This window comes from Pteronotus mesoamericanus, unplaced genomic scaffold, assembly GCF_021234165.1.
Source record: "Pteronotus mesoamericanus isolate MK-2021 breed Mesoamerican mustached bat unplaced genomic scaffold, CSHL_Meso_final contig_171, whole genome shotgun sequence".
In the NCBI taxonomy this organism is placed as follows: Eukaryota; Metazoa; Chordata; class Mammalia; order Chiroptera; family Mormoopidae; genus Pteronotus; species Pteronotus mesoamericanus.
The window spans coordinates 1,831,807-1,892,754 of record NW_026555070.1 but is presented as its reverse complement, the minus strand read 5'-3'; the positions used below and the strand labels follow the sequence as shown (position 1 = coordinate 1,892,754).

General features: G+C 41.8%; 3 protein-coding genes and 1 pseudogene across 5 annotated transcripts; 3 read left to right on the top strand and 1 right to left on the bottom strand.

The window, feature by feature from the left end:
- The first annotated feature begins 3,169 nt into the window (after window positions 1-3,169).
- LOC129064973 (olfactory receptor 1361-like) lies at window positions 3,170-4,115 on the top strand. The gene is given in 2 exon segments (XM_054566242.1): window positions 3,170-3,243; window positions 3,246-4,115. Coding segments are annotated over 2 exon segments (942 nt in total). The 5' UTR covers window positions 3,170-3,171.
- An 18,190-nt stretch (window positions 4,116-22,305) lies between these two features.
- On the top strand, window positions 22,306-39,763 carry ZNF354A (zinc finger protein 354A). 3 transcript variants are annotated; one of them, XM_054566306.1, is made up of 5 exons: window positions 22,306-22,463; window positions 23,465-23,552; window positions 27,177-27,303; window positions 28,540-28,635; window positions 37,640-39,763. In XM_054566306.1, exons 2-5 carry the CDS (start codon window positions 23,520-23,522, stop codon window positions 39,202-39,204), a joined length of 1,821 nt encoding a protein of 606 aa, XP_054422281.1. In that variant the 5' UTR covers window positions 22,306-22,463; window positions 23,465-23,519; the 3' UTR covers window positions 39,205-39,763. The 3 variants fall into 3 exon arrangements, with proteins under 3 accessions (XP_054422281.1, XP_054422282.1, XP_054422283.1); XM_054566307.1 differs by having other exon boundaries at window positions 22,454-22,495; XM_054566308.1 differs by lacking the exons at window positions 22,306-22,463; window positions 23,465-23,552 and having other exon boundaries at window positions 27,176-27,303; window positions 28,581-28,635.
- A 16,127-nt stretch (window positions 39,764-55,890) lies between these two features.
- On the bottom strand, window positions 55,891-57,872 carry LOC129064984 (Fanconi anemia core complex-associated protein 24-like). Its single transcript, XM_054566250.1, is given in 3 exon segments — window positions 55,891-56,626; window positions 56,628-56,812; window positions 57,852-57,872. Coding segments are annotated over 3 exon segments (942 nt in total).
- Window positions 57,873-58,005: 133 nt separating this feature from the next.
- On the top strand, window positions 58,006-59,469 carry LOC129064983 (eukaryotic initiation factor 4A-I-like; annotated as a pseudogene).
- Window positions 59,470-60,948: the final 1,479 nt, after the last annotated feature.

Below are 60,948 nucleotides of genomic sequence, written 5' to 3'. Positions count from 1 at the left end.
TACATTTTAGTTCCCAGTCAAACAAGCCAGGAGAGCCACAGTGTCGAACTCGAACGCCTCCTCCAGTGACAAAAGGTTGCTGAATCCTCAGCCCTCGCTGAGATGGTCCCATCATCCCGGGTCACACAAGAAGCCAGTGGGCATGAGGGCCCGTGAGAGCATCTGACAGCAGCAGAGAGCAGCCAGGTAAGAAGAGCTGGCAACGCAGGTGAGGGCAAGGTCGTCTCCAACACACACGCACAGATTTGCACTGGGAAAAGCAGACACAGTGGATCCCTTGGCATCTAACCAAGTCCTAAGAGGGGGCCTCTCTTGATTTGACAGGTGCAGCCTTCTCCCTGCCAGGTGGGGTGCCCATTGCAAGGTGGAAGCATTTCTGAGACGGACGCAGAAAAGCAAGCCGGGGGAAAGGAAGGCGATCCCTGAGGTTAGCGGTGCTGGAGGACCAGTGCCTTCAGCTCCTCGAAGCCTTTCCAGCGGCACAGTCAAGAGCCACCCTCCCTGCCCACAGAGGAGCCTATTCTGTCAGGCAGTCACGAGCCGGTTCTGCCTCTAGTCTCCGCCTTTCTTCCAGTCGCCTCCCCGTGTTCATCCACTGTGGGCGTGGTAACGGTCTTTCAGGGGGCGGCTGAGCCCCGCCGCGGGGAGGCAGCTTGGGCCGGGGTCCAGGCTCAGGCAGCCCCAGGGGTGACGTGCGGGAGCACAGCCCGGCACGGCGGCCCGCGCGGCAGACCTGCCGGAGTCACAGCAGGGCTCACCAGAGATTCAGGCGCGCAACTGCGCGTCTACGTAAGTCACGTAAAATGGCGTCATTGCCCCGCGCACGGGGAGGAGCCCTCCCTCACGCACGGGGTGCGGTCGGGGAAGCTAACTTAGCACTAAGAGGGGCGCGGTGCCGATCCAGTCCGAGTGCGATGAATGTAGTACAGGCCCTACTCCGTACGCAGCCTCGGCGCGTCGGGGCTTAGACCCTGAAATGACGGCGTTTTCCTTGTAACTGACCTTCCATTGCTGCTCTCGTAAGAACACCCTGGCCAGGTTCCACCACCTGAAGCCCCTGCGTATCAGAACGATCCCTCTTAGCGATCCAGTGGTCCAACACATTCTGAAACTTCGATTCCCCGTGTTTCTCTCCTCATAGCTTCGAGGCCGGGAGTCGGGTGAGGAGAGGGTGAGTGGTGGTAGACACCTCTCAGTCTCAGGCCCCTCTTCCCCTTCGCTCTTCGAGACCTAGCTCTTCCTGAGTTGGGGCGAGAGAGGGAGAGAGAGAGAGAGAGAGAGGACGTCCAGAAGGGGTTACTGTCCTTGGCCACTCAGGGAAGCTGCCCTTCCTTCCTCTGCTGGTGTCGGCTGCCTTTCTGGCTGTCGCGGACCGTGGCAGGGATACACAAGCTGGCTCCTCCGGGCTCACCTCCGCGCGTTTCTCGCAGAGGGTTCTGCAGGGACCCCCACATGCTCTCAGGGGTGGAGAGCCAGCTCGCTCTCAGCCGCTGTCACTCTCGAAAGCCTCCCCCAAGTGCAGCTGATTCTACCGTGCCCTATCGATCGCATCTCCTTTCCTGGCAGGCACGGCTTTGCCTTCAGTATTGCAAAGATGTCCCGAGTCAGGGGCCTTCCACGTGGTCCAGCCAGCCTGGCGGACTTACAGGAAAGACTTCATCGTGAACATATGCCCACGACAGTGTTACGGGGGGTCACAGCCTTCCTTCAGAATTACTGCCCTGTCCCCTCTCAGTCCCTCACCACCATGACATGTGTTTGGGAGCCGTGTTGGCTGTGCTCCTCCCAGCAAACACTGACAGGAAGTGACTAACCTTAATGCCGGCAGCTCTCTCAGAATGCATTTTGAGTTACTTAGAGCCCACTGACCCTTTTTTGGCTTTATCCACAGTTCTCATATTGTAGGGAAAAAACCACAGCCACCCTGCTATACCTCTTTCACGTTTATTTCAAGTAAATGGTAGCTAATCAAAATATGGACGTAAAACTGGGAGAAATTTTTGGAAAACAGCATTTTATCTGCTTTAGGTCTGAAAACCCTGTGGATCTTATCAATCTAATCCATCCATTTTCAGCCAGTGTGCCCCAGGAACTTCTATCTAGCTAGCTATCTACCTACCTACCTATCTATCTACCTATTTACTTTAGAGAGAGAGTAAAGGAGAGAGAGAAAGACCGAGAGATTGATTTGTTGTTCAACTTACTTATGCATTCACGGGCTGATTCAAGTATATGCCCTGACTGGGGGAGAAACTTGCAACCTTGACACCAGGGGACCCCCCAACCACCTGAGCAACCTGGCCGGAGCTTGCAACGACTTTTAAAACAGGGAATACTTGAGTATTTAGTCAGGGGCAGTGACTTCTTTCCCTAGATTGTCAAATAAAAAATGACATCAGCCAACACAACAGTTCACCTGTCTGGTGTGAATGAATCAAAATTATACTTTTGGGGGGGTCAGATCAGCAAATAATACTTTTCGGTGTGCTGCGGCATTTAGTAACCTCTCTGAGTCTCAGTTTCTTTATCTCTGATTCCTCTTACCGCTGTCCTCATTTATAAATGACAGAAACCATTCACAGGATGAAAAGAAATAGCGTACGTAAAAACACTTTGTACATACAGATAATCACTAAATGTTAGTGAAATCTCCATTAAGCTGGAGGTAATCAAAGATAACAAAACATAAGTTAAAATTATAGAATAAAATGGCTATTTCAGTGAAACTACCTTTGTAGAATCATCTAATTGTAATTCCTAAGCAATGATAATAATAGTGTCACAAAAACTTTTTAAAAGCATAACATATCATTATCATCTCATCTAACTTTACATTTGAGGGAGTATTTATTAAGAAATAGACTTTTCCCTGCTGGTGTGGCTCAGTGGATGAGCACTGGCCTGCAAACCTGAAGGTCCCTGGTTTGACTACCGGTCAGGGCACATGCTGGGTTGCGGGCCAGGTCCACGGCGGGAGGCATGTGGGAGGAAACCAATCAATGTTTCCCTCCCTCTCTTTCTCCCTCCCTTCTCCTCTCTCTAAAAAAAATAAATAAACGTAATCCTTTATAAAAAGAAATAAAGTTTGGATCTGCCATCTTTAAAAAAATTACAAGTCCAGTTAATTAAGTCACTCCTTTTACTTTTCATCACATTTTCTCTGCTACAGACATGGACATACACAACCAAACTAGAGTCACAGAATTTCTTCTTCTGGGGCTCTCTGGGCAGCCAGAGCAAGAGCACGCATTTCTTTTGCATTGTTCTTGGGTATGTACCTGCTCACCATCATCGGGAACTTCCTCATCATCGTGGCCATCATCTGCGACAGTCATCTCCATACACCCATGTACTTCTTCCTGGCCAACCTCTCCTGTGTCGACATCTGCTTTTCATCGGTCACGATGTCCAAGATGCTGGTGAATCACATATTGGGAAGCAAGTCTATCACTTATGTGGAATGCATGACGCAGACCTACTTCTACATCACGTTCGCCAACATGGATGGATTCCTCCTGAGTGTGATGGCCTACGACCGTTACACTGCCATCTGCCACCCACTCCACTACACCATGATTATGAGGCCCAAACTCTGTATCCTTCTGGTGGCAGTGTCTTGGGTCATTACGAACCTGCACGCTCTCCTTCACACTCTTCTCATGGTTCGGCTCACATTCTGTTCCAGCAGTGCTGTGCACCACTTCTTCTGTGACCTTTATGCAGTTCTGAAGCTGTCTTGTTCTGATACCTTTATCAATGACGTGATGGTCTTCACTGTGGGTGCATTGATATTTCTGACACCATTTTCATGTATAATCATGTCTTATGCTTACATCCTCTGTAAGGTACTGAAGCTGCCATCTGCCCATGGACTAAGGAAAGCCCTGTCCACATGTGGATCCCACCTCACTGTGGTCTCCCTCTTCTACGGGGCCATTCTGGGGGTCTATATGCACCCTTCATCCTCTTACTCAGCACAAGACACGGTGGCCACTATCATCTTCACTGTGGGGACGCCCCTTGTTAATCCCTTCATCTACAGCTTGAGAAATCGTGACATGAAAGAAGCCTTAAGGAAACTAATTATTAGGAGACTTGTTTTGTCAAGGTCCTAGTACTAGGAAATTTTATAGCTAAAAAGGCAATTGGAAATGATACACTTCTTCATTTTTCAAAAGAGAAACTGAGGCCCAGATAGGTGTGAAATTATCCCATGACTATTTCTGTAATTAGTGGTCATGATCTCATTTTAAAAGGAGGCTGACAGGTGCTCATAAGCCATAAACTCATTCATTTGATACCTATAGAAAGGTATAGAAAGGGCTGATCCCATGACCCCCATTACGCAGATGAAAACCAGACCGAGACCTAGGGGGAAATGGATCCAAGTGACACCTGAAAGCACTTTTTAAGGATGAGCATAGCAATGTTACACGGTACTGGCCGCCACTGTGGGTGGGACTTGCCAATGAATGAGAAATGGACTTGTTAGAGGCAACTGCTCTCTGTGCTTTCCCAAGGGAATAGTGGAGAAGCCTGTCTGGCATGGTCAGAGGTTGAGATTTCAGACACAGGGAAAGCTGAGAGCAGGCTATGTATGCCAGTCAGAGCCACACGTGTCAATGAAGTTTCAGCAATCCCACACCAATTATCTTACCGTGCATAATAAATCAAAAGAGAATGGACAGTACTAAATGATTTCAATATGTTAAAGACTATATCTGTATTATTTTATTTAACTCTCACACAGCCTTATGAGGTGCTATGTCAGATATTTCCATTGTACAAGATGAGAAAGTTGAGTCATCGAGAAGTTACCTTGTCCAAGTCGCTAAGACTACTGACTATAGAAACCAGGAAGGTGCTGAACATTTTCTTTTGATTTTCTTTTTTACTTCTTATTGTTAATTTTATCATTTTAAGTTGCATACAGTACATTTATCCTTTTGGAGGCATACAGTTCTGTGAGCTTTGAGACATCTATAGATTTGTATAATCACCATAACTATTGGGACAAGGAACAGTTCTATAAACTTCCAGTCAAGATGGTGAAGTAGGCAAACCCTGTGTTTCCTTTCTCCCATGACCACGTCAAAACTATGACTAAATTACAGAATAACCACCCTTGAGAAAAAGCTGAACACCAGCTGAAAAGCATTAGATCCTGTTACTAAGGATGTAAAGAAGAAGCCACACTGAGACTGGTATCATAGGAAAAGATGCAAAATGGCTGATTCCACACCCATGTGTGGTGGTTAAGAATAGGGAGGGATATCTTGGCTCTGGAGGAACCAGTTGAGGAGTGAAAGTCCCAGACCAGAGCCCCATGCTGGAAAGAAATGTCCCCACAACTCCTGGCTGTGAAGATCATCAGGGACTCCATCGGGTGAGATAGAGCACTGCTGTGACCCAGGTGTCCTCTTAAAGGGCTGGGGAACAGACTCACTCACTCACAACAACTTGCCTTAATCTCCAGCAAAGGGACAGCAGCTTGAAAAACACATAGGAAATATGGGGATGTTTGAATTGTCTGGCTTTAGTGCAAGGAATGAGGTACAGCTCTCTCTTGGACTAATGTGCTGGTACATGGCATTGTTTTACTGTTGAGTCTTCCCTCTTCTTATCCAGCTGGTGCACATCCAGTCTGAGTTTCCATTATCCTGGCCAGCATTACTTGCCCTACCATGGTTATTCCCTGAGACCACACCCAACCCAGTAGCACACTCTCAGTGGTTATTATACAGTAAATGGCCTCGTTATGCCCTGTACCATGGCTAAGTGGCCCCAAGCCCAGCTGTATTGGAATGGGGTCTCAGTTCATAGCACAGCCTGTACCAGGTGCCTCCAAGCCCAGTGCAGGCAGCTACCAAATGCAGATCATTTTATAGATCCTACCAGGTAGCCCTGGGCCAGGCACAGGTAGCAGCTGACCTGGGTCTGCACTCAACCCCTCCTAAAAGACCCAGGACCAACATACTAGGACACCACCCCATTAGCTCCATCAATTACACCAAAAGAGTGTATTTAAGATACCAGAACCCTGCTAAAGCTAGTCCCAACCCATGGCATCAGCCCCTACTCAATAGCCCGTCAGCTGTAGTCATGATTAGGACTCACAGCCAGACAGCCTGAGGGTCAATCTCATCCACTAAGCCAACAGCAATCAAGGCTCAACTATAACAGGAGGGCCCATACTACCCACAGAAGAGACATCCCTGGAACACCTGGCTCAGGTGACCAGGGTGACTGCACTACTGGGCACCACAGGACACATATTAGTACCTAAGGACCACCCTGTCAAGAGGGGGTACCTAGCAGGTATACCCAATGCACAGAAAAAAAAAAACAACACAGGAAGGCAGCCAAAATGAAAAGACAAAGAAACAGGTACCAAATGAAAGAACTGGAGAAACCTCCAGAAAAACCAAATGAAGGTAAGCAAACTACCAGATGCAGAGTTCAAAACACTGGTTACAAGAATGCTCAATAATCTTAGGGGGGAAAATAGTTGAATTCAGTGAGAGTTCACACAAAAAGATAGAAACCATAAAAAAATCAGTAATAAAGAACACAATAACTGATATAAAGAATATATTAAATGGAATCAACAGCAGATTGGAGGAGGCAGGGGGTTGGATGAACAATTTGGAGAAAAGGTAGATGAAAGCACCCAATTGAAAGACCAAAAAGAAAAAAGAATTTTAAAAATAAGGATAGTTTAAGGGACTTCTGGGACAACATAAAGCATACAAACATTTATATCATATGGGCACCAGAAGGAGAAGAGAGTGAGCAAGGTATTGAAAATATAATTGAAGAAATAATGACTGAAAATTTTACTAACCTGGTAAGGGAAACAGACATACAAGTCCAGAAAGCACAGAAGGTCCCAAACAGGATGAACCAAAAGAGGCCCACACCAAGACATATCATAATTAAAATGCCAAAGGTGAAATACAAAGAGAGAATCTTAAAAGCAGCAAGGGTGCTCCTATAAGACTGTCAGCTGATTGCTCAGCAGGAAGTTTTCAGGCCAGAAAAGACTGGCATGAAATATTTAAAGTGATGAAAAGCAAGGAGCTACAACCAAAGTTACTCTTTCCACAAAGCTATCATTTGGAATTGAAGGATATATAAAGAGCTTCCCAGACAAAAAAAAAGAAAGAAAGAAAAATAGAAAACTAAAGGAGATCATACCCACAAAACCTGTACCACAAGAAATGTGAAAGGGATTTCTTTAGAAGATGCAGAAGAAAAAAATATGAATAAGAAAATATGGCAAAAAAATACTCTACTGACAAAGGCAAACACATAATAAAAGCAGTGGTTCAACCAACTATAAAGGTAGTACAAAAGTGAAAAGGCAAAAGCAGAACAATCATGTGTAATTATTAAAGCAAACTAACTGATATACAAAGACACACACAAAAAAGAAGCAAAATATAATGACAAAAACACAAATGTAAAGAGGGTGAAAAAATGGTAGTGATTATAGAATGTGTTCAAACTTAATCATCAACTTAAAATGGACTGCTATAAACATTGTTTGGTATATATGAAGCACATGGTAATCACAAACCAAAAATCTCTAAGAGATATACAAAAAATAAAGAGAAAGGAATCCAATCACAACAATTCAGGAAGTCATCAATGTATAAGAGAAGAGAGCAAGAGAATAAGAAAGGAACACAAAAAAATTACAAAACAAGCAGAAAACAATTAATAAAATGCAATAATAACTAGAAACCTACAAATAATTACCCTAAATGGAGTAAATGCTCCAAACAAAGGACATATGGTGACTTAATGAATAAGAAAACAAGATCTCTCGATAGATAGATAGATGATAGATTATATAGATATAGATATATAGACATATCTATCTATCTATCTATCTATCTATATATATATATATCTCCATCCTAAAAACATCCCCTTGAGTTTGAAAGACACACAAAGATGTCAAATAAAGAGATAGCAGAAATAAGATATTTCACCCAAATGGAAATGAACAAAAAAGCTAGGGTAGCAGTACTCATATCAGGCAAAGTTGACTTTAAAACAAAGACTATTACAAGAAACAAAGAACAGTACTTCATAATGATAAAGGGATAGTCCCAACAAAAGGATATAACCCTTGTAAACTGTTATGCACCCAACATAGGAGTACTCAAATATATAAAGCTAATTGACAAACATACAGGGAAAGATCGATGCAATACAGCAATAATAGGGGATTACTCCATTGACATCAATGGATAGATCATCAAGGCAGAAAATCAACAAGGAAACAGTGGCCTTAAATGACACATTAGGTCAGATGAATTTATTGATAGTTTCAGAACATTCACCCCAGGCAACAGAATATATATCATTTTCAAGTACATAGGGAACATATTCTAGGACCACATGTTAGTCTCAATAAATTTAAGAAAATTAAAAACACATCGAGCATCTTCTTGATTACAATAGTATGAAACTAGAAATCAATTAGAAAACAAAAACACTGAAAAACACAAACACAGAAGCTAAATAACCTGCTACTAAACAATGAATGGGCTAACAACGATCAAGGAGGAAATCAAAAGATACATGGAGACAAATAAAAATGAAAACACTACAAACGCAAATCTATGGGACACAGCTAAAGCAGATTTAAAAGGAAAGTTCATGGAAGTATAGGCCTACCTTAAGAAACAAGAAAAATCTCAAATAAACAATCTAACATTACACTTAAAGGAACTAGGGAAAAAACAACAAACAAAGCCCAAAGTTAGCAGAAGGAATGAAATAATGAAGATCAGAGTGGAAATAAATTAAAGTCTAAAAGAGAATACAAAAGATAATGAAACCAAGAACTGGTTCATTGAAAAGGTAAAGAAAATTGATAAACAATTAAGCAGACTCATCAAGAAAAAAAGAGGACAAAAATAAAGAAAATTAAAAATTAAATAGCAGAAATAACTACTGACACCACAAAAATGCAAAGGATTATAAGAAAATACTATAAACAATTATATGCCAACAAATTGGACAACCTGGAAGAAATGTATAAATTCTTAGAAACATACAATCTTTCAAAACAGAATAAAAAAGAAACAGAAAATCTGAGCAGACAAATATGAAATAATGAAATTGCATCAGTAATAAAAACAATCCAACAAACAAAACTCCTGGACCAGGTAGCTTCATGGGTGAATTTTACCAAACATCCAATGAAGAATGAATACTTATCCTCAAATTTAAAAAAAACTTGAAGAGGAGAAAAGACTCCCAAACTCATTTTATGAGTCTGACATTACCATGATACCAAAACCACATGAAGACATTACAGAAAAGAAAATTGTAGGCCAATATTCCTGATGAATATAGATATATATTCCTCAACAAAATACTGGTAAACCAAATTCAGTAATACATTAAAAAAATCACACACCATGGTCTAGCGAGATTTATTCCTGGGATACAAGGTTGGTTCAATATCTGCAAATCAATTAAGATGAAATACCACATAAACAAAATGAAGGATAAAAATCATATTATCATCTCAATATATGCAGAAAAATCATTTGAAAAAAATCTAGCATCTATTTATGACAAGAAGTCTCAGCAAAGTAGGAATAGAAGGGACATGCCTCAACACAATAAAAACCATATATAACAAACCTACAGCTAACATCATACTCAATGGTGAAAAGCTTAAAGTGTTTTCCTTAAGATAAAGAATGAGACAAGGATGTTTACTCACGGCTTTTATTTAACTTGGTATTGGAAGTCCTAGCCATAGCAATTAAACAAGATAAGGAAATAAAAAGCACTCAGATTCAAAAGGAAGAAGTAAAACTGTCATTATTTGCTAATGATATGATACTATACGGGACCCTAAAGATTCCACCCAAACACTTGTAAAACTACCCTGACTGGTGTGGCTTAGTGGGATGGGCACCGTCTCACAAACCAAAAGGTCACCAGTTCGATTCCCAGTCAGGACATGATTCCCAGGGTTGCAGGCTAGGTCCCCGGTTGGGGGCTTGCAAGAGGCAAACAATCAATGTTTCTTTCACACATCAATGTTTTTCTCCCTCTCTTTCTCCCTCCCTCCCCCGCTCTCTAAAATAAATAAATAAATAAATAAATAAATAAAATCTTTAAAAATTTAGAACTGATAAATTCAGTAAAGTAGTGGGATATAAAATTAATGTTCAGAAACTGCTTTTTTTATATACCAATAACAAACTTATGAAAGAGAAATTAAGAAAACACTCTTTACAATTGCATCATAAATAAGAAAATACCTAGGGAATCAATTTAAAAACAAAGGAAATAAAGGATGTATACTCAGAAAACTAGAAGAAATTGAAGAAATAAATTGAAAAAGATACAAAGATGCAAGGAAAATAAGACCAGCAACATTGAAAGGAAAAGAAACCAACAGAGACAAGAGGGAAGGAGGGAGGGATGGGCAGGGGAAAAGAAATGGAAGGGGAAAGTCAAGAAACATATAGCAAGGACTCATGGACAAAGCCAAAGGGGAAGGATTGAGGGAGGGAGGGAGGGGCGGGGGCGAGAGAAAGTGGTGGGAGGAAGGCAGAGACAAAAGTATTTGAAAAAATAAATCAATTTAAAAAAAAAAGAAAACGATACAAATAAATGGAAGCATATACCATGCTCATGGGTAGGAGGAATTACCATAATTAAAATGTCCATACTACTGAAAGCAATCTACAGTTCAATGCAATCTCTATCAAAATATCAATGGCATTTTTCATAGACTAGAACAAATAATCCAAAAATTTATATGGAACCACAAAGGACCTGGATTAGGCAAAGCAATCTTGAGAAGGAAAAACAAAGTTGGAGGTATCAAGCTACCTGATATCAAAACAGCATGGTTTTGGTAATGGCATAAAAATAGACACATAGACCAATGAATGGAGTACAAAGCCAAGATGCAAACCAGTGTGTATATAGTCAATTAATCTATGACAAAGGAAGCAAGAATATACAATGGGGTAAAGACAGCCTCTTCAATAAATGGTGTTGGGAAAACTCAACAGATACATGCAAAAAATATGAAACTACACCATTGTCTTATACCATTTACAAGAATAAATTCAAAATGGATTAAAGACATAAGTGTAAGACCTGATACCACAATACTTCTACAAGAAAACACAGGCAGTAAACTCTTGACATCACTCGGTAATATCTTTTGGGTGTGTCTCCTTGGGCAAGGGAAACAAAACAAAAATAAACAAATAAGACCACATCAAACTAAAGGTTTTTACACAGCAAATGAAACCACCAACAAAATAAAAAGACAACCTACCAAATTGATGAAGATATTTTCTAATGATACATTCAGTAAGACATTAATATCCAAAATATATAAAGAACTCATACAACTTTGCACACGCGCCCATTCACTCTGGTTAGAAAATTGGCAGAGAGAGGGCATCCGGATGACGGAGGACTGAGTGGAAGTTACACTAATCTCATCCCAGAATTAATCTAGAATTACTAGATTGTGGAGAAATCAAGTGGAACTAGCAACTGAACAATAGCAAGAGAGAAGCCTTATAACCACAGACAGACAGAAGAAACAGCTTCAGTATAACATGACTGGTAGGGAGTGTGGTGGAGACACGAGAGGGCTAGCTGGGCACACACTGGTAGCAGCTGAAATGCCAGAGGGATATTTAAGTGGCTGGTTGGATACCCCTGAGAAGTGTAGGGTCTAAACCCAAGCTGGGCTCCCCATCCTAGAGCACCAGAGCCCAAAAAGTACACAGATAATATCCAGCTGTGAAAAATGGCAGGGTTGGAGACACAAAGAGCCATTTAAAGGGCCAATGCATAAATTGTCATTTGCAGCCACCTACCCTGGGCTCTCGCAAAGGGGAGGTGGGGCAGAGTGGACTAGAGATGCTTGAGGAGAGTCTGGGGATGGAGGCTTTAGGGAGAGAACTGAGAGAGTAGCCACTGGGATCCTGGTGCTGAGTCAATTCCCATACTGCAGGAGCCATCTTGCTCAGACAGAGCACTCCCCTCTGAGTGGCAACAGCCTGAGAGGAAACAATAGCCCTGCACCCAGGAGGGATTCTGCCCCACTGTATGGTGCTTAATCCTGACTGCTGAGTACAGGGTGACTAGATTAACAACTGAAGGAGTCAGCCACAGACAGTAGATCCCTGGTAGTCTCCAACAGGCTGCCTAAGGCCAGATGGGGTCACCATCTGACATCGCCAGAGGCAGATCGAAAAAAAAAAATAAAAGTGGTAAATACTAGGTGCTACTGAAATGAAATTCACCATGGTCTTCTCCATTATTTGCAATTTTTCTTTCCTGCATAGTTTTTTAACATTCATTTCTTGTCCTTCAAGTTTGTGCATATTAAGTCACTAGATTTTATATTATATTTTATTTCAATTCACATATTTTGCTCCTCCCCTCTCTTACTCCATTTTCCCTTCTTCTTCCTCTTATTTTCATTTTAAATTTTGTTTTCTCTCTTGTTTCAACTGTTTCCATTCCATACTCTTACTATTTCTCCCCCAACCAGCCTCTCAAAATCAATATTCTTGTCAATGGTCAACTCACATTTCTTTTCCCACTCCTAAAATGCTCATGTTCTCTCTCCACCTTGAGCAATTTTTGTTCATTGGCTGTGGACAGGGTAGTTATTGTTGCATTTTTTCAATTTTATCTCTAGATCTCTTTTTTTTTGTTTTGTTTTTCAAATCTCAGATTTTACTATTCCTCTCTCCTACTCTTTTTTTTGTCTCAAATTTTAATTTTTCCCTGTCTTAGCTGTTCTTTCCTTTTTTTCTCTTTCATCCTGCCTTTTCTTCCTTATATTTTAAAGATTTTATTTATTTATTTTCAGAGATGGGGAAAGGAGGGAGAAGGAGAGGGAGAGAAACATCAGTGTGTGGTTGCCTCTCACACACCCTCAACTGGGGACCTGGCCAACAACCCAGGCCTATGCCCTGACTGGGAATCAAACCAGCGACCCTTTGGTCCACAGGCCGGCACTCAATCCACTGAGCCACACCATCCAGGGCTCTTTTTTCTTTTTCTTTTTGTCTCAAATTTTAATTTTTCCCTGTCTTAGCCTGGTTTTTGTTCCTCACTCTTAGTATTCCCTCTCCCTTTACCATCTCAAAATGACTTCCCTTTCCTTCAAAAATCCCTTGAGCTTTTCTTTCTTTCTCTTTTCCTTCTTATTCCCATACCACCTATATTAATTTTAGCTCATTTGTTGTTGATAGTGCTGTGGTGGATCTTTCTCTTCAATTTGGTTCCTATTTTTTTTATTATTTATTTACTTTTTTCCCCTTTATCTTTCTCTCTCTCGCTTTATTTTTTTATATTTCTATTTAAACCTAATACCATACACTTCCCTTCTCTTACTCCATTCCACCTTCTTTATTCCCTTTTTTACTTATGATGTAAATTTTACTTTCTCTCTTTGCATTGCTCTGATTCCCTACTCTTAATGCTTCTCCCTCTCCCCTCTCAAAATCATTTTCCTTTCAGTAGGCCATGTTGTATTCACTCTCCTTTGTTATAATAGTATTAATTCTTTACACCCTTATTAATACTGGTTCATTTGTTGTTGATAGTGGGATTGCAGGTGGGAGCTATTTTTGTGTGTGTGGGTTTGTTTCCTGGGCTTTGTGGTTTTTTCTGGCAGCACCTGCACAACACCATACAAGATGTAGTGGGTGGAGTGACCCTCAGTCATCCATCTGGAAGGAAGGACCCACCAAAGAATGACCCAAAAACAATCAAAACCCAATTACATCCAGAGAGCCAACATAAAGGGCATATTCCAAGAGCCTCAAGTTCAGGAGATCAAGGAGACTGCACCACTGAATCCCACGGGTCTCCTATCATAGAACTTCACACCACAAAGACAGGGAGTCAACGCAGATCAATTTAATATGAAGAATCAAATAAGATAAGTCTCCTCTAAAATATGGAGACAAAGAAACTACCCCCAATCAAAACGAAAAGAATCTACAGAAAGAGTGCTAAATGAAATAGAGGCAAGTAAACTATCATATATTGAGTTCAAAACAATGGTTATAAAGAAGCTCAAGCTCAGTGAGAATTACCAAAATCTACAGGGAAGCTACAAGGAACTTACTGTGAACTACATCAGCATGAAAAAGGGCATAGAAACTGTCAATAACAGCCAGAAGGAAATGAAGAATACAATATCTGAATTGAAGAACACAGTAGGAGGAATCAAAAGCAGGCTAGATTAAGCAGAGGATCTAATCAGTGATCTGGAGGACAAAATAGAAAAAAAAATCCCCCAAAAAAAGCAAGAAAAGGAAAAAAGACTCCAAAAGAATTAAAAGGCATTAAGGGAACTGCAGGACAACATAAAATATAGTAATAACCATATAATAGGGATACCAGAAGGAGAAGAGGAGCAAGGGATAGGAATGCTGTTTGAAAAAGTAATGACGGAGAACTTCCCTAATTTGATGAGAGGAAAAGTCACAGAAGTCCAAGAAGCACAGAGGGTTCCAAACAAGATGAACCCAAAGAGGCCCATTTCAAGACACATTATAATTAAAATGGCAAAATTCAAAGTCAAGTAGAGAATCTTAAAGGCAGCAAGGGAGAAACAGGAAGTAACATACAAAGGAGCACCAATAAGGCTAACATCTGATATCTCAACAGAAACACAAGCCAGAAAGGAATGGCAAGAAATATTCCAAGTAATGAAAATCAAAGGCCTGAAACCAAGACTGCTCTACCCAGAAAAGGCTCTCATTTAAAATGGAAGGCAATATAAAGAGTTTCCCAGACAGAAGAATGCTAAAAGAATATACCTTCACAAAACCAGCATTGTAAGATATGAAAAAGGGACTGTTTTAACAAGATAAAGAAAAAGAATGAGAGTGGGAGGAACACAGGTACAAGGGGGGAAAATGGCAATGAATAAGTACCTATCAATGAAAACATTATGTGAGTTAATTAAATGTGCCAGTCAAAAGGCATAGGGTAGCTGAATGGAAAAGAAAATAGGACCCGCCCATATGCTGCCTACAAGAGACCTACCTCAGAACAAAACACCTACAGAGACTTAAAGTGAAGGGTTGGAGAAAAAAACATTCCAAGCAAATGGACAGGGGAAAAAATCCAGGATAGCAATACTAATATCAGACAAAACAGATTCCAAAACAAGGGCCATAGAAAGAGACACAGAAGGACCCTTCATAATATTCAAGGGAAGAATCCATCAAGAAAACATAAACATTGTAAACATATATGCACCCAACATAGGGACACCCAAATATATAAGGAAAATCTTGGAGTATTTCAAGAAAGATATAAACAGCAACACACTTACAGTTGGAGATTTTAACACCCCACTATCAACAATGGATAGATCTTCCAAACAAAATATAAACAAGGATATTGTGGAACTGAATGACGATTAAATGGACTTAACTAACATATATAGAACCTAACATATATATACATGCCAAAGAAGCAAAATGTACATTCTTTTCAAATGTACCTGGAACACTTTGAAAGCACCACAGAAAGAGTGCTACCTAGACCACATGATAGGACACAAAAAAAGCCTCAACAAAACCAGAAAATTGAAATCATATCTAACATTTTCTTTGACCACAAGGGCTTGAAACTAGAAATGAGTATCAAGGAAAAAACTAAAAAACATTTAAACTCATGGAGACTATATAACATGCTATTAAACAATGAATGGGTCAACAATGAGATCAAGGAAGAAATCAAAAAGTTTCTGGAAACAAATGAAAATGAACATACAACAGCTCAAACCTTATGGGACACAGTGAAGGCAGTCCTGAGAGGGAAGTTCATAGCAATAAAGGCCTACCTAAAAAAGATAGAAACATTTGAAATAAACAACCTATCCCTACATCTATGAGAACTAGAGAAATAACAACAAAACCCTGAGCGAGTAAAAGGAGGGAAATAATCAAAATCAGAGCAGAACTGAATGACATAGAGACTAAAAGAAAAATTTAAAGCAACAATAAATCCAGGAGCTGGTTCTTTGAGAAGACAAACAAAATTGACAAGCCTTTAACCAGACTCATCAAGAAAAAGAGAGAGAGAACCCAAGAGAATACAATCATAAATCAAAGAGGAGAAATTACAATTAATACCACAGAAATACAAAGGATTGTAAGAAATACTGCAAACAACTATATACCAAAAGATTTGAAAACCTGGGTGAAATGGACAAATTTCTTGAAACATATAATCTTCCAAAACTTAATCAAGAAGAAGCAGAAAGCCTGAAAAGACCAATAACAGCTGGTGAAATTGAAGCAGTAATAAAACAAACAAAAAAAACCTCCTAGCACACAAAAGTCCTGGACTGGACAATTTCATAGTAGAATTTTACAAAACATTTAAGAGCTAACCCCTATCCTTCCAAAATATTCCAAAAAATCCAAGAAGATGGAAGACTCCTAAATTCTTTTTATGAAGCCAATATTATCCTAATTCCAAAACCAGATAAAGACACAACAAAGAAAGAAAACTGCAGGCCAATATCACTGACAAACATAGACACTAAAATCCTCAACAAAATATTGACAAACTGCATCCAGTGATACATTAAAAAGATCATACATCATGATCAAGTGGGACTCATCCCAGCAATGAAAGGATGGTACAATATTTGAAAACGAATAAACATAATACATCACATAAACAAATGGAAAGACAAAAATCACATAATCATATCAATAGATGCTGAAAAACCATTTGACAAAGTACAGCACCCATCTGTGATAAAAAAAACACTCAGCAAAGTGGGAATAAAGGGAGCATTCCTCAACATAATAAAGGCCATATATGAGAAACCTATAGCCAACATCATCATACTCAAGGGGCAAAAACTAAAAGCTTTCCCACTAATATCAGGAATAAGGCAAGGTTGTCCACTTTCACCATTTCTATTCAACATAGTATTGGAAGTTCTAGCCACAGCAATCAGACAAGAAAAAGAAATAAAAGGCATCGAAATTGGAAAGGGGGAAGTAAAACTGTCATTGTTTGCAGATGACACGATACTGTACAAAGAAATGCTGTAGACTCCATAAAAAAACTAGTAGGCCTAATAAGTGAATTTGGCAAAACAGCAGGATACAAAGTCAATATTCAGAAATCAAAGGCTTTTTTGTATACCAACAATGAAATAGCAGAAAGAGAAATTAGGAAAAAATCCCATTTGCTATAGCAACAATAAAAATGAAGTACCTAGTAATAAAACTAACTAAGGAGGTAGAAGACCTGTACTCAGAAAAATACACAACATTGAAGAAAGAAAGGAAAACACAAATAAATGGAAGCATATACCGTTTTCATGGAGTGGATGAATTAACATCATCAAAATGTTCATACTACCCAAAGCAATTTATAGATTCAACACAATCCCTATTAAAATACAAATGACATATTTCACAGATAAAGAACAAATATTTCAAAAATTTGTATAGAACCATAAACAACCCTGAATAACCTCAGCAATTTTGAGAAAGAAGAACAAAATAGGAGGGATCACAATGCCTGACATCAAACTATATTAGAGGGCCACTGTAATTAAAACAATCTGATACTAGCATAAGAACAGACACGTAGATCCATGGAACAGAATAGGGAGTCCAGAAATAAACCCATGTCTCTACGGTCAATTAATATTCAACAAAGGGGGCAGGAGCATAAAATGGAGTAAAAATAGCCTCTTCAACAAATGCTGCCAGGAGAGATGAACAGCTACATGAAAAAAAAAATGAAACTTGACCACCAACTCACACCATACACAAAATAAACTCAAAATGGATAAAATACTTAAATACAAGTCATGATGCCATAAAAGTCTTAGAGGAGAACATAGGCAGGAAAATTTCAGATATTCCACACAGCAATATTTTCACTGATATGCTCCCTAGAACAAAGGATATAAAGGAAAGAATAAACAAATGGGACTACATCAAACTAAAATGCTTCTGAATGGCTAAAGAAAACATTGGCAAAATGAAAAAGAAACCAACCTTTTCATATGGGAAAATATATTTGCCAATGATACCTTGGACAAAAGTTTGATCTCCACAATATATAAACTTACAGGACTCCACACAGGAAGAAAAACAACCCAATTTAAAAATGCATGAAGGACCTGAACAGACACTTTACCAAGGAGAACATACACAGGGCCCAGAGACAAATGACAGGATGCTCAGCATCACTAGCCATGAGAGAGATGCAAATTAAAACCACAATGAGATACTACTTCACACCATACAGAATGGCCATCATATACAAATCAACAAACAACAAGTGCTGGTGAGGTTGTGGAGAAAAGGAAACCCTAGTGCACTGTTGGTGGGAATGCACACTGGTCAAGCCACTGTGGAAAATAGTACAGAATTTCTTCAAAAAACTAAAAATAGAATTGCGTTTTGACCCAGCAATTCCACTGTTGGGATTATACCCTAAGAACCCTGAAATCCTGAAATTCAAAAGAACCTATGCACCCCAATGTTCATAGAAGCATTACTTACAATAGCCAAGTGCTAGACACAGCCTAAGTGCCCATCGGTAAGCGAATGGATCAAAAAACTGTGGTATATTTACACAATGGAATACGATGCAGCAGAAAGAAGGAACTCCCACCCTTCACAACAGCGAGGATGGAACTATAGACCATCATGCTACGTGAAATAAGCCAGGAGGTACAAGACAAATAGTGTATGATCTCACCTATAAGTGGAACCTAATCAACAAAACAAATAAGCAAGAAAAATAGGATCAGAGACATGGAAATAAATAACAAAAAACCCCACTGGAAAGTGACCAGAGGGGTTGAGGGAGGTGAATAAGGGGGAAAGAATGGGAAGGGTCAAGTCAAGGAACAGGTATAAAGAACCCATGAACAAAGACAACAGCAGGGGAAGGCGGTGGTATTAAATGTGAGAGGTGGGGGTGGGTAGGGCAGGGGAGAGTAATGGGGGTAAAATGGGGACAACTGTAACTGAACAATTTTAGAAAAAGAAAAAAATAAAATTGGCAGAGGACCTAAATGGACACTTCTCCAAAGAGAATAGATGGCCAACAGACATGAATATGCTCAAGATCACTAATCATCAGAGAGATGGAAATTAAAACCACAATGGGATATCACTTTATACCTGTCAGAATGGCTATCATCAATAGATTAAAAAACAGGAAGTGTTGGCAAGGATGTAGAGAAAAGGGAACCTTCATGCACTGATGATGGGATTGCAGACTGGTGCAGCCACTATGGAAAACAGTATGGAGATTTCCTCAAAATATTAGAAATAGAACTACCGCATGACCCAGCAATCCCAACTTTGGGTATTATCCAAAGAAATCCAAAACACTAATTTGAAAAGATATATGCATCTCTATGTTCATTGCAGCATTATGCGCTGAGGTGGCGGGGGCCTTAAGGTCCCTGTTTGGGCGCCACCTGAGGCAGAGGTCGAACTCTGGTCCAGCAGAGGCTGCTCTGGGTTGTCACAGATGGGGAAATAAAAATAAGCTGTCCCAGACACTTTTCTCTGTCTGCCAGGAGAAGGGAGGTGGCAATTCCCTCTAGTGAGGAATGCCCCAAGCCCCTGTGCTCAATGGCTTTTATTGAAAGGGTTATCAGTGAGGCTAGATAGTAGGAATGTACAGGTGATCTCATTACATCAGTATGTTAATGTTTACAGAGAATAGATGATGTTTTGAAAAAAACAAATGGCAGGAACACACTGATTTACATGGGTCCAAGGTGGGACGAGAAAACATAAAGGCCAAATGGTTTAGGGTCAGGGTCCGTGAATAATGTAAATTTCCTTCCCAGCATGAGCTGGTTATCATAGCTTTTGAAGAAAAAACAAAGCATGCTTCAAAGAGTGTAATTTACTTCTAGGCCTGATTTCCCCCAGGAACCACCCAATACAGTTCAGGGCTGCCTCCAGTATTGTTTCATGCCTGAGCCAGGCGAGGAGAGTAGAACTGTGAAAAGATAAGGAGACCTCCTCCAGATAGAATGAAGACTCCAGCCTTATCAAAGCCAAGGGGTGAGGGTCTTTCACCCTTCCTCTGTGTTCCCCAAGTCCTTCCCATCATGGCCACTTGTGACTGTGCCTGTCTTAGGTTGCCCCTGCCTTCGAGGTGTCTTACCTGTCATTGACTAACCAGCCATTGTCTGGGGCTAAGCATGGTGATGTGAGGGATGCAGGGCCGTGCCCCTGCCAGGGGGACAGGTTTTGTCTTCTCAGTGGCCTATTTTCCCAAGGCCTCCTTGCTCAGCTCCAGCCTTGGGGCCTTCTCGCCTACCGGCAATGCTACAGTCTCTGAAACCAAACAGGATGGTTCCCAACAATTCACAATAGCCAAGATATGAAAGGAACCTAAGTTTCCATTGATGGACTAATGGATAATTAAGATGTAGTACATATACACAATGGATATTACTCAACCATAAAAAAAAAAAAAAAGAAATCTTACCATTTGAAAAAACATGGATGGACCTAGAGGGTATTATGCTAAGCAAAATAAATCAGACCAAGAAAGAAAAATATATGGTTTCATTCATACAGGGTGGGGCAAAAGTAGGTTTACAATTGTTTGTAACAGAAAATAATATAATAATTAATAAATAGTAATACAAGAGTAAACTGCGTTTAGGATACAACTGTAAACCTACATTTTCTTCACCCTATATGTGTAACCTAAAAAAACGACACAAAACAGAAAGAAACTCATAGAAACAAAAACCAAATTGATGGTTGCCAGATGAAAGAGGCTCAGGGGCTGGGCAAAAAATGTGAAGGGATTAAGAAGCACAAATTGGCAGTTACAAAATAGTCATAGGAATGTAAGCTACAGCACAGTCTATCATATCCTAATAACTATACATGGTGTCAGGAGGGTACTAAAACAGTCTGCTCTCCACCTGAAACTAATACATTGAGTGCCAACTATAATTGATAAAAAATTTCAATAAGAGAACAGCTGTATTACCTCCAAAGTTCCCCATGCTGTCCCCTTGCAGTCAAGCTCTCCCTCCTCCCCGAGCCCCTGTCGGCCCTTGATATATTCTCCACCCCTAGAGTTTTGCCTTTTCCTGAATGTCATGTAGATGGATTCATAATGTATATAAGTTTTTCAACCTTGCTTTTCCCTTTAGCCTAGTGCCCTTGGTATTCATCTATGATATTTTGTATATCAACAATTTGTCCCTTTTTATTGCTGAATAGAATTCCACTGAATGGATAAAGCTACTATAAACATGCATGTAGGCTCTATGTTACCATTTCTCTAGGTATATAGCTCTATATTTAAATTTATTTTTAAAAATCACCAAACCATTTTCCAGAGTGGCTGTAAAATTTTAGAGTCCCACCTACTATCTGTGAGAAGTCTAGTTTCTCTGCATCTTCACCGGTATTTGGTATTGTCGCTGTGTAATGGTATTTCATTGGGGTTTAAGTCTGAAGTTTTCTAATGACTAAAATATGGAGCATATTCTCATTTGATATCTATTTATCTTCACTGTTAAAATATTTCTCCCATTTTTGTTGGATCCAAAATTATTTTTAACTGAGTTTTCTTTTTTACTTTATTAAAATAGTGAGTTTATTTCACATGTATGTTTGGATATGGAATATCACCTCAAGTTGGCAATGGGATATCCCATTTCCATTTGTCTCCTGTCATAACACTCCATACATACAAAAAACCAAGCAAAGGGGGGAGTTCCCTCTTTAAAAACTAAACAGGCATTTTGGACAACACATTCTTGACAATGGAACTTGGACAACATTTATTAGACAAAGTAGAGAAAGTTCTTACTATGCATTATAAAAAGGACGTCCAGATAGATAACACACTGTTCAAAAGGTCATATAACTGTTCATGGCGTACTATCCGCTTCCTTCCTCCCCAAAAGTTCTCGAGAGCAGTGATCAGTGAATGATCTTTGTTTTGTTCACCGGCATACTTCCAACTGGCTTGGCTCACATATACTTTCGCTCAATGACTTGGAGGGGAACCTCCCCTTCCTTACCGAGGACCCGGGAACCCACGGCTCTGAGAAACACTCAGGGTGGCTCCAAGTCCGGAAGTGGGGTCTAGGGACTCGCGGACTCGCTAGGGCCCGGCCTCTCCGACAAGCGCGGAGAACTACACTTCCCAGAATCCTCGGGTCCTCGCGTGGGTTACACATCCCAGAGCGATTAGCGGCCGCCCTACCCCGCCTCCGGCCCCGCCCCTCCCGGACCTGTCGCCCCCCGAGAGTGGCTTCCCCGGCCGGAGACCTACAGGAGTCTCAAGCAGAGGCCGCCGTCCGGCCGGGGAAGTTCCGGAGCCCCCTTCCTACGGACCGCGCCCGGTGGAGGCAGGGCTCCCGCAGCCCCCGAGGCCTGGGCGAGGTGAGCGGCTGAGGGTCCGCGGGATGCGGGAGGTAGGACCGGGGCCTCGGGAGGATGCGCGGCACAGGCCCGAGAGGCGCGCGCTGGGCCTTTGTGGGCGCGAGCGGCCAAACGCCGGGCATCCCGGCTCTGTCCGCCTCCCCCAAGAGCTGCCCCGCAGTCCTGCCCTTGAACGCGGCACTTCGTCCTCGTTGCCCCAGGTCCCAGCCCCCTTCCTGCTTCCCCAGCGGCCGTTCCCAGCGCGCTCCCCGCCCGGCCCCTGCCGGCCTTTGAGTCTACTATCGGCCGTCATTCAACGAGAGGAAAGGTGTTTCCTCCGCTCCGGCCGCCGCTGCCCTCCCGGGGGGCGAGCGGAACGATGTTTTCCCCGAGAAGTGAAAGGCCGACTTCCCTCATTGGCAGAGTCAGGACCTTGACCCGAGTCTTTGTTTTCTGTACCAACTTCTCAGCCAGCAGCCCCCTCCCCGCCCTGGGGAAGCGGATGTTTACCCTTGCCGAGGCAGTTTTCTCTAATTGTCTGGAAATTGATTCCTTGACAGGAAGGAGGGGCATTGGGTGGGAAAGGCTTGTGGCGGAGAAAGTTGTCGCTGGCGCGCAGTGAGGCCAGAGGGGATGCTCTGGGGCCGCGGTGGGAACCCTGGGCGCCCTCGCCGGCTGTGTGAGCGCGCGCGCCGCTCGCACTCCGCCCTCAGTTTCCTGGTCTGTAAAGTGGGGGTGATTACCGTGCCCGCGGTGCTGGGGGACTGAACGACGCGGGCGGGGCCTGGCTCGCGGCGAGGCCCCGATTCGCTGCTGCTGCTGCTGATCGGTGCCAGGTTGGCGCCCGCACCAGGTGGCCCAGCCCTTCTCTCCGGCCCTGCTTGTCCCTGGCTCCTCCCGTCTCCCCTCTCTGAGGGCACGTGGGGCATTCTCAGGTGGCCTTAGGATTTGGAGAGCTGCTGATTCTGGGGGCCCAAAGTGGAAGGGGCCTCTCTCTCCTGGTTCCCATTTTCTTCACTCAGATCTGCCTTCTGGAGACTCTACCCATCCTCAGGGGGAAGAGCAGGAAAGGAAGACATGGCTCCTGAGCAGAGGGAAGCCAGCTCTCAGGTGAGTTCACTGTATCTCAGATCTTAGGGACAGATTGCTGTCGTTTTTGTTTATTTGTTTTTGTTTGTTTTCCATTTTCGCTCCAACTGACGTTCCCTACCCAGTGCAGCCTTCCTCGGGGTTTGGAGCCCAAGTCCTTTTCCCTTGAAAGAGTTGGTCCACCCTGGTGGACGGTGGATTCTGCAGTGAATGCTTGTCTCTACCCCAAATCCCTATCTAGTGTTTCCCTTTTCTTTTCCTAATAGACACACTTGTATTCATTAATCTCAATTCAGTGCATGATTACTAATTTGACAGGTAAGATGCCACACGTCATATATCACTGGGGACAGAACAAACATCATACTTGGCAGCGTTCCTGCCTGGCCCTGCCTCCTTGGCTCACCCACACTTCCCTCCCTACCCTTGGCAAGAATGTTTTTCTTTCTTTCCACCCCTAAGGGTCCTCATGATACCTTTCCTAGGCTTCTCCAATCCATAGTTTTAGTTTTTTCCTCCCTCTTAGCTTTGTGGATTGTGTGCCTTGCTTCTACCACCCATGAAAACTGACCTTGACCTACTGTTTTCATCTTCATGTGTGGGAATGAGGGCAGGACCGCATACAGTGAGCCAGTGCTTGAACACAGGCTCGCCATGTTGGAGGGGACACAGTTGGAGAGGTCTGTTGACTCCTCAGAAAGCAGCAGGAAGGCTTTCCTGGGATATTGGTAGTAGAAAGGCAGTGTATGCAGTGGCTAGGAAGTGGGGCTTTAGAGTCAGATGGCTGGGTTTGAACCCATGTCCTCTGCTACCATTTCTGGGTGTTGGGCAAATACCTCCATCTCTCCATGTCTCTTTTCTCACCTGTAAAATGATCACATAAATTAGCGCATGGAAGATGTTTAGATCAAGGCTGGGCAAAAATGTGGTTATCATGGTAGCTGAACGATGTTTTTCTGGTAATAGTACCATTATTGTCAATAGAAGGAAACTGCTATACAATAATGCTCCCAGAACCCAAAAAGTACTTGTCCTTTCTTTACTCATCTTCATCCTGCAATAACAGGTAAGGTTGCAGGGGAACATCCTGAGGGCTTTACCTTTGTTCTCATTCTCCTAAGAGCACAAGTCAGGTAACCTGAGCTCAAGCCCAGGTATGTGGGGCTCTCAGTTCCTGCTTGCTGTCGCCCAGCCATTGCCCTGGCGATCTTTCAGAGCACAGGGCAGACCCAGCCATGTGCTCCTAGGGCTCTTCTGCACTGTGACGTTATCAAAGTTTGGTGGTGTTTGTTCTTGGGAGACTAGGGCTAGAGCCTCCCATTGCACATGTGGGCTGCTTTTTTCTAAGGCTTCGCCATTCCATTCCAACAGAGCCACGTTGCTGTCTTGCCCAGAATCTTCTCCCCTCTGTGTGTGACTGAATCCAGTACTGCACTCTCCCTAACCTTGCCCGCTGCCTGCACGTCAGTACTGCCTGGACCTACCCGTGTGGAAAACTCACTGACAGGACGTTTATGACCAGAGAGAGAGTATACTGAGTACTGGGTTGAAAAAAATCAAAACAAACCCAAACTTGAATTATTGTTCTGCCTCTGTCACTAATAAATTAGGTGACCTGAGTCTTGACTGCCCTGGACCTCGCATTCCTCATCGCTAAGGTGAGGGTTGAAGGAGGAGACGGCCTGCAGTCCTGTCCAGCTGCACTTTTTCTTTCATTGCTCAAGTTATGTCATGTGTTTTTCTTCTCTGCCAATTGGCTTGTTAAGTTCTTCTGGGGACAAGATCATTTTTTGTATTCCCTCGTATGCCAGTGAGCTATTATCTTATGCATCTATTGCATACATGTATACATGTTAAAAATTCAGGGAATAAAAAAGTACATGTATAAAGAAGAAATTAAAGTCACTCTTACCCTAGCACCTGGAGATAATCACTGTGGCCCCTCAGAATCATTTTTTATGCACCTTTAGGTATATATGTACATATGTGTGTATGTATTTTACCATTTTAACTATTTATTGTGGCAGAAGATACATAAAATTTACCACTTCAACCCTTTTTGGATGTGTGACTCAGTGACATTTGGTACATTCATGTTCTGTGACCATCACCACCATCCATTCTCAGTAAATGGGTTGCCTCGTTTATCCCTAGCCTACGGGGGGCGTTGCCAGGCAGTTTTGCAGAGTGGGCCGGAAGGTCCCTTGCACATTCACCTGGACTGGAATCCCATCTCTCCCACTGAGCAGCCATGATATTGTGACGTATAATATAAAATACGTATTTGGTCTTCGCCCCAGCTGGCATATAGCTTCCAAAATGCTTCTAATTCCCTAAGTGATCAGTAATAATTGGGGTTTTTATCTGAAATAACTTCAAAGCAATAAAGGTGAAATGGCTATGTTTCGTTATTCCTAACCAGCCCTTTCAGTCCCACCAGAGTTTCTATGAATGAGGTGACTTGAGGACTGGGGCTGGTTGCCAGAGAAACGACCCTGGTTAGAGGGTTGGAACTTTCAGCCTTCACCCCGCCCCGCCTGCGTCAGGCTGCGGGTTGAATCAGTCCTGCCTGTGTAATGATTTAATCGGTTGTGCCAGTGATTTAATCCATCGTGCCTTCCTCATGAAGCCTTCATAAAAACCCAACGAGGACAGGGTTTTTAGAGTTGCTTGGTTGGTGAACGTGTTACCAAACTTTACTGGGGGTCCTGCTGCCTGCCTCCAGCCTCTGGGCAAAAATTGCAGAGGCAGAGGTTTGGTGAAAAAGGAAAGGAGTCTTCATTCTTGAGCAGTGACTAAATCCTATCAGGTCACCGCTTTAATCACCCAAGCCTATCAATTAATGCTAAACTAACACCTGAGTTCTCCTAGTTTTCCCTGTTAGTTTTTAGGTATCTTGTTTCTATGGGTTTAGTTTACAAACTAAAAACAATATAACATACAAAATCTACACAGTTTTGGAAGAATGACAAGCCTCTGGCTCAGAGCCCCTCCCCTCTAGAACACCCAAGAATAAACCTGCTACCCTCTGCCAGGCCAGCCCGATCCTAGGCTGTGCCTGGAGTTCCTTCCCATACGAAACGCTATCTGTTGGGAAACGGAGGCTGCTGCCACACCATCCTCAAGGAAGAAGAGCCTGAGCCTGAGCGAAAGCCAGCTCAGCAGTCGGAGAGCTCTCCCTGAGCCCCAGAGCCAGCCCTTTGTATCTCCGTCGGCTCTGGAGGCATTCAGCTTCCCAGCCAGTCCCACCCTAGACTGCCTGCAACTGCCTCTGCAAACTCCTGCGGCCCCTCCCTACTTCTTCCTGGAGAGCTGAGTTATCGTAATCAGATCTGTGTCCAGTGAGCGCGGAGATTCTAGGACAGTGGCACATCCTGAGAGGGTGCAGAAGCTCCATTCCCCTGTCCCCAAAGCCTGCCCTGTGCATCTCTTCATTGGCTGTTGCAGTTTATAATAAACCGGTAATCTAGTAAATAACTTGTTTTTCTGGGTTCTGTGAGCCGTTCTAGCACAGTAACGGAACCTGAGGAGTAGATTGTGGAAATCTCCGAATAAGCATTTCATGGTAACCCACCTACCTCCCCGCTGCCCCCTTCGTCACTCTGTGGCGGGGTCCTGGCGAGCTGGGATGGCTTCTCATGGCAGGTGTCAGTGACATTCGAGGATGTGGCCGTGCTCTTTACCCGGGACGAGTGGAGAAAGCTGCGTCCATCTCAGAGAAGCTTGTACCAGGATGTGATGCTGGAGAACTACAGTCACCTGGTCTCGCTGGGTAAGGACGTCCCTGGGGGTGCAGAATTTAGATATGGAGCAACTCAGCACCCACTTTCCTGGATAAAAGCCGTGGGTCATCAGAAACTTTGGCTGTTTTGCCAGAGGATTGCATAATTAGATCTCCAAAAATAAATATGGAAGACCTTTCCCCTTTGTAGGCATGGAATTGCCCCACGGGTAGCACAGTCTCCACAGTTACGCCGTGGAGATTGCCTCCCATTTCAGCGATCATTTTCCCATTACGGTTCTTCTGTGTGTGATTGCCCACCTCTCAGCAGAAAGTGTTCCTCAGCCCTCTTCATTGACTTGCCACTTGGCTTTCCTAGTTCTCTTTTCCAATCCAGAAACTGAGGTAACTTAGTAGCTGCTCTCCTGGATAAAAGCCTTGGGTTGTCTAACAAGGTTTCACTGAGTTTTGCTCTGAGATTGTCCTTACGGGATCTTTACAAGTAAATCTTAAAAATATACTCCCCCCGTACTCACGGAATTGCCCCTTGACTGGGAGTGGAGGAGGTGGTATTGATAATCATCCCCTGCTCTCTGTACAATTACACACTAGGAGTTTCTTCATGGTTCAGGCATTATTTCCTTATGATTTATTTTTGTGGTTTCTTTGCCCTTTTCAATAGAGGGTTTTGTTTAATCTCTGGACCCACCACTTGCCTTTCCCACTTGTCTTTTCCAGGGATCAGCAGACATTTTCTGTAAAGGGCCAAGAAGATACATTTTAGGCTTTGTGGGCCACATATAGCTTCTTTAACATACTTGGTTTTTTTTCTCGACCACCCTGTGTTCAAAGTGGTTGAGACATACGTAAGGCCATACGTAAACAGTAGTCTAGATTTCACTGTGACCCAAATTTTGCTGACTGCTGCCATCATGAAAGGAAGTCAGTGTTTTCTCTTTTCAAACAAGCTTAGTACATAATCCTTTCCATAGATGCCAAATTTTATTTCAGTCTATACATTTAACACATTCTTCTATAGGAAGCCAGCGGCGCCCTAATAACCAAGGCTGCATGTTTATGCCATTCCCCTGACATACAACTAATTGTTACACAGTCACATCCTACAAGTCCCTTTGTTTTTCCTAACACACGTCTCACGTCACGGGGACACAACTTGAGCACCTCACTGAAGCTTTTTGTTCCCTCCCCTCAGTTTTCCACTCAGATCTGGCATAGCTCTTTGTGTCAAAACAAAACCAAGTCTTTTTTCTTTTTTTCTGTGAGCAGGACTCCCATTTCCCAAACCAAAAGTGATCTCCCTGTTGCAGCAAGGAGAAGAGCCCTGGAAGGCAGAGGAGGACCGTCCCGGAGGCGCCCCTCTCGGTGAGTGGGGTGGAGGGGCCGGGAAGCCCCGCAGGCAACGGTCTGACACGTGTATGGTGTGGCGTGCGGGCGATGGTCGGGGAACTTTCTCCAGGGTTCTCGGTCCTCAGGACGTGCTGGAGAGGGAGACGCTGAAGACCCCAGACATGAGTGTCCTCTTCTTCCCTGGGAATCATTTCACAGATGAGTCTGTCAGGATCCCTCTTCTCGTCCTTCCCTGTTGTTTCAGAGGAGACAGCATCCTCATGTGTTCATTCAATGAACGTGGTGTATTTAAGGACTTGCAAGTAGTTCATTCTGACTGAGGCTCAGGGTGTGTACATGGGGAAAGAACGAGACGAAGAAAGAATTTTAGAAAACTTGGGGGCTCTGTTATAAAGCGCTTTGGTACAGTTCTTAGAGATAAGAGCTGTCTGGTGGGTGACTGCAGAGGATTTGAAGCAGAAGAGTTATATGGTCCTTGATATTTTGAAAAACTCGGTCTGAATTTAACAATTTAATGTCCTTCAGTAAGGGCACAGCTGAAGAAGCTGTGTTGTGTCCCTACTCTGGTCAGAAAGAGAGCACCAGGTGTGGACAGAGCTCCCCCCAAGGCATGTCAAGGACTAAAGCAAGTTCTGGAGCATTGTTAGGCTGTGTCACCATTTATGTTTGAAGAAAATTATGTGGGTGTTTGTCTACAGGTATAACATGCAGGTAAGTACAGAGAGAAAGGTCAGGGGCCCAGCTTAGCTGGTAAGAGTTACATTTGGAATGGGATTGAGAATGGGCGGGATAAAAGGAGACTTTTTTTACATGTAGTCTTTTCATTTTTCACATGGAGAATAATTCATGAAGCCATTAGTAATTTGATATTAATAAGAACAATCACTTTGGAAGCACTGCAGGGAATAGATTTAAAGTGAGGCAAAACTAGATATGGGAAGTTTCTGGATACTAGTGCACACTGTAAGCAAGATGTACCTAGGCCTAGAAGGAGGCAGTGTAGTGGGATTCAAGAGGGAATGGGAGGGGTCCCTTGTTAAGGGTATAGAACGAGTTTTGTGTGGCGTGGGTTCATTTGAGATGTGAGTGAAATACTGTGGTAGAGATCGCCAATGGGCAGTTGTATAAGGTACATGGGATTGGAACTCAAGAGTCAAGGAACCGTTGGTACAAAAGTGGCACTGGAGGCCTTGAGCTCAGCAGCGAGGGGACAGAACAAAGGACAGAATTCCAGGAAACACCGGCATTTATGAGGTGGATTAAGAAAGAAGAATCGGGAGAGGAATGGGAAAAGAGGCTGTGGTAGAAGTTGGGGACAGAAGGACGCAGGGCCTGTACTCGTGGAGCTCGCCATCGAGTGGGAGACGCATGTCCGTGAACTGAGAGCACACAGCAGGTTCCAGCCAGGACCTTGTGGGAAAGATACAAAGTGCTGAGAACCGAGAGCAGGACGGGTGGTGTCGGCCAAGGCATCCCTGAGGAAGGGTGGGTCTGAGGACAGGGCGCACTTCAGGCGTAGAAAAGGGCATGTGTGAGCATCCAGAGAAGGAGGCCAGGTGTGCAGACAGGAGCGAGCAGGGAGGAGGGTGTTAGTCCCGCTGCTGGGTATGGGCTGAGCTGTCAGAGGGCGAGAAGAAGGAATCCTTTCCCTTCCGCGCCTCAGGACCTCTGCTGCATGTGGAAGTATCACTTCCCAAGTGAGCCTTCTTTGGATTAAACAGCATAGAACACATGACTGGGGTCCAGTGCTGTCCAGAGAGACACTGGGGCCAACTGGTGAGGAGGTCGGGTCCTCAGTTAGCCCTGCCCCAGGTTTGGGAAGACCTCTGGAAGGGGAACCATGAGTGGATGTCCGAAGGAAGGAAGGACATCAGAGACAAGCAGCGTGTGCTTTCCTCAAGGATGAAAGTCAGACGGGATGTCCTGGGCGTGTTGACGTGTGGTTGCATCTGTTCTGCGCCCCTGGCAAGTCCCCTGTCTGCCTGGGTGGAAGTGGCCTCAGAACAGTGTCCTTTCCCAGGGGGAGTTCCCTACCCCGTGAGCTCGGGTGAAGGACCTGGATGTTCTTGAAAGTAATGCAGACTGTTAACTCCAAACCAGAACCAAAGACCTACCTTTTGAATAGCTGGTGACAGAAAAGCTTATGCTCCCAGGTTGGGACTCCTAGAACCTCTAGTTGCCTCAAAATATACTTTTTAAAAAATTATTTTCACTTCAAAACTGTTCACAAGTAGGAAAAACGCAACAAAAAAGAAAAACTCTGAATCATCTCTGAGTGTGTAGGTTTTAAATTGAGAGGTGGTAGGAGGTGGCTCAGCTGCTGTGCACCTAGTCCCTTGCTTAAGAAATGTGCCATAAGTCTAATCAGTGAGTTATGCTTTCTGGAAGAGTTGTAATAAGAATGTGATTATATACAAACTTGTACATCCCAGGAGTTTGGTTTATACCCAGATGTGCATGGATTCTTGAAATCTAAAATTTAAAAATCAGTGGATGATCTAGGTAAGTAAACTGTTACCTGCAATGAATAAGTATTTTCCTTATCTGTTTCTCTTCCTGTGTTATCACAATGCAGGAAGCCATGTAGGGTTCCCGTGCAGGGTGGTCAGCATAGGGGGCGTGGTGGGCTGCCTTCCTCCCAAATTTGCTGGGGCTGCTGTGCAGAGGGCACAATGTCTTTTTCTAACTTGCACAAAAGTGCTGTCGGGGTGAGCAGCCTAGTGAAATAGCATGCAGTGGTTTTACTTATTTAGTGAATGTATTACATGGTGGGGTGGAGCCCAAATACTCTGTAGTTGTGATAATGTGTTTGAATTAGTCTTGTTTTTGCCCCTGCCCTTCCCAACAAAGACTCCACCATGGGCCCTGCACCTCTCTCCTGCCGCCAGCATCCACTCTCCTTGTAGCTGCCAGGATGATTTATTTAAAAGGCAAATCAAGTTATATCATTCCCACGCTCAAAACCTCTAGTGGCTTCATAGATCACATCCAATCCCCAGCGTGGCCTGGTCCCAGCTGTCTCTTCACCATCACCTCCTTCTGCTCTGCATTTTGAGGACTAATGACTGCTGGCTTGCAGTTCTTGTTCATCTCTTCAAAGAACTAGAGCTTGTGTTCATTGCTCTGGATTGGTGAACACATGGGACTTCTTAGAGAGTGGTGTGCTCGGAGAGGACATGGAATCGCTACCATTTTCTAATACCTTGCCCCATTCACCTGACTCTTACCAAGTTACAGTCTTTTATAATAATATGGTGATCTAGTGAGTAACATGTTTTTCTGAGGTCTGTGAGCTGCTCTAACAAATTAGTTGAATCCAAGGAGGAGATCGTGGGAACCTCTGATTTATACTAGTTGGTCAGATGATAAATTGGGTCTTTCATTGATGCCTGAAGTGGGTGGGGAGGCAGTCTTGTGGGATTGAACCCTTAGCCTGTGGATCGGATGCTGTTTCCAGGTAGGACACTAAACTGGTATCTGAGAATTGCTTGGTGTTGGTGTGGGGACCGCTCCCCTTCCTCCTAGCACGCACATTGGAATTGGATGCAGAACTTTAATATCTTACAGGCAAAAATAACTTGAAACAATATTGTTGATTTTGGTGGTTATAATAAGTATATGTTTGTGTTCACAAAGAGTTCTTACTCTTTAGAAATATGTTATGAAATATGGATGAAATGATATAATATCTGGGATTTATTCTAGCATACTCTAGTGGAAGAGATGTGAGAGTTTATATTAATGTTCTCAGCCTCCTATAATAAAGTAATGCAAACTGTATAGCTGAAAACAACAGAAATACATTGTTTCCCAGTTCTGGAGACTATAAGTCCAAAATCAAAGTAGTGTTGGGATCGTGCTCCCTCTGAGACTGGGTAGAATCCTTTCCTGTCCCTTCCCAGCCTCTGGTGTGGCTCGCAGTCCTTTTGCCTTGGCTTGCAGTTGCATCACTCCAGTCTTTGCTGCTGTTGTCCCTTGGTGTTCTCTGTGAGTGTCTTCACATGGACTTCTTTCTTTACACGCCTGTGTCCAAATTTTCCTTTTTTTAAGCACACCAGTCATATTGGATTAGGACCCATCTTAATGACCTCATCCTAACTTGATTAAATCTGCAGAGATACTATTTCCAAATAAGGGTCACATTCTGAGTTTTTGCAAGTTAGGATTTCAACATACCCTTTTTAAGTGACAGAATTCACTCCATAACAAGGTAATAGATGAGACAGCATTAGTGATCGTTGAAGCTGCCTTGGAGATAACATGTACAATTCATTCTACTTTTGTATATGTTAAACATTTTCCATAATAAAAAGCTTAAAAGTTAGAATTATCAACAACAAAATTTCTAAAACAGCATTATTCTTTTTCAGCAATACAAGTATTGAAAAGGATGTTTACAAATGTGTAGTACTGCCTCTTATGATAGTGTTATGTAGGGTTCCAGCATGTAGCTCCCTCCGTAATCTGAGTTTTAAAAATCTTCTGAGACTGCAAATGTATATGATATTTTTACAGTGATAATTTTGAATCTGACCAACGATAGGATAAGGGAGGGAGGGCTACTTCAGGAAACAAGTCTAGAAAGCTGGCTTGGATTTAGAGATTTTGATGTTGCCTTTAGCCCTCACATTACCCCTCCATCGACGACTGATCCTTTAAAAACCCAACTTAGATGTTTCCCAAAAAAATTCTAACCAGTGCCTGTATCCCTTTGCAGCCTACACTTTCCACTATTTAAGGGTGATTTGGATGCTATTCTAAGCTCACTTTCTCCTCCATTTTTACCTTTTGTTGTAGAAATTATCACATTATGCTGTGATTGCCTACTTCTTCTTTGTCTCTATTGCCAAACTGTAAACCCCTTGAAGAAATTAATGTTTCTTTTTATGACTGGATATAGAATATCTTGTAGCTCGCCAATGCGTAGGGTAGAACCTGGCATATTATAGGTGACTTTTAAATATTTGATGAATGAATTAAATAAGGAATAGTCAGTGCTTTTTGAAACAATAAGAAGAGTTCTGTATAAGTAAGAGGGAGATAGATATCTAGTGGAAAATAATACTAGAAAGGCGAAAAGAAGGATCAAATTGAGGTTCAGCAACAATAGTCACTATAGAGTAAGGAGATACTGAACTTGGATGTATTAATGATGGTTGTTAGAGACATCTTAGTGATGAGATTTAAAAGAATCTGATTACTGAGTAGATTTGGAATACAGCGAAGAGAAGATTCTGATTCTAAGAATTTATGGCAAAGTAACTGAAAAGGTTATGTGATTCAGAACTGGGAAACAGAAAAAAGTTTGAAAAGGAATTCACTGGGTTCAGGTTTGGACAGGCTGAGTTATTTAAAAGAAAGATGCTCAAATGGAAAATCCAACAGTCAATTGGAAATACCTCAGTAAAGTATTTTGAGAAGAGTCAGGGTAGTCTAGTCATTCACACATGAAGTGTGGGAGTGGATGAAATCATTGAAGGAGAGAAACTTGCAGAGTGTCATAAGAGCCAAGGGAGGAGAATGTAGACCTAATGACATGGACTAGTCAGGATGGTGGTCATTAGCAAGGTCATTCTGGATTCTAAACTTCTGACTTAAGTCTTAACCTTATTGATGAGATAGCTCAGGCCTAAGCTTGATTCTGGAGCAGAAGCTAAACTGCTCCATCAGCACTTCAGGAAACATCTATAGGCTGTAGAATACTTGTAAGTAGATCCTAAGGAACAATTAGAAGGTCCACAATTTAGGATTCATATGACTTAATGGGGAAACACAACTTCAGGACCAAGGCATTGGCACTTTGGAGTAGAGTTGAGATGTGGTTACCAGTATTGGTGTGGATCATTGTAGCTGTAATCACTTCCATTAAAAAATAAAATCACCCCAGGTTGTATTTCTCTATTTTTCTTTAAACAAAAAATTTTCAAAAGTGTTTCTATACTTTATGGTTATACTTTTTTTTAAACCCCCTCCTCCCATTGTTTCTTCTGTATACTCCAGTGGGATTTTCTTCCTTATTATTCTATAACAAACACAGTTAATAAATTTCATCTTGACATAATCAGGATGAAGTTTTTAGCTCTCAGATTCTTTGCCAAAGTTGATCGTTCACTCCCCCCCAAAGTACTTTTTTCCTTTGGCTTCTGGAACACATACTGTTCTGATTTTCTTCCTTTTCTTGACCTCTAGTGTTTCAGTGCCTAAGTGCTCTCTTTTAGTTCTTTGGCTTTAAATAAAACTTAACCTACAGATGACTCCCAAATACCTAACTATAGCTCTGACCTTTTCTCAGATCTCCAAAATAACATATACAACTGACTGTTTCAGTGTCTTTTTTTAAAAAATATTTTATTTATTTTTAGAGGGAGCGGAAGGGAGGGAGAAGGAGAGGGAGAGAAACATCAGTGTTTGAGAGAGACACCAATCGGTTGCTCCCCACACTCCCTCAGTCAGCGACCAGGGCAACCCAGGCATGTGTCCTGACTAGGAATCAAACTGACGACCCTTTGGTTTGCAGGCTGGCACTCAATCCACTGAGCCATACCAGTCAGGGCTGTTTCAGTTTCTTCTTTTAGAGTCTACTAAGACATCTTATCCATAACTTACCAGAAACAGAATGCTCCCCAGCCCAGGCTTGCCCACTGCCTGGTCTTCCCCTTCTCAGTAACTTGTACCAGGATTCATCATTTTCAGGCTAGAAACCTAGGAGTGAACCTAGCATTTTTATTCCCTCTCAGCACCCAACCTACAGTACAGCGGCAAGTCCAGTGTTGTTAGTACTTCCTTAATGGTATATCCTGATGAAATCACCTGTACCTGCACCCCTTTCTCACCTACCTGCAGTATCCTCTTAAGTGGTTTCCCTCCTTCCTGTTTCCACTTGTGCCCCACCCTTCTGTTTTCTGCATAGTAGCTAACTTGAGCATGCGATTTCCCTGTGGCTTTTGGTCATGCTTAGAATAAAATTCCAAAGACCTTACTATAACATAAGAGACCTTAATATGATTAATATAACCTTTTGCTCCAGTCTCGTTTACCCTTTTCCCTCTTAATTACTGCACTCGAGCCTCTTTGCTGTTCCTCTGAAGTCACCACACTTTTGTGTTCTGTTTCCTTTGCCTGGGAACCTCTTTCTTCACACATCCATATGGCTTTTATTTACTTATTATTTGTCACTTCATTTTCCCCCTTCCCCTCAGCACTCACATATACACATACCAAAGTGTAAGTTCCAGAACTCCATCTTACTCATCACATTGTCTACATTCCTAGAACATTACCTGGCACATGATAGATACTTAGTAACTATTTGTTAATAAAAAGGGTGTTTACAGCACATGCAAAGATAAACAGGAAAAAACATGGAGTGGTCCAGAAACTGCACATAGTTCAGCATACCTGACAAGCCAAGGGAGGGAGATGACAAAGGTGGATAAAGGTCGATTGTGAAATACCTTGAACACCATGTTAAGTACTCTGGACCTTACGTATAAATCATTAAAGATGAATTGGAAGTTTGCAACATCATAAGATACTGCTTTTTGAAAGATTACTCTGGCTACAGTGTGGAAACTGAATTGGTAGAGAGCAAGATTTGAGACAGGGAGACTAGTTAGGAGACTATAGGAGACTTCAGTTAATCAAGGGAAACAAAATGCCATTTAGGTACCTGTGCTCAAATGTTCAAGGCTTTAGTAAAGGTGTTGGTCAGAAAACTGCGGTCTTTACACACAGGCATGAGGCAGGATCTCAGACTTTACCTTATTACAAGCTAGAATCCAAATTGCAGAATCTTACTCTAATATACTAAACCTAGAACCAGTGACTGGGATAGTCACTGGGGAAAGTACTCCAATTTTTTGTGTGTATGTGACTGCCTTCCATACTTTTGCCCAAACAATGTATTGAAATTTGATCATTTAATTTATCAAGACTTAGATGGAAAAGGAGCTAAGAAGTTGTTGGGCAGAAAGTAAAAAACTCCTCTTTCCCTTACAATAAATAGTAAAGATATGGGTGCATATAAAATTAGTCAAGGAGTGAGTGTAGAGTGAGGGAAGAAGAAACCAAACTCTAGGAAATACTAGTTTTAAAAAGGGAACAGAAAAAGTTATCCATGAAGGAAACTGAGAAGTGAATACTGGTAGAAGAAAAGAAGAGAACATAATACATTATGTTTACCAAGCAGAGGAAATACGCACATAGGTAAGAAAGTGAATGTCAGGTAGGAATCTCAAATACAATGAGATGCAAAGGAGCCCTTTAAATTTTTGGTTATTTTATTTTAAAAAGTTTATTTAAAAAAATTAATTTATTTTTAAATGTATGGTTATGCATTTGTCAAGTGAGGAATATATAAGTAATTAAGGAAGGTTAACAAAATATGTTGTATATACTTTGGATGCCACCAGGAAGATCTAGAGGTAAATAGGGCATACTAATCTGTTTGTGAAGAACCCTTAGAGGAGAAAAGGAAAATAACATTTAGATATTATAATGTTTTTAAAACACTGGTAAGTGCTTTAATAAGGAGAATGAACTATGGAAACTCAGAGTCAGGAAAAGACTCAGAAAGAGTTAATTTTTGAACTGAATCTAAAAGATATGAAGGAATTTGGCATGAGGGAAAGGAAGGAAAACTGCAGGTTAGGGATGATTGCAAAAAGAAGAGAAATGTCATGAAGATAACTTAGGAGTCTGTCATGGACTTTGGACTCTGATCCCAGACTGCCTTTCCCAATTCATGCTCTCCTTTTCTCCATTCACAAGTTCTCCTGGTCACTCTTTCACTCACCTTCTAAATGGATTTATTCTTTTTTTCTACTCTTGTACTTCATCTCTCAATATTTCTCTATACTGCTTAAATTTTCTAAAATTTTCCTTTAGCTATTTTTTTGGTGGGGGGGGGAATACCAAGATCTTATTTAAATATGATCAATATTTATTTATTCTATACATTTTTGTCTCTGTAGCCAAATGCTATATCATATGAAATATCTTGTGTTTTTTCCCCCTCCAGGATGGAAGAGCAGTCATAAAACCACAAAGTCAACTCAAACACAAGATTCTTCATTTCAAGAGCTGATAATGAAAAGATCCAAAAGAAATGGACCCTGGGACTTCAAATCAGAAAATCCCTGCATATATGAAGACAGATTAGAGAGAAAGCAGAAGAAAAAAGAGAGTGTTCAGATATTTTCAGTCACCCAGAAAAACATTCTTACTATAGAAAGAAGACATAAAAATACTGAATTTGCCCAAGACTTCAGCCCAAAGACAGTCCTCATTAGGCAGCAGCTGATTTCTAGTGAAAAAACACCACCAAAATGTGAAATACAAGGAAACAGCTTCAAACAGAATTTAAATTTACTTAATCAACCAAAAAACAACACAGCAGAGAAACGCTATAAATGTAGTATATGTGAGAAAACGTTTATTAACACTTCATCCCTTCGTAAACATGAGAAAAACCATAGTGGAGAGAAATTATTTAAATGTAAAGAATGTTCAAAAGCTTTTAACCAAAGTTCAGCTCTTATTCAACATCAAATAACCCATACTGGCGAGAAACCTTATGTCTGTAAAGAATGTGGAAAAGCCTTTACTCTTAGTACATCCCTTTATAAACATCTAAGAACACATACTGTGGAGAAATCCTACAGATGTAAAGAATGTGGTAAATCTTTCAGTCGAAGGTCAGGCCTTTTTATACATCAAAAAATCCATGCTAGAGAAAACCCCTATAAATATAATCCAGGTAGGAAATCATCTAGTTGCAGCACATCTCTTCCTGGGTGTCAGAGAATTCATTCCAGAAAGAAGTCCTATTTATGTAATGAATGTGGTAACACCTTTAAGTCTAGCTCATCCCTTCGTTATCATCAGAGAATTCACACAGGAGAGAAACCTTTCAAATGTAGTGAATGTGGGAGAGCCTTTAGTCAAAGTGCATCTCTTATTCAACATGAAAGAATTCACACTGGAGAAAAACCCTATAGATGTAATGAATGTGGAAAAGGCTTCACTTCTATTTCACGACTTAACAGACATCGAATAATTCATACTGGTGAGAAGTTTTATAATTGTAATGAATGTGGTAAAGCCTTAAGTTCCCACTCAACACTTATTATTCATGAAAGAATTCATACTGGAGAGAAACCATGTAAATGTAAAGTGTGTGGGAAAGCCTTCAGACAAAGTTCAGCTCTCATTCAACATCAGAGAATGCATACTGGAGAAAGACCCTATAAATGTAATGAATGTGGGAAAACATTCAGGTGTAATTCATCTCTCAGTAATCATCAGAGGATTCATACTGGAGAGAAACCATATCGGTGTGAGGAATGTGGGATATCTTTTGGCCAAAGTTCGGCTCTTATTCAGCATCGAAGGATTCACACAGGAGAGAAACCCTTTAAATGTAATACATGTGGGAAGACTTTCAGACAAAGCTCATCACGTATCGCCCATCAGAGAATTCATACTGGAGAGAAACCTTATGAATGTAGTACATGCGGGAAACTTTTCAACCACAGGTCATCTCTTACTAATCATTATAAAATTCACATTGAAGAGAGTTCCTAGAAAGTAGACTTATATATGTGAAAGCCTTAAACCAAAGCTTACCAGAATACATGACAGTGATGGAATAAATGTAATGGATATCTAAAAACCTTTCTATAAGTTAGTCATCAGATGTTAAATTCCAAGGATAAATCTTGACTACATAATAGATAATGAGACAGTGGAAAGTGTTCATGTGTGTCAGACACTTTTAAAATAAACTGGAATGAATTCAAAACAGGAGCATTAACTTTAGGCAGTTGTAAGATAAAAGAATTGTTTTATCTCTACAGCAGTGTACACTAGATACCATATGTGATTGTCCATAATATCTGGGCCAGGGGGTGGGGTGTGTACACTGGATTTCTCGTTTTGAAGAAACTATAAACTGGTAATACTTTTTAAAATAAGATTTTAATGGCATATAAAAGATGTGATCTAAGAAATTACACAGTTTTAGAGAGAAGGACCAAATAAAAGATAAAAAGAACTGTAAACTACCTCTCAGCTTCTGGGGTTTGTCCTTTTCCTCACCGGATGTCAAACTTTGTGCATGAATTTCATTTAAAAATATAAATAAAAGTCTGTTTTCTTCCTTTGTTTTAGTGATTGCTTTGAATTGGGCACTTTCTACCCAATTTGTAATTCTTTTCTCAGAATATTTTCCCCTGAAGTTATTTATTGTGAAAATATACCTGCCTTACACTGTGAGCTCTTATTTTAGATATATTAAGTGGAAAAATTAACAATTATTTCAGTTTTGAAGCTATTATATGACTTTAAGTATATATGTATATATATTTACATATTTCATATATTAAATATATATATTTAAATTTGCAACAGAGGAACTGTCAAAAGTTGAATGAAACTTCACACCTGTGCCAAAATATTGAAAGGCACATGATTAGCTTCATGATATAAAAAAGTATGTTATCCTTACTTGGTGTTCTATAGTGTCGAACAATTTCAGGAAAAAAAAGGAGTACTTATAAACTCAGTATTTGTTTTTAATCCCAGTTTTGGGGAAGATACTATACTGCATGGATAGGAGGTTTAAAAAGATATAGGGTTTAGGGAAGCCATGAATTGGGGGAAATGAGGGAGAATTCAGGGACTAGCATATGAGTAAGGGATTATGTCACAGTATGTAAATACAGTTGTTTTAACAGGCATATAGGTAATTTGGGACAATATGTTGAAATAAAACAACATGGAGGTTGCACAGAATGAAGAAAGGAAGTTGAACCTAACCCAGCAAACCTGGAAATGTAAGGTAATGCTTTCCAGAGGCAGTGACACCTGAGCCAAGATTTAAAAGAAGAGTAAGAACTCTCCAGAGGGTAAGATAAGCATTTCAAATACGAGGAAACTCCGTATATAATGACACCTTTGTGGAAACAAGGATAGAACTAATGAGCAAGAGAATGATACGTTAAAGGTTAAGCAGAAGACAGGCCACATAACAAAAGGCCTAGCTGCCATGCCAAGAAGTTTGCATTTTATTCTGAAGTTGATGGAATCAAGGATTTTTAAGCAAGGGGAAATGTTCTGGCAACAATGTGGAGAATGAAGAAGGCCAAGTAGGTAAATACTGTGCTTGCCTCCTTTTATGACCACATCAAAATTACAACTAAATCAGAATAACCACCTTTGAGAACCACCTGAAGACTAGCTGAGCAGCACTGCTATAACTAAGGCTATGAAGAAGAAACCATGTTGAGATTGGTAGGAGGGGAGAGCAAAATGGGCTGGTCCCACACCTGTGTGGCACTTGAGACTCAAGAGGGGTAACTCAGCTGTGGAAGTCTCTGCTAAGGAGTGAGGTCCCAGCCTCACATCAGGCTCCCCAGGCCGGATCGCCAGTGCCAGAAAGTGTCCCCACAGTATGTGGCTGTGAAAATCAGAGATTCTGTCTGGGTGAGATGGAGGGCCACTATAGCACCCCTAAAGGCATCCTCTTAAAGGACCATGCACAGACTTACTTCCTGACAGACTTGGTTGCTTTAAGCTCCAGTAGTGATGCAGCAGATCAAAAAGCGCCAAGGACATAAGTGGAGGAAACAATGGTCTGGCTTCAGGGCTAGGGATAAAGGGTCAGCTCTGGCCCACATAGAAGTGCTGGCAGGCACCACTGTTCTTTGTTGAGCCCTCCCCACAAACAGCAGATAGGTGCCATATCTGAGTCTCCACATCAATTTGGCTAACACTGCTCTCCCCACCCTAGTGATTCCCTGAGACTTCACCACACTGAGCCCTCCCACCAGCCCATACCTCCTTCAGTGGCTGTTCTCACAAGCTACTGACCTCAGGCCACTCTGGATTTTCCTAAAATCTCTCAAAGGTCCAAAAATCCCCAACAGGCAGTGTTTGGCTTTGGCATGTTCAGTACCTCTTGCTAAGTGGCCTCAAGCCTGGCAGTAGCAGCTGGCCTCCGTTCACAGCATAGGCAGCTACAAACCTCAGATCACTTTGTAACTCCTACTAGGTGGCCCCTGGCCAGGCATGGGCAGCACCTGACCTGGGTCCCCAGAGCCAGCACACCTGATGGACAGCTTCAGACCACACTAGAGCCCTGCTAAAATGAATCCTGATCCCTGGGATCAACTCCTGCACAACAGCTAGACCAATCTTCACAGCCAGATGGCCTCAGGGTCACCCCATGCACAAAATACCTACTATGTAAGTCCACCCTTACAAGACTTGGGAGACATTGCAGATCTATCTAACACATAGAAACAAACAGGCAGCCAAAATGAGGAAACAAAAATGTCCCTAATGAATTAACAGGGCAAAACTAGAAAAAGAACTAAACAAAATAAAGGCAAGCAATCTACTAAATGTAGAGTTCAAAACACTGATTATATGGATACACAGTGATCTTAGAGGAAGAACAGAGCAACTCAGTGAAAATTTACACAAATCATAAAGGATGAAAAAAATGAATACAATAAATGAATATCAGAATCAACAGCAGATTACATGAGAAAAAAGACCTTTTGAAACTAGTATGAAACATTCAGTATCAAAATGATGGAAAGTCAATATAAATCAGAATATATGAGTACTGACCACTAAAACTAAGGGATATGTGATTAGCAACAATAAAGATACGTTATAAATTTCCTGATTAAAAGATGTGAAGATAAAATAATCACAGCAGGAGTTGTATTTGTCATCCATGCTGTATCTCGTCGCCATTTTCATTACCATGAATCTTTTCTTCACAAAATACTGACCAAACATACCAGAAGTATTTTCTAACTCTAAAATTGCAAATGAATTTTAAAGTCCCAGGGTAAAATACTGCAATAATATAAAAATAGCTAGTTTATTACAGAAATTATTAAAGCTCTAAAATGACGTACAATTTTACAACTTAAAACAAGATGTGATACAATGCAGAAAAATATTTCCCTTTGCTTGTGCAATGTTTGTCTCATGAAAGAATCTTGCTTAGAAGACTATTGCAAGTAAAATCCCTTTCAGATAAAACATCAAAAACAATATAAAATTTTTTCGCAAAAATTTACTTATTGAGTAGAGTTAATGAGGAAAATGCCCTGACTCGGGTAAATCATACAAATGCAAATTTAATGGATGGCAAAAGTTCAAACCATTTATTCAAAGTTGAAACAAAGTCCAGAGGATTTTATGGAATGTGTTGGTGGTCCTGCCCATATTCTGCATATTCGCATAGTTCTGTACAGACAACATCTGGTATCCTTTCTGTTGATACTAACGTAATTAATTACTTCAGCATTTACACGGTTAAAGGATTTTTGTGATTTGATATGCATTTAATAATCTTCAACTCTCCAGCATTCAAAAATTTGGTTGGACTTCCAGTTTTAGCTACAACATGTAAAAGCATGGAAATCATCACTCCTTACAATGAGGAAAATCTGGACAAGCTGGTAATGGCTTTTATCTTCTTGAGAACTGAAGCTGCTGGGCAAATTGTGACACTGAAATCTGCAGACATGCATGCCCAGCAGACAGCTGAGGTCTGCTTAGTTGGAACAGAAATTGCTGTAGTAACCAGGTGCAAACATTTAAATGGTAATTTTGATGAATTGCTAAAGGTTGAGTAAGGACTAGCTTGGAAGTGGGAAATTCTTGGGAGCCACAGTCTTAAGGGATCTCACAATTCCATCACCATTAGCTCCAAAAATCCCTTCATATTTACATGGTGGTGACCTGAAAAATACCTCCTCGGGGCTCTGGCAGGGAAAGGATAACCATTGTGAGATACACCCAGAGCCTTCCTTACCAAAAAAGCCTACTCTCCACAGTGGCACGAGGCACAGAAGCAAGTTTTCCCTTCTCTTGGGATGGGAGAAAGACAATGGCTTGCCAGCGGGCCAACAATGGCTTGCCAGCGGGCCAACAATTTCTTGGTGTCTCCATGTGTGCATTTGGGATTGAATTGGTGCCCAGCCGGCCCTCTGCATGTTTTTCTATAACTTACTGTAGTAAATATATGTATACACACACACACACACACACACACACACACAATTTAACATTTTAACTATTCTTAAGTGTACAATTCAATGGTGTTAAGTACAATAATACTGTTTTACAACCATCACCAGTATCCATGTTCAGAATTGTTTTTATCACTCCACACTGAAACTCTTTACCCATCAAACAATAACTACCCATTACACCTCCCTTCAGCCCATGGTAACCACCATTATACTTTCTGTATCTATGAACTTAACTAGTCTGGGTACCTGGAATACATGGAATCATACAGTTATTTGTCCTCGTGTCTGGCTTATTTCATTGAGTATGGTGTTTCAGGGCTCATCGATGTAACATGTATCAGAATTCCTTTTTAAGGCTAATAATATTCCATTGCATGTATAGACCACATGTTGTTTATCTACTCACCCATCATTTTTCATAACTTTTAAATTTTATTTTTCATTTATAGTTTGCATTCAATATTATTTTATATTAGTTTTATATGTACAACTTAGTAGTTAGACAATCATATACTTTACAGAGTGGTTCCCCTGATAATTAAAGTGCCTATCTGGCATGGTACACAGTTATTAAAATTAATTTTTTTATTTTTTGAATATATATTTTATTATGCTATTACGGTTGTGCCATTTTTTCTCCCTTTTATTCCCCTCCACCCTGCACCCCCCCCCCATCAGCATCCCCTGCCCCTTGGTTCATGTCCATGGGTCCTACATAAAAGTTCTTTGGCTTCTCCATTTCCTATACTATTCTTAGCCTCCCCCGTCCCTTTTGTACCTACTATTTATGCTTCTCATTCCCTGTACTTTTTTCCCCATTTGCCCTCACCTCTGATATCCATTTTGTGATTCTGTTCCTGTTCTAGTTATTTGCTTAGTTTGTTTTTGTTTTTGTTCTTCTTAGGTTCAGTTATTGATAGTCATGAGTTTGTTGTCATTTTACTGTTCATAGTTTCTGATCTTTTCCTTAGATAAGTCCCTTTAACATTTCATATAATAAGGGCTTCGTGATGATGAACTCCTTTAGCTTGACTTTGTCTGGGAAGCACTTTATCTGCCCTTCCATTCTAAATGATAGCTTCACTGGATAGTGTAGTCTTGGATGTAAGTCCTTGCCTTTCATGACTTTGAAAATTTGTTGCCAGTCCCTTCTTGCCTGCAAGGTTTCTTTTGAGGAAATCATCTGATAGTCTTATGGGAACTCCTTGGTAGGTAACTGTCTCCTTTTCTCTTGCTGCTTTTAAGATCCTCTCCTTATCCTTAATCTTGGGTAACTTAATTATGATGTGCCTTGGTGTGTGCTTCCTTGGGTCCAACTTCTTTGGGACTCTGAGCTTCCTGGATCACCTGGAAGTCTATTTCCTTGGTCAGATTGGGGAAGTTCTCCTTCATTATTTTTTCAAATAACTTTTCGATTTTTTGGAAACTCCCTCTTCTCCTTCTGGCACTCCTATGATTTGGATGTTGGAGCATTTAAAGTTGTTCCAGAGGTTCCTAATCCTCTCCTCATTTTTTTGAAGTCTTGTTTCTTCATTCTGTTCTGGTTGAATGTTTATCTCTTCCTTCTGCTCCCAATCATTGATTTGAGTCCCGGTTTCCTTCCCTTCACTTTTGGTTCCCTGAATATTCTTTATTTCACTTTGCATAGCCTTCACTTTTTCCTCTATTTTGCATCTGTACTTAACCATTTCTGTGAGCATACTGATTACCAGCGTTTTGAACTCTGCATCTGATAGTTTGGCTATTTCTTCATCACTTGGTTGTATATTTGGAGCTTTGCTCTGTTCTTTCATTTGGGCCATATCTCTTTGTCATAGCACACCTGTTACATTGGGAGGGGCAGAGCCTTAGATATTCACCAGGGCGGGGCAACCCAGGTGGCTGTGTTGTGATGCTGTGGCGGGGGGAGGGGTCCGAGAGGGAACAATGCCACTTGCTCAGCTCTTGGGCAACTTTCAGTCACTTCCCCTGCTACCCACAAGCAATTTGGGCCCTTCTGGTGCTGATCCCCTGGTGGGTATGTTCGTGTATGTCCTAGGACCCTGTGGGTCTCTCCAATGGACTCTCCTCTGAGGCTGGAAATTTCTCCCGTTGCTGCATCCCCCAAAGGTTTTTATAGCCAGAGGTTCTGCGGCTTTCTTTTCCCACCCTGGAACGCTGGACTGCGTGGTCTGTCTCGCTGTCCAGCTATTCCTTACAGTTTATCCAAATGTAAATGTGGGACTGCTGGGTCTGCCCACTGCCACCTCGCCCACCTGGTCCAGCAGCCACTGCCTCGCCACATGTCCTCTCTGCCTGGCTGCCCAACTCCACACCTCCTACCAGTCTGGATGAATGCTTCTTTAACTCCTGGGTTGTCGGACTTCCATACAGTTCAATTTTTCTAGCAGCTCTGGTTAGTTTTTGTTTTTAAATTTGTTGTTGTCCTTCTTTTGGTTGTGTGAGGATGCAAAGTGTATTTATCTATGTCCTCCATCTTGGCTGGAAGTCCAAAATTATATAGATTTTAGATGTACAATTCTACAACACATCACCTGCACACTGTATTGTGTGTTCACCATCCTAAGTCAGTCTCCTTCCATCACTCCCCTCCTCCACCTCTCCCCAACCCTTCCTCAGGCAATCACCACACTCTTATCCATGTCTGTGAGTTTTTTCTCTTTTTTTTTCCTTTTTTTGCTCCATTCCTTGCCTCAAGAACCCTTCAGAGCTATCAACCTGCTCTCTATGAGTCTGTGTCTATTTTGCTTGTTAGTTTATTTTGTTTCTTAGATTTCACATTTGAGGTGAATCATGAGGTAGTTGACTGGCATATTTCACTTAGCATATTACTCTCTAGGTCCATCCATGTTGTCCCAATAGGTAAGTAAAATCTCCTTCCTTTTTATGACCAAGGAGCATTACATTGGGTAAATGTACCACAGATTTTTTATATATTCACCTACTGATGGGCACTTGGGCTGCTTACAAATCTTTGTAATTGTAAATAACACTACATTGAACATAGGGGTGCATATATTCTTTCAAATCAGTGTTTTGGGTTTCTTCAGATATATCCCAGAAGTGAAATCACTGGGTCATAAGGCCCTTCCATTTTTAATTTCTTGAGGTTATCTCCATACTGCTTTCCATAGCGGCTGCAACAATCTGCATTCCTACCAACAGTGCATGAGGGTTCCCCTTTCTCCACATCCTTGCCAGAATTTGTTGTTTGCTGATTTATTGATGACAGCCATTGTGACAGGTGTGAAGAGATATCTCATTGTGGTTTTAATTTTCATTTCTCTGATTATTAGTGATGTTGAGCATCTTTCCATATGCTTATTGGTCATTGGTATGTCCTCTTTACAGAAATGTCTATTCAGCTCTGTTGCCCATTTTTAAAATCAGATTATTTGGGGTTTTTTGGTGTTGTTTTATAAGTTCTTTAAATTTTTCAATATTACCCCTTTACCAGATGTATCAATGAATATGTTCTCCCATTTAGTGAGTTGTATTTTCATTTTGTTGATGATTTCTTTTGCCATTCAAGACCTTTTTTAGTTTTATATAGACACAATTGTTTACTTTTTTTTCATTTCCCTTGCCCAAGGAGCTATATCGGAAAAAAAAAATATTGCTACAAGAAATGTCCAAGATTTTATTGCCTATGTTTTCTTCTAGGATTTTCATGGTTTCAAGTCTAGTGTTTAAGTCTTTAATCTATTTAGAGTTTATTCTTGTATATAGTGTGAGAAGGTGTTATAGTTTCATTTTTCACACATATTTTTCCAATTTTCCCAATACCATTTATTGAATAGACTACATTTACCCCATTGTATGTTTTTGCCTTTTTTGTCAAATGTTAATTGACTATAAAGGCATTCTGGATTCTGGATTCTGTTCCATTGATCTATACATCTGTTTTAATGCCAATACCATGCTGTTTTGATTATGATGGCCTTGTAATATAGTTTGATATCAAGTAGTGTGATTCCTCCAACTTTGTCCTTCTTTCTCAAGATTTCTGTGGATATTCAGGTTCTTTTGTGGTTCCATACAAAATTTTGGAATACTTGTTCTAGTTCTGTGAAATACATCATTGGTATCTTGATAGGAATTGTGTTGAATCTATAGATTATTTTGGGTAGTACTGAAATTTTAATGATGTTAATATTGCTATCCATGAACACAGTATATGCTTCCACTTATTTGTGTCTTCTTCAGTTTCTTTCTTTAGTGTCTTACAATTTTCTGAGTACAGGTCTTTTACATCCTTGAGTAAATTTACTCCTAGGTATTTTATTGTTATGTATATATTTTTATTTACTCACTTTAGAAAAAGAAGAAGGGAGAAAGAGAGAGAGAAACATCAATTGCTGTTCCACGTGTTTATGCATTCATTGGTTGTTTCTTGTATGTGCCCTGACTGAGAGTCAACCCCACAACCTTGGCATGTCAGGATGGCACTCTAATCAACTGGGGTGCCCTGCCAGGGCAGCCTTTTATTCTTTCTGAAGCAATTGTGAATGGGACTGTTATCTTAGTTTTCCTTTCAGGTAGTTCATTATTGGTAAATGAAAATGCAGTTGATTTATGGATAGCTATTTTGTATCCTGAAGCTTTAATGAATTCATTTATCAGTTTTAGTAGTTTTTGGTGGAGTATTTAGGGTTCTTTACAATATAGTGTCATGTCATCTAAAAACAATGACAATTTTACATCTTCCTTGCCAATTTGCATGCCTTTTATTTCTTCTTCTTGTTGGATTGCTGCGGCTGGAACTTCCAGTACCATGTTGAATAAACGTGGTAAAAGCAGACACCCCTGTCTTGTGATCATAAGGAAAGTGCTTTTAGTTTTTGCTCATTTGGAAATGATGTTGGCTGTGAGTTTGTCATATATGACCTTTATTACATTGAGGTATGTTCCCTCTATTCCCACTTTGTTGAGAGTTTGTATCATAAATTGGTGCTGGATTTTATCAAAAGCTTTTTCTGTATCTCTTGATATGATCATGTGGTTTTTATCCTTCTTTTAGTTTATGTAGTGTATCATGTTTATTGATTTGTAGACATTGTACCAACTTTGCATCCTCAGAATAAATCCCACTTGATCATGACATATGATCTTCTTCATGTATTACTGGATCTGGCTTGCTAAAATTTTGTTGAGGATTTTAGCATTTATGTTATCAGGGTTATTGGCCTATAATTTTCTTTCTTTGTGGTGTCTTTATCTGGTTTTGGAATTAGGATAATGCTGGCCTTGTAAACTGAGCTTGGGAGTCTTTCCTCCTCTTTAATTTTTTTGGAATAGTGTGAGAAGCATAGGTGTTAGTTCTCCTTTGAATGTTTGGCAAAATTTATCTGTGAAACCTTCTAGTCCAGAGTTTTTGTTTGTTGAGAGTTTTTTGATTGCTGCTTCAATTTTACTAGTTATAATCTGTCTATCCAGGTTCTCTGATTCTTTCTGATTCAGTTTTGGAAGATTGTATGTTTCTAGGAATTTATCCATTTTGTCCAAGTTGTCCAATTTGTTGGCATATAATTTTTCATGATATTATCTTACAATCCTTTGTATTTTTTGGTATCAGTTGTTACTTTTACTTTTTCATTTCTGATTGCACTCATTTGGGTCCTCTCTCTTTTTTTCTTGATGAGTGTTGTGAAATGTTTGTCAATCTTGTTTATTTTTTCTTTTAAGGTTTTATTTATTTATTTTTACAGGGAGGGTAAGGGAGGGAAAAAGAGAGGGAGAGAAATATCAATGTGTGGTTGGCTCCCGCACGTCCCTCCACTGGGGGCCTGGTCCGCAACCCAGGCATGTGCCCTGACCGGGAATCGAACCAGCGACCTTTTGGTTTGCAGGCCGGCACTCAATTCACTGAGCCAAACTAGCCAGGGTTTGTTTATCTTTCCAAAGAACCAGCTCTTGGATTCATTAATCTTTTGTGTTGTCTGGGGTGAGAACCTCTTTGGGTCTATCTTGTTTGGGACTCTACATGTTTTAAACTTTTGTGTCTTTTTCCTTTACCAGGTTAGGGAAGTGTACAGTCATATTTTCAAATAAGTTCTTGATCCTTGCTCTCTCTTTTCCCCTGCTGGCTCCCCTATGATGCACAGGTTGTTATATTTCATGTTGTCCCAAAGGTCCCTCAAACTATCATTCTTTTTAATTCTTTTTTCTTTGCTCTGATTGGGTGTTTTCTACTTTGTCTTCCAAATCAATGATTTGATCCTCTGCCTCATCCAACCTACTTGTTTTCCGTCCAGTGTAGTCTTGATATCAGATAGTATAGTCTTCATTTCTGAGTGGTCCTTTTTCATAGTTTCTGTATCCTCTTTCATGCTGTTGTAATTCTCACTAAGTTCCTTGAACATCCTTATTACCATCACTTTGAACTATATGTCTTTTAAATTGCTTGCCCCCATTTTATTTAGCTCTTTTTCTGGCAAGTTCTCCTGTTCTTTCATTTGGAGCCTATTTATTTGTCTTTCTATTTTGGCTGCCTCTGTGTTTGTTTCTATGTATTAGATAGATATCTTCCATGTAGCAGGTGTCCTGTGGGACCCAGTGGTTCATCTAATCTGGCTCTTCTTGATCACCTGAGCTGGGTGATCCAGGAACGTCCCTTGTGTGGGTTATGTGAGACTTGATTGCTGTTGGTACATTTGTGCATATGATTAGCCCACAGGCTGGTTGACTGTGAGTCTCAACCTCAACCAGGGCATGCGAGCTGCTGTGAGGTGCTGACCACATGAAGTGGAACTCACCTCAGAAGGGTTAGGTGCCTGCCGAGACCTCCCTTGGGATATGCTGTCTTTGAAGTGTATTGGATCTTACTCTGAGGTTGTCTGAACCTGGCCACTGGGTGTGTTGGTTCTGGGTCTCTTGAGAAGGACTCCTGTGCAGGCTGATTACAGACGCCTGGCCCTCAACAACATGTTAGGAGCCATAAGTGATCCACAGTTCCTGGCTGCCTCTGCTGGGCTTGAGTGTGAGCGGCCAGGGCCAAGCTGTGCTCCAAGACCAGCTTTTACCAGCACTAGGTCTGACGGTAGGTCAGCAAAAGTCCAAAGGTACCATGGAGTGGATGTGATCCACTCCAGCTGCTGCAGAATAAAAGTTTAAATAACCTAATGGCATATTTGAGAGAAAGCCTGTGTTGTTGAAGGTGTATCAGAGGCCCAAGAAGACCCCAAGCCTCAGATTTCCACCAGAAACTTGTGATATTTATAGATCAGTAATGAATGGTAATCCCAGGACAAACACCACAATGGAAAGCTGGAATAAAAATTTTCAAAGCTGATGGCAGTGCACCATCTTTAAATTTGGAGATTTATTGAAGTGTTAAAAGTTGAACAGCAAAGCAATAAATAATTTATTGCCCAGGTTCTTGGTGTCCACACTTAAACACAGCCACCAACTTCACAACAATAGTGATAAAATCAAATCATATAACCAGAATTATTAACATATATAATAAATATAAAGTCAATGATCAGCTTGATACATACTTGAGAAAATTGCTTGTCGACTTAAGAATGACCCTGACAATTTCAAAACATACAAGAATTAATGTGAACTTCAAACCCATCATGAATTACAATAAAAATAACATAAAAAAAACTTAATAAAGTTAAACGTGTGTACTAGTTAATGAATGGTGGACCCGATGTGTCAGCAGACGTCCTGGACCTCATCACACACCCTGTGAGGAGTCCGGCTGGGACGGCTTCCCTCGTCCTGGCCCCCTGATGTCGGTCGCACTGCGGCTGCGTTGTCGGCCAGGCAAGCCGCTGCCTTCAGCACTCTGGAAACCTTTTCTGAAAATTTAATGTGTAATATACTCCCTGCAGACTTATAATAACAAGACCTAGAAGGAAATAAAAAATATGCTCCATCAATCTTGTTTTGATATGACTATTCATTTTTGAATAAAGCCTGCTTTTTCTGTTGGGCTTCAATGTCTTTCTTCCTGATTATTTACATTTTACTACCAAACTTAGCTTGCTGTTACTTTAATATTTAAAATGTCTTTCTTTTTCTTTTTATTTTCTTTCTCATCTCATAGACTGATTATATATCTGCCCTAGTTTGTCCAAAATTTCTGATTGTCATCTGTCACATCATTTTTAAATAAAAATTTATTGTGATATAATTTACATACAGTACATTTCAGAAATTTGAAGTGTACAAATACATGAGGTGTACAAAATGTATTGAGTCAACAATGACCACAATCATAACACAACATTTCTAGTACCCCTGCAATGGGTTGAATGTTTCTTGAACTTAGGGCGAAAGCATATGCACATATAATATCTAGATTCATTGAGTATTTTCAGGGACAACTTTTCTTCCTGAATGGACAAATTTACGGCCAGCCTTTCAAGGTATTCAGCTGAGCAGCCATCACATTTGTTTACAACTATCTATTTGGTCCGATTATGACTTGGAGACACATTTAAAAAATGCTCTTCTGCATATTTTTATTTCTGGGTGTCAGGATTTCTGACTGACCTGGAAAGATGAGATCTACTTGACCTGAAATGTCTGCATACAGTTATAGGTGTTTTTGTTTTTTTCAGTTTATCAGATGTTTCCCTAAGGGGGGAAAACAATAATATATTTCAATCTTAACAATTAGAACTATAATAGATGGTGATCTTTCAATTATATCTGAGTATTTGTAGAATTAGGTAATTTTAACAGATTTGGAAAAATATATTTTTCTTAGCTTAATTTTAATGAAACCAATACTTAAGCAAGCATACAAGTCTGTTGAGAGCCAATATGGCTAATAATATCTTTATTTTCTGGGTTTTTTTCCTATTGATTCAATACAGGTCACTAAACATTGTGATACCTGCCAAGAATTAAAATGAGCATATGTGGACTTTATGTCTAAATTTTACAGTTATCCTGAAATTATGACCTGGCTAGGAATATACATGAACCAAGTGACCCCTTTGGTTCATTTTTAGGCAAAGAGCAAGGGAAATTCATCCAGAGTGTTATTTTATGACACATATGTTTATATCGTCTGCTTACCTGCCTTAATTTTTTTCTCTCATATGAAATATTTACAAATTGGAGTGCAGAACAAAGTGAACTAGTCTTAGGTTAGTATACTGTTACCAATGTAGTAGTGACGTAATATATTTGGAAAACTTTTTTTTAATATCTCCTTTCTTTAATTAGCATCAAGTTTTAATTAGCAAAACAGCTTAAAATGAGCTTTCAAAACTCCTCATTGCATCAAGATTTTCTGTGCCACTTCAAACACCCATCCTATATAATAATAATGTGATAAACCCTTTTTTCTCCCACTGCATTGAAAATGTCTACATTCATTAGACACCAAAATTATTTTACACCAAAATTATTTTACAGCAATTCTCATTCTGAGTACCTACCCAAAAGAATTAAAAATGGGGTCTTAAAGAGATATTTGCACACCAACATTCACAGCAGCATTACTCACAATAGCCAAAAGGTGGGAGCAATCCAAATGTGCATCACAAGTGAATGATTAAACAAAATGTAATGTATGCCCACAGTGGAATATTTTTCAGCCTTAAAAAGGATTTTCTGACACGATACAACATGGATAAACCTTGATGATATTATGCTAAGTTAAATAACCCACTCACAAAAAGGCAAATGCTGCATGATCCCACTTACATGAAGTATCTAGAGTGTCAAAATCACAAAGCCCAACAGTAGAATGGCAGTTGCCAGGGACTACCAGAGGGGAATGGTGGGGGGGGGGGATGTTTAATGGGTATATAGTGTCAAGTTTACATGGCCAAAAATTTTTGGAATATTTGTACAACAGGGTTAATACACTTAACACTACTGAACTGTACACTTAAAAATGGTTAAGATAGTACATTTTAAGTTATGCATATTTATTACAATTATAGAATTTATTTAAGTTTAATAAAACCCTTTTTAGCAACATTTGTTTATTAGTGAAAAATGAATGATAAGGAGACAGGGTGCAGCAAGAAGCAGCAGAGAACTATGAAATATGAAATATTTCTTCCTTCAAGAGCTGCATTTCCAACTGGAGAGATAGAAACAAGACATATAAAGTGATGCTATAATTTTAAAACAATGAATTCCCATAAAAATAGTTTAACCACTGCTAGAATCCTGAGGTAAGAGTGAGTTAAATTGGGTGGATCCTGGAGCTCTTCCAGGAGGAGGTAGACAAAGAGCTGCCTTTGAAGATTCCTTTGTGGAAGTACTGACAAAAATAGAGGCAGTGGTCTCCAAGAGAGTGTGTAGTAAGTGGCAGAGTAAGATTTTAGATCTTGCCACCTGGCTCCAGCATCCAATAAGCTGTGCTATGCTCTCCAGTAGATTCTATTATGAAGTGGTTCTTAATATCTCATTTCTATACAATCTTCCTGAGGTCCTATGGGTACTGGCACAACACAACACATTACCGTAGGAGAGCTTGAAGTCCCGCTCATTGACTGTTTACAGAGAGCTTAGTGCAGTGGTCTCATTGTTTCCCCCCGCCCCACTAAAAAGATTCTCAGTTAGATTTTGCACCCTGTGATAGAATTGAACAAGGACAGGGATGGGTTCAAAGTTAGATTTGTAAAATTACATATTCCCAAATTTAGAAAAGAAAATGTTTGGGGGTTCATGTGTAGCTGAGATTCTCAGGAATGGGCATTGCACTGGCTTCAGGTGTCCTGGGGAACCAACCATCCCAGTTTGTTTGCACCGACAGTTTCCAAAGACATGAGACTTTCAGCGGCAAAACAGGGGTAGTCCCAGGCTAACCCACACAATCGATCATCCTACCAAAGGGATGGCCGTGTTTCATACCCAGTTATTCACACCCTACCCTTACCCTCACCGCCTTTTATCTTTTTCCACTGAATTCTGCCTCCTAGACACTCTGCTCTTCTACTCCTGACTCTCTTTGATCATTTTGCTATCTTAGAAAATTGAGACTTTTGTCCCTCTTTCAGTACTTAACCTGTGGAGCTAAACTAAAGAGAATACAGAATTCTCCTTAAACAAGGAGGCCTAGAAACACCTTGCTTAATGAAGTGAATTTGACAGCAGCCATTCAGGAATGTGAGAGCATCGGGTAAATTGTACCACTCACATCCCATCGAGCACTGTGGCTGCTGCGGTGAGGTCCCAGCAGCTTTCGTTGCACGTGGCCCTTCAAAGTGGGCCTGTGTGGTCTGTCCGCAACAGTGTGTCAGCAACGACGATGAAGGGCGATGCTGACGGTCACGGCGGCGGTGACGGGGAGAATGCCTTGTGCTCTAGGAGTTGCACCGGTGTTACACTGGCTTACAGATCACAGCATGAGTGTGTTTCTCCTTTAGACTCCCTGGATTCAGAGCTCCAAGTCACCTGTGTCTGACTGTATGACAATGAGCAAGTCTCTTAACTCTACCAAATTTCACCAACAAAGTCATATAAAATAAGAGCATTGACATTCTTAATTCTTTATTTTTTTTATTTGGTTATTTTAATTGAGTTTAATGGGGTAACACTGGTTAACAAGACCATACAGGTTTCAAGTGTACGACTCCACGAAAGATCATCCACACACTGCATCCTGCTTCCATTGCCCACAGTCAAGTCCCCGCTTACCTCCCTTTGCCCTCCTCCACCTCCTGTTATCTTACAAACATATGGCATCTTTAACTGTATTTACTTTTTGAATGGGCATATGTGCCTTTTGATGCCCAGCCCCCCACTCTCCTCTCTGGGCACCGCTGCCCCTGCCACCGCCCTGTGTATCTCCCTCCTGCTGGGCTGTTCTTTCACACACACGCACGTCCTTTTCCGCCCCCGCCCGCACTGGCTTTTTATCCGTAAGTGGGTGCTCCAGACTCCAGGCGCTCTGTGCCCTGACGTGCCGCGTGATTATAAATAAATGTACAGCTGCTGTGCAGTGCGTGAGGGAGGCAAAGAGGAAGGACAAAGGCTGTATTGTTCCTTTGTGCTGGCAGCAGCCCCGCAGGCCCAGGTGTAACTAGACCGGACCTGAACACCAGAGGCTGCGCCGCCGGGAACCAGGGGCTGACGGTGCCCAGTGCTTCCGTGCAGGTTTGTCCTTTAGAAGGTCCTATCCACCGCCTGAAACTTGGTAAGGCCTTTCCACGATAGATGCGGGTGGAGGTCACACATTCAAATCTGCCCAAGCTGGCTTTTGGCAGCACCTGAGCCCCTAGTTCACGTGACTCCCTTAGGAAGACCCCCACTGGCCCTCCGCATGCCGGCAGGACCAGCCCAGCGCCAGCACAGCGGCGTCCGGGCCCGCCGACCCGCGCGCCTGCCCCCAGGGCGCCTGGCAGGCCCGCTGAGGCCTCCCCGCGTCTTCCACTAGTTGCTGTGAGGGCCTGCCCGTGCGGAGGAAGGAGAAAACAGTACTTGCTGTGAGGGGCTGTCGCCTGCACTGTGTGAAAAGCCCGGGAACTTGCCGTGCCGCCGCGCCCCGCGCCCCGCGCCCTGCTGCGGGTCTTACGTGCTGGATACTTGGAAACTTCTGAAGCAGAAGCGGGGTTTCAGCGTTTCCAACCTCTGGGAGCAGTTCCACGGCTCGAAGTGGAGCCGGCGCCGAGACTGGAGCACGTTTGCTCCCAAGAAAGGGGTTCTTCCTGGGCTCTTTGGTGGGCTCTTGAACAAACCGGGTGGCGAGGCGGGACGCTTCCCCCTGACGGGCCCCTGGAAGCAGCCCCACCCCACGGCCCCACACGGCTGACTTCCACGCGGCTGGGAAGTGCTGTTCGTGCACCTGCATTTTGTCAACTGCAATTCCTGGAAGACGACTGGAATTTCCAGCGTGAAGGGGCGTCTTTCGGTAGCTATTTTCTGCCAGCAAATCAGCCTCGGTGATAGGAAGAAGGCAGGAGCTGCTACATAAGTAAAAATCCACCCGTGCCGGGACGTCCTCAAAAACAAATTTAATTTTCCCTTGCAACCTGTGCCAGCTGCGACCCGAGCCATTTCCCATTGGCGACAACGTGCCCAAAAGGCACACGGTCGGGGTGTGCGCCATTGGGGGTGTGACTCCCCTCCGTCGGCCAGGCCCTGAGACCCAACTCCGTCTGCGCCGTGGCTCCTCGGCCCAGTCCAGGCTGGGTGCCCACCTCGGCCCCCGCTAGGGACTATGGCGACAGTACTTGCCTAACGCCACATGCTAGCAGAGTCCTTCACCTCGCCTCCCTCTGCCTCCCAGGGCCCTGAATTCTTGACTGATCCTGTTCGCAGGATTAAAAGCGCAGCGTGCTCAATCCCTCCACCCCCTGACCTCCCCCACCACCCCAACTAGCTACCATCTGTCCTCCATCTATGAGTCTGTCTATTTTGCTCTCAGTTCATAGACGTGGACAACAGGGTGGTGTCTGCCAGGGGGAAGGCAGTATAAGGGCAATGAAGAAAATATAATAAGGATTATATATATAAAAGAAAAAGAAAAAAGAAAATAGCAGGATGACTGACCCATGAACAAAACACCAGTATGAATGTTCTGGGCTCTAGGAGTCAGTAAACACAACAGGGTATCAATGCCCTCCCTTCAGGGAGGGGTTGCTGACGTTTATTTGGCAATGTGCCCACATCCTGCCAAACAAGATGAACTCATCTAAATTCCCTTTGTATATAGTTTTGTCTATTATACAGCTTTTATTCTGGTAACTAGTTATAAGCAAATTCTCATATTAAATTTAATTAAATATATATTATCCTACAAAATTGGTGCTTGTAAAAAGTCTTAACTCAAAACAGACAACTTAACATCTCCTCTGAATTCACCCTCCAGGCTGCCTTCAGAGCCCTCTTCCTAACACTGGGGCACAATACATACTCCTTCTTCCATCAGAAACTTCCAGCTTCTCCCTTATTGCCTGCAGAACCACACAGCAATTTCTCTTTCCTCCTGTGCAGTGTTTTTTCTTTTTAGCTGCTCAAATTTTATTTTATTTTTAAAATATTTTTAAATTTCGTAGCTGAATGTTTAGAGGTAACATTAATTAATAACATTGTGTGAGTTGCAGGTGTGCAGATTCATAACCCAGCATCTGTCATTGCATTGTGTGCTCTCCACCCTGTCTTACCATAATCACCTCCGGTTGCGCACGCGTTCTTCCGTGCTTACAAACTACTTGCCATCACAAGTGGTCTTGTATGAAACTACTCGCCATTTGCCTGACACATTTTGTACTCCATGCCTTCTTACATTTGCATGTCAGCCGTCCATATGAAATGTATTTCTTCTCTTCTTTTCCCTTTTCTATCACGCTCATCAAAAACTGCTTACCTTTCAAGGAAAATACAGCATTCATGTTTTGATTAGTTTTCCATGATCCTCTCTAAGACCAAATTAAACGTAAAACTATTCTATACTTCTGAAAAATGTAAAATTATTCTATACTTCTCAAAATTTCTCCAGGATTTCAATGCATGTTATTTGTTTTAACATTAACCTTGTGAAAATTGAGTCTATGTGTAACATTTTCCACATTATTATCATAACTTACAATAGCATAATGAATAATATGAAGTGTGACCTTTAAATATTTGTTGAATAAAGACATATTTATTGCCAGTTTCTAAGGATCATGCTACGAGTTAGGATTCCCAGTCCAGAGACAGTGGCCCTAGTGGAAAGGAGCCTGAAGGGGCATCGAGAGTCACTGGAATGAGGTTGTTGCCAGCTCTGATGACATGAACCTCTCAGAATGCCTCCTCCGTGGCATCTACGCCTATGGTTTCGAGAACCCTCTGCCATCCGGCAGCGAGCCATTCTTCCTTGTATCGAGGGTTATGATGTGATCACTCAAGCCCAATCTGGGACAGGAAAAACAGCCGCTTTTGCCATATTGATTCTGCAACAGGTTGTATTGTACTTAAATGCCACCCAGGCCCTTGTCCTGGCACCCACTAGAGGACTGGCACAGCAGATACAGAAGGCAGTCAGGGCTTGGGGAGATTACATGGGTGCCTCCTGCCATGCCAGCATTTGGGGTACCAACATGCGTGCTGAGGCACAGAAGCTGCAGATGGAAGCTCTCATATCATCGTGGGCACCCCAGGCCATGCGTTTCATATGCTTAACCACAGACACCTGTCTCCAAATACATCAGGATGTTTGTCCTGGATGTAGCTGATGAAAATGTTCAGCTGTGGACTCAAGGACCAGATCTATGACATATTCCAGAAGCTCAACAGCGACACCCAGATGGCTCTGCTGTTAGCTACAGTGCCTTCTGATGTGCTTGAGGTGACCAAGAAGTTCACGAGGGACCTCATTTGGATTCTTGTCAAGAAGGAAGCATTGACTTTAGAGAGTATCTGCCAATTCCACATCAACGTGGAACGAGAGAGGCGGAAGCTGGGCGTACCGTGTGGCTAGGACGAAAACTTCAGCCTCGCCCAGGCCGTCATCTTCGTCAACACCTGAAGGCAGGTTGGCTGGCTCGCTGAGAAGATGCACGCCCAAGACTTCACTGTCTCTTCTGTGCATGGAGATATGGACCAAAAGGACAGTGGTGCCACCATGAGGGAGCTCCGCTCTGGCTCTAGCAGAGCACTGATTACCACTGACTCGCTGGCCAGAGACATTGGTGTGCAGCAGGTTTCTTTCATCATGAGCTATGACCTTCCCACCAACAAGGAAAACTACATCCACAGAAGTAGTTTCAGCTGTAAGGATGTGGCGATTACTATGGTGACAGAAGAAGACAAGAGGATTCTTGGAGACATGGAGACCTTCTATAACACCTCCATTAAGGAGATGTCCCTCAGTGTTGCTGACCTCATCTGAGAGGGGCTGGCCTGCCACCTCACCCAAGCCAGGGTTCGGTCCTTCAGAGGCTGGGAAGGAGCAGGAGGGGGAGGGAAGGGAGCCAAGGGATGGACATCTTCTCTTTTTCTTTTTTCTTTTCTTGGAATAAATGTCACTTTTTGAGGCATAGAAGGAACCATGAACATTTTAGATACGCTTTTCTTTCTTGCCCCAGGTGCCGTCTCTTCTCCCAAGAACACTAGTCCGCCTCCCTAACCTAGTCAACCTCGAAACCCCCGGAGGCTCCGCACGCTGCAGCCGAGTTCCTCTGAAAATGATTCCAGGAGGCTGTGACGTCACTCAGCCTCATTCGCTGACCAAACCGGAGGGAGAACCCCTGGGTTAGGTGGCACAGTGGATTGTCCCTAATGGGGCGCTGGAGGGACCAGGGGAGAAAAAGTAGTAGTCATTTTTACTTTGTTTTGTATAGTATTTATTGATTCAGGAAACAAAAGCAAAATTCTGAATAAAATTACTTAGAAACTGCAAAAAAAGACATCTTTATTGTAATTTGAATTACTCAGATTATCTTTTATTGTCCTAACCCAATCTTCTTATTCATTTACATAATAATCAATTCAAATATTATTTTTGAATTCTTCCATTAAACATAAAAATCTACCTCATTATTAATTTTAAAATCCCATATATTAAAACTATGATTTTTAAAAATGTTTTTTATTTTAACTAATATTTATTATTACTTTCAATTGAGAACTCACTATGGGCTAAGAATTGGGCTAATTTGCATTCAATATCTAATCCTCAAATCTACTCAATGAGCTTGCCACTGTTACCACCCCCTTTTAACCAAAGGGGATAGACCAAGACTCAGAAAATCTCCCTTAAAATGCAAGGTCATTGGGGATTTCAAGTCGGCCACAGAGTAGGTGTAAGCTACACTCATCTACCTGCTCCCAGGACCAAACTGGACTAACAACTAAATTAAAGAACAATCATCCTGAGTGACTGACTGCAGGCTAGTTGAAGAGGAGTCTTATTACCAAAATTTACAGAAAAAGCCACCTCAAAGCTAGTAGGAAGGGCAGAGACACAAAAGGGCTTGCTTTGCAGGCGCCGCTGAGGTTAAAGAGATGTGTCAGCTGAGGGGGTTCCCCCTGAGGAGCATCGGGCCTAAACCTCAAGCTGGGCTCCTCAGCCCAGAGCCCAGAGCCAGGAAAGGCACCCACATGACACTTGGCTGTGAAAAGCAGTGCGATTTCTGTCCACCAGAGAGAGACGGAGTCTGCTGGAGACATAAGTACTCTCTTAAAGGGCCAACACACAAAATTTCATTCATAGCCACTCGCCCTGGGCTTTGGTGGAGGGAGAGCCAAGCAGAGTAGAGCCGCCTGAGTAGAGTCTCAGCTCTGTGGTTCGGGGAGGGGACGGGGGGTGGGGAACTGCCACCAGGAGCCCTGTGCTGAGTCCCTCTCCCACACTGCAGACACCACCTTT

What these genes read in the sequence shown, in the direction of transcription:
- ZNF354A (XM_054566306.1), top strand. Translation starts at nt 23,520, where the DNA reads ATGGCTCCTGAGCAGAGGGAAGCCAGCTCTCAG. An exon ending in AGAGGGAAGCCAGCTCTCAG is followed by an intron (nt 23,553 to 27,176) that starts GTGAGTTCACTG and finishes TTCTCATGGCAG; the next exon opens with GTGTCAGTGACATTCGAGGA. An exon ending in TCCCGGAGGCGCCCCTCTCG is followed by an intron (nt 28,636 to 37,639) that starts GTGAGTGGGGTG and finishes TTCCCCCTCCAG; the next exon opens with GATGGAAGAGCAGTCATAAA.